The 64271-nt window shown below is 47.4% G+C and overlaps 4 protein-coding genes across 6 annotated transcripts; 3 read left to right on the forward strand and 1 right to left on the reverse strand.

The window, feature by feature from the left end:
* The first annotated feature begins 7021 nt into the window (after nt 1-7021).
* Nucleotides 7022-8689, forward strand: LOC136524780 (serine carboxypeptidase-like 34). Its single transcript, XM_066518028.1, has 4 exons — nt 7022-7039; nt 7314-7608; nt 7753-7848; nt 8202-8689. The coding sequence occupies exons 1-4, from the start codon at nt 7022-7024 to the stop codon at nt 8687-8689; spliced, it is 897 nt and encodes a 298-aa protein (XP_066374125.1).
* A 26085-nt stretch (nt 8690-34774) lies between these two features.
* Nucleotides 34775-35751, forward strand: LOC136521803 (uncharacterized). The gene has a single exon (XM_066515570.1). It carries the CDS (start codon nt 35148-35150, stop codon nt 35406-35408), a length of 261 nt encoding a protein of 86 aa, XP_066371667.1. The 5' UTR covers nt 34775-35147; the 3' UTR covers nt 35409-35751.
* A 257-nt stretch (nt 35752-36008) lies between these two features.
* LOC136520656 (DNA-binding protein RHL1-like) lies at nt 36009-40269 on the forward strand. 2 transcript variants are annotated; one of them, XM_066514256.1, is made up of 11 exons: nt 36013-37161; nt 37307-37417; nt 37625-37711; nt 37805-38031; nt 38147-38228; nt 38325-38471; nt 38710-38749; nt 38868-38930; nt 39145-39176; nt 39304-39345; nt 39522-40269. In XM_066514256.1, exons 1-11 carry the CDS (start codon nt 36850-36852, stop codon nt 39570-39572), a joined length of 1194 nt encoding a protein of 397 aa, XP_066370353.1. In that variant the 5' UTR covers nt 36013-36849; the 3' UTR covers nt 39573-40269. The 2 variants fall into 2 exon arrangements, 1 of the variants encoding a protein (XP_066370353.1); XR_010775309.1 differs by lacking the exon at nt 39522-40269 and having other exon boundaries at nt 36009-37161; nt 38325-38470; nt 38708-38749.
* Nucleotides 40270-40713: 444 nt separating this feature from the next.
* LOC136520973 (uncharacterized) lies at nt 40714-44537 on the reverse strand. Of its 2 annotated transcripts, none has more exons than XM_066514687.1 (5): nt 44275-44537; nt 41876-43238; nt 41631-41777; nt 41127-41231; nt 40714-40994 (listed from the first exon to the last, which is right to left on the reverse strand). In XM_066514687.1, the coding sequence occupies exons 2-5, from the start codon at nt 43231-43233 to the stop codon at nt 40934-40936; spliced, it is 1671 nt and encodes a 556-aa protein (XP_066370784.1). In that variant the 5' UTR covers nt 43234-43238; nt 44275-44537; the 3' UTR covers nt 40714-40933. The 2 variants fall into 2 exon arrangements, with proteins under 2 accessions (XP_066370784.1, XP_066370785.1); XM_066514688.1 differs by having other exon boundaries at nt 44091-44537.
* Nucleotides 44538-64271: the final 19734 nt, after the last annotated feature.

The raw sequence follows: 64271 nt of genomic DNA on the forward strand, positions 1-64271 counted from the left end.
TATTATCATCAGCCGTATTAAGTTTTTATCTAGTCAATCTATATAAGCACCTATGCTACTTTCAAGCAAGGGTTGAGCAATCGATATTGTTCCTTCTCCTTTTCCACTTCCAGTTCTTACTACGGTGCTAAACCGCAGACAAGGCGTACCGGATAACCCGGTGATTCGCGAATCAATGTACCCAACTGGGTGCCCCGAAGACACACGCCCCGCTTGTACCCCAGGCACAAGTAGGACTAACCCACCACTCTCCTGTCCTAGGTGTCCAGGTCCCCGTCCAAACTTGGACTCCAAGCCTCCGCCTCTGAATCCTGGACTCAGTGCGGCGCAAGGACCTCCACCACCTCCTCTTCCCATCAGTCGGTCCAAAAAGAGCCGGATCCGCGACAAGAGAGCAGCAAGTCTTCCCTGCGCCCATACCCAAGTATGTGCTCGGGACAATAGTCTGTGACTTGCCTAGAGTCATATGCAACGACCGGTCCTTAATCGACACAGACAGGGAAAAAGTGTAACCGGGCTATGCCCTGTTGGCCGCAAGACAACCCCTCACACCCACCAGTACCAAATCCACATCCCTGTCCGGTCACCATTTTTCCTTCCCATTATTTCATCATGATATTATAGTGTAATCACCTATTTGCGAGTAACGTCAGGTTACTCACGCTACCGACATCCTGAGCATAGCAGCTACTCGACCTGCACTAGTAGGACTCAGGGTGGATATATCTATGCATGTAGTTTCCATAAAATGCATGTAACGTAAATGCATATCATATAAATATATTCAGTGATCATTTAAAAATAGGGGTTATGCACCGGGGCTTCCCTTGGGTAGGTGCCGAGTCAGCAAAGTCAGTACCAACAGGCTCCTGGGCTCCCTCCTATGTGAAAAGCTCCTCCTCGTACTCCTCGATCACCTCGTCGTACTCCGGATCACCGACGGGTATGAAGTCTACCTGTTCGTGATCTACATGAAATGACGATGCAATGATTACACTATGGCAACAGCAATTCTCAATGCAAAAGTACCTCTATTACGTTACTAACGAGGTCTACCTACTAAAGTCTAAGCTATATACCAGTACTACTAACAAGTATGACCGTGTCCTACATTCTTACGATGACTATGGATATTCATACTCCTAATGCCAGTTTACGATAAAGCAAGGATAATAACTACGTCATTAAACGACTCGTTCTATGGTTACCATTTTTACAGCAAGTATATAAATGCCTAAGGAACCTATGGTAACGATTTCAAAGCTAAAGTTATCATCGGTTTACCACAACAAATCTTGCAATTAAAGATCGATATACCGCTAAGCTCTCTACTTCAAGCTTATGAGCCTACCATCCTAACAGCTAATGGTGAACTAACTGTACTAACAGGTAGACGACATTTTTGCGAACCTAACAAACTTAGTTTCGCTATTTTTGGGCAAACATGAAATTTACTACTAATTATTGAAGTTCAGTTCATAACCTAAATAGATAAACAATTTCTAATACACTGAAATAGAGAAAACCAAAACTGGCCTCAGCGGCCCAAAATGCGTGGCCTCGGCCCACGACTGCACGGCGCACACACCCGAGCAGCGCGGCCCATGCATGCACGCGCGGCCCAGCCGGCCACGGCCCGCGACGGGAGAGGCCCGTGCGCGATGGAGGTTATGCACAGACACCCCCGCTCTACAACGAAATCGCAACAAGCTCTGGGTCCCTATTTCAGCAGTCTACATTTTTACAATAGCACCCTCCGACTTCTATGTCTTCCCCGTGGTGAAGTCCCTGACCATCTAGAGCACGCACCGGCGCGACGGCGCTGGCACTGGACGTCCACGTCGGCCACCCCGGCCCTCTCCTTACTAAAATCAAGAGCCGATACTCACCTACGTGCGAACGCAAACCATAGGGCAGAGACACACGTGCCGAGACGTCGCAGCGAGCTCGGACCACGACGGTGGGCAACCTGCAAGGACGGCGATGCCGTTCCGGTGAACATCAGCACTGCCAGGGACAAAACAAGGAGTGGACGAGTACCAGCGACTCACCACGGAACTGGAAGACGTGAAGAAACGATCAGAAGCTGGCTCAGGCCAAGCCGGCCACGTGCGCGCGATGAGTGCAGCGGAGCACGGCAATGGCACGATCGCGCCACGGGATGCACTACGGCGGTAGGGTCTAGGATGTGGCGAGCATGGTGACAACCGACGGAAGGGGAGTCTATTGAACGCGAGGAATTTGACCGAGCTGCTTTGGTGGCGATGAAAACCGACGGCGTAGACACTCCGGGTCTTAATGGCCCGAGAGCTCGGCCCTTCAAAATTGGCGCACAGGACTGAGCTACAGGCGGCTATGAGGGGCAGGAAGGGCGACCGGCTGCCCAACGGAGCTACGGGCAAGACCAATTGGAACAGGGTGCAACCACTTCAGTGAATTGGAAGGAAACGTGACGGCGGCAAGGGGACAGCGGAGACAGAGGAGCACACGGCGCGGCATGGCTCGTCTGCAGGACGTCAACGCAAGGTACCACCATGCCTGGCCATGGGGAACCTCAGGGTGTGCTCCTGACAGCCAGTCCGCACGGCCGCTGCAGCAAACGACGAGACTAGGCATGGCACGTCTGCGGACAGCGCCTAGGCAACGACACGGCGGACGCGACGCCACGGACCGTGAAGCAGGCAGTCTTCTAACGCACAAGCGGCCAAGGGAGTCACTGGAGTAGTGCCAAGCGTAGCCGCTGGCGACGCGGACGCGGGACCCAGCGCGACCACGGGCACAGCGGGGCAGGGCAAGGTGCTGGCAGAGCACGGCCAGCGGTCAGGGCGCAACTGCGTCGGCTGGCGAGGCGAGAAGCAGCGGGGTAGAGCGCGCAGGCGGGCAGCAGCGAGCAGGTGGCCAGGACACGTGGGTCGTGCACGTGCACGGTGCAGCGAGCGCAGCCGGGCACGGCAGTGGCTCTGGCCCGCGTGGCAGAGCACGCTGGCAAGCCAACCAGGGTGGTGACCGCGCCCAGAGCTCAGCCAGGTGGCATGCACGATTCTTAAAGCAGCTAGAAAATGTGTACGCCACGCTCCAAACGCTAATCCAATTGCTCGATGCGAAAAGGAGTACACCGAGCCATCACCCTCAGTCGCGACATTGCGCTACTTCTTAAGCCAATTGTTCTACAACTAATGCCAAATGTGGCTTCGTCGACCACTTCAAACACTTACGCGGAGGACGTCGATTTGAAAGGTTTCGCGTCGAAACCCCAAACCCGACCCTCGGGACGTACGCGCTAGCCATCCATGTCATCGACCGCAACTTTTTATCGCCATTCACAAAACGTTTTATAACATTTTGTGTTAACAATAATTCGATTAAGGTAATAAACGCGTTATGTGACACGAAACATAACCTTATGCTTTCCCGTTTCGTAAAAATGTTTCAAAGCCAAACATGGATTATAAAGCCTATCATACACAAATGCACATAAATCAGATGCTTACGAAATGTTTCAGCAAAACGTTACAATGTAACACCAGGGTGTTACAGCCGTCCCTAGAGGGCGGCCTGTCCACAAGAGTCTACACAAAAGAAAAAGGCATAAAGTCAAAACAAAAAAATGAAATAAAAGAAAGACAGGGGAGTCAGTGGCTTACCCCGATGCCTTCGGCCGGCGGGAGCGCTTTAGGGACAAACCCCCAGACCCCTACCCCAACTCATCGGGACGAGACCGCTTCGAACCTGCCCCTGCTCCTAGGCAAGGGAGCTCATCTCCCTCATCTCCGAGGGCACGGCTGCAGAGCCACCCGTCTCGATCAACACCTCAGGCTGGGTGGTAGATCCACTCACCTCCGTCCTCTCATGAGACACGGCAATAGGACCCCCTCCTCCATCAGCACCTCGGGGGCCTCCTTGGATCCAGCCACCCACTGATCCTCTACCGGCACCCCGCGCAAAGCGGCGGACTCTTCGGCTCCAACCTCTGCCAACCTTGCGGACTTGCTTCCCTCCATGCAGGACGAGGGGGGTTCCTGCACAGACAGGGGGGCATTGGTCAGTGTGCCCTCGTCCTCCAGGACACCCCAATCCACACCGGCGACAACCTCATCGTCGTCGTCATCATCGTCATCGTCATCGCTGCTTACATCCTCTCCTCGATCCCGTGCTTCCTGCTTCCGCCGCTCTTCAGCTTTCTTTTGTTCCCTTGCCCTCTTTTCCCACTCGGCCGCGACGTGATTTGCCGCCGCCACGACCTGATCCTTCAACAGCAGGACCGGGCAGTCCTTGAAGAATAGCCTCCTCAGCTGGTCCTGCCATCCCAAGGTTGGTATTAAAGGATCAGAAATTCAATCGAAAAAGAGGGCACGGGGAAGAAAAGCTCACAAATTCAAAGAACCCAGGTTCCGGTCGCATTGGGGGATGCCCTGGCACCGGATACACATGTTCGAGGGCGGAGCCGGAGGTGTCCTTCGTAGGCTCCATCGCCTCCCTGATACGCTGCGCCACTTCAGAAGGAGCAAGCGCCTCATCAACAAGCACCGTTCCTTCGAACGACTCTCCAGGAACCATCCGGTACAAGGGAAGCTGAAAGGTCCTTGTTGGTTTTGGTAATTGAGTAACAACCTAGGTGGACTAATTGTGTTTATGTGAGATACACAGGTGATTAGTCCACAGGTACATATGTGTGAGCAACATATGCCATGAAGGTGAAAATGGCTTGGAGATGTTGCAAAGCTCACACATGTGATGATGAAGGAGCTTAAATGCACATGAGACATGACATTGAGTCATGTGATCAAGGTGGAGAAGATCAAGACAAGACTTGGCTTGATGGACCGGTTGCAAGCGTGAAGGGCAAGTCGAAGGCTTTGGAGTGATGGACCGCGTGGCGGTGAAGCTTGAGCAAGACTTGGCGCCGATGGACGATGGCAACGGTGAAGAGCAAGTAAAGTCAAGATCGATGAACCAATATGATCACGTGATGATATGAAGTGGATCATATCATTGTTGATCGTGTTGGTGCATGTGTTGCATCGACATTGGAGGAGATGGAATGGAATGCGCAAGGCAAAGGTATAACCTAGGGCATTTCATTTCACCGGTCATAGGTGTGTAGAGAAGTGTATGACCGGGTTTAGGATAGATGGCCGTACTATCAAGAGGGGCAAACTTGTTTGCATATCGGTCATCTAGTGCCACTCGAGTGATCTAACTTTGCATTATCGCTAGGAACGAGTGGCGTGGCAAGTTGAGTGGCTAACATCCTTTGGGAAATGATTGTGAAAATGCTAACACACATACACATGATGGTGTACACTTGGTGGTGTTGGCACATTTACAAAGGAGGTGGTGTTTGCAGGGGTGAGATGGGTTTTGGGTCCCTCTCTCCCTCCCGCCGAGCTTGCGAGGCGGGATTCGGCGCTTTCGGGAAAATGGAATGCCTACTTTCTACTGCGCCGGATGCAAATTCTTGGTGGTTAGCTCATTGGAGCAAGGGTGAAGAAGTTAGAAGTGAAAACGAGTTGGTCGCAAAGATGCTGGCGTCGGTCAACTGACCGGACGCTGGATCTGAATGCACCGGACGCTGGCAGGCTACGTCCGGTCGTACTGACGTGGAGTGTAGCAGTAGCTGGAGAGTGACCGGACGCTGGTGCTGCGTCCGATCGCGTTCGACCGGACGCGTCCGGTCATGCTCGGGAGCTTACTGGAAACGACCGGACACTGAGGTCCAGCGTCCGGTCAGTTGAAGCTGCTGCGTCCGGTCAGGTCAAGTGACCGTTGGAATCGGGACACGTGATCGTCTGTGGGCGACCGGACGCTGAGGTCCAGCGTCCGGTCAACACGACCGGAGCGTCCGGTCGGCCTGACCGTTGCCCAGTGAAGGGGTAACGGCTAGTTTAGCCCTTGGGGCTATAAATAGAAGTGGCCTTCGGCCATGGCTGGTGCTGAGCACCTCAAGGGACTTAGTGTCCATGCTTGTGAGTGCTTGGGAGCCCTCCATCACACATATACTTGATAGTGATCATTCGATTGTGTGAGTGAGCGATTCTAGTGCGATTGCATCGTGAGGTTGCATCGAGTGGCACTAGGTGATCGAGTTGCAAGCCGGTGGTGCTTGTTACTCTTGGAGGTTGCCACCTCCTAGACGGCTTGGTGGTGGTCTCCGTCGAAGCGCGCAAGAAGCTTGTGCGGCGCTCCGGAGAAGTGCTTGTGAGGGGCATTGTGCTCGCCCCGCGGGAGCCGCGAAGAGCAACTCTAGTAAAGCGAGACGCGAAGGGCGACAAGTGGTCCGGCCGGGTCAAGTGCTAGAGCTTGTGGTAAGCACTCCACGTGGGAGAGTGTGACTTGTGAGTCACCACTAGCAAGAGGACCGGCGGCAACCTTGAAGCTTGTCTCAACGGGGACTAGCGTGTTGGCAAACACGTGAACCTCGGGAGAAAAATCATCGTGTCAACTTTGTTCTTCCCGTTGGTTTGCAACCCCCTTACACAAGCTTGTAATTACTTTCACATACTTTGTGCTTGTGTAGTTGCTCTTGTAATTAGTTAGCTTGTGTAGCTCACTAGTTACCTTCTAGCTTGTGTAGCTAAGTATTTGCGCTCTCTAATTAGGCATTGGTTGCCTTGTTATTGAGCTTTGCTAGTGAGCTTAGTTGGCTTTGTGCTTTTGCTTACTAGCATGTGTAGGAGCTCCCTTGTTGCTTAAAGTACTAGTGGCATAGGTTTGTGTGACCTTGCTCCTAGAATTGTTTAGGAGAGCTCTAGCTAGCCCGGCACCTTAGTTGCATAATTAGTATCTTTGCAAGGTGCTAGGAAACATATATAGAGGGGTGTAGTCCTTGGCTAGACCGATTGTTTTTATTCTGCATTTATATCGGTTAGCCGACACGATTAATTTTAGAAAAGACTATTCACCCCCCCTCTAGTCCGCCATCTCGACCCTTCAGAAGCGCGCGCGCCATTAGCGGCGCCACCCTCCTCGCATGGTAGGCACCAATGATCCCCGACCCCTTCACGCCCCAGACCTTCAGAGCATGAATGGCGGCGAGAAGGTCGGCAAGTGTTTCTTTCTTCTCCGGAGTCGGACAGCCCACTGTTCACGACTCTGGGGCCTTGTCGATAAGGCGCCCAGAGTACTTCGTGTAATGTGGCACTCAGGTCATCCCTGACGTAAAACCACTGCGAGTGCCACCCCTTATTTGAGGATGACAGACGCATCAGCGGGTTAGTCCCTCGACTGGGTGGGGTGTAGATGAATGCTGGCACATCCCATCGGCACGCTCACATCCTTCCCCCTGATCTTCCTCTTCGACCAACGACTACGAGACGGTGTTCGAGCGGCAGGAGGCTGACCGGGTGGAGGCCCTGCCGGGGCAGCCGTCGGAGGTGGGCTTCCGTCACTTCTCCGGGTACGTGACGGTGAACCAGACGCACGCCCGCGCGCTCTTCTACTGGTTCATGGACGACGCCCACAAGAAGCCGGTGGTGCTCTGGCTCAACGGCGGGCCCGGGTGCTCGTCGCTGGGCACCGGTGCAATCGAGGAGCTGGGACCCTTCCTGATCCAGAACCCTGGAACAAATCGCCATGAGCTCCGGCTCAACCCAGAATCCTGGAACAAAGGTAGGTACATACATACTAGTATATCTTTTTTGATGAAAGATTACTATTGACGCCATATGTATAATGTAATGCAAATGCAATGCATTTGCATGCATCCATATATATTAAATTAAATTACTGATGGAGATGATGGTGAACGTACAGAGGCGAATCTGCTCTTCTTGGAATCCCCTGCTGGGGTTGGCTTCTCTTACACCAACACCACCTCAGATCTCCACAAATTTGGCGACAAGCTCACAGGTTAGGTTTAATTTGAGCCATCCTGGATTCCTGATTATACATTGCATGCATGCATATTTAGTACTTCCTCCGTTCCAAATTATAAGTCGCTTTGACTTTTTTGTTTCATCCATTTATCTATGTGTTTAGACATATTATTATATATAGATGTATAGCAAAATGGATGTACCAAAAAAAAAAGTTAAAGCGACTTATAATTTAGAATGGAGGGAGTACATTTTGTTAGTCTCTCGCTCTTTCTCTACCTAGCTAGTTGTTTTCCCCGTCCGTCCGGCCGGCCAGCCACTGATCTCCTTCTGGCGTATTACAGATTCGATCAATCAATTGCATAATGTACTATGAATTAACTGAAGCCCATGATGCCTACACCTTCCTGGTGGAGTGGTTCAAGAGGTTTCCACAGTTCAAGGGCCATGATTTCTGCATCACTGGGGAGAGCTACGCAGGTATACTAGCCAGGACACCAGGAGCTCGCTCGTCCGGCCTCTATCTGGTTTCCATTGCATGCATTTGCTTCATGATCGGGAACGCCGCGATCGACGACGCCTCCGACGACCGCGGCATGGTGGAGTACGCCTGGGACCACGTCATCTCCGACGAGCTCCACGACGCCATCGCCACGCACTGCGACTTCTCCAGGAACGACGCCGGCAGCGACTTCTCCAGCGACGCCGCGGCCAGCCAGCAGAGCGACGCCTGCGACCGCGCCATGGACGCCTTCTACGAAGCCTTCGACGACATCGACATCTACAGCCTCTACGCCCCCGTATGCACGGCCACCACCAACTCATCCTCCTCCTCCTCCAGCAGCGGCGGCGGTCAGCACCGTCCCTCCTACTGAACCTGATCCGACAACAGAGCATGCGGGAGAAGAAGAGGCTGGGCCTAGCAAGCGGGAGCCCAAAGAGTCCAGGAAGAGAAGGCCCAATACGCTTGTCATCGGCCCGACCTGGAAGAACTAGATGCTGGAGTACTTAAGGGAGAAGAGGGGAAGGGAATCGTTATGAAACTTGTAAACCATAACTAAATTCTGTTAAGCACTCATCCTGTCTATCTCGTGCTGTTCCTCTGTTCCAATCCCCAAATTCCTGCTTCCCTCCTATATTCCGCTAACAATCTGGTATTGGATTTCGATCCTATCTACCTTCCCCGCCTCCGATTTCCACCCTGGATTCCTCCGCCTCCCACAATCATTTTACCCGCCTTCAGGGTGCGCTTGGAGCCATGGATCCCACGACGAAGCTCATCATCGACGAGTTCGCTCGCTTCGACACCCATGAGGAGCGATGGGAGCGGCGCTTCACCGAGTTCGAGCGCACGAGTGCTGATCGTGCCACCGCGGTTGATCGCCGCCTTGCAGCGCTGGAATCCTCCGCTACTTCCTCGCCTGCCCTCGACGTCATGCAGCGCCTCACCGAATTGGAGTTCGCCCACGCCGAGCAAGAGTCCACCGTCACCAAGCGCCTCGACGATCTCGAGTCGCTCCGCGTCAACCCCACCACCACCGACTGCGACGCCAGGGTCACCGCGCTTGAGGCTGTGGCGCGCGATGTTAGTTCGTGGCGCCCCGAGCTCGAAGGCGTCGTCGACGACCTCAGGCTTCGCGTCCAGAAGGTGTCTAAGCTCTACGACCGCACGGTGTTCGACGCATCGTCGCACCAGCCCGGGGTGATCTCCGAGTCGCCATAGACCACCGTGTCACCATCGACCATGGCGCCCGCCGCGTACTCTGCATCACCCTCGGTTATGGCTCCGGCCACGGCGGGATTCGCACTAAACATGCCCAAGGGGCCCGGTGTTTCACCTCAGCCACGGGATACTGGGCCTGGGACATTCACCGTCCTAGCTCATGTCCTGGCCAATGGTATGTGCCCCCCCACCACCACCGTCATTACCTATCATGCATGCCCCTCCTCTGCCTATGTGTCGCATGCCACCCCGCGTCCACCGCCTCCGCCACCGCCAAACCCTGTTCATCACCCAAACCTAGGTCGCCTGCCTAAGGTTCCCTTTCCTACCTTTGATGGCGAAAATCCTAGACGTTGGCGTAAACGCTGTGAGAAGTACTTCAGGATGTATGGGACTGAGCCCGAGATGTGGATTAGTGTGGCCGAGATGTATTTTGAGGGAGCCGCATCTTTGCTGGTACCAGTCTATCGAGTCCACCCTTGATTCTGTGAGTTGGGAATAGTTCTGTGAAATGGTTAGTGAGCGTTTCGATAGAGATCAGCATGAGTTGCTTCTTCGTAAGCTCTATAGCATCAAGCAAACCTCCTGAGTAACTGATTATGTCACAACCTTCACAACCCTTGTAGACCAACTCATAGCCTATGCCACTAGTGTTGATCCCATTTTCTTTGTCACCCGTTTCATTGATGGTCTCAAACCCGAGATCAAAGCTGTTGTCATTGTTCAACGCCCCAAAAATCTGGATACTCCTTGTACGCTCGCTATGTTGCAGGAAGAAGCTGGTGGTTATCCTGATCCTATTCGGAGTGCTCCATCATCACATTACAAGAATGTACAAGCCTGGAGGAATGCTCATCCTCTTCCTTCACCACCCAAGACTGATAAGCAAGCCTCTGTACAAGCTATGCCAGTGTCTGCTTCATCTTCCTCTGATGCTGTCTACAAATTGTCAGCACTCAAGCAGTACAGAAAAGCACTTGGTCTTTGCTACAAATGTGGTGCTAAGTGGAGTAAAGATCACCGCTGCCCACCAGAGGTATTACATGTTGTACATGATTTGTGGGAATGCTTTTCACATGCTTCAGATGTTTCAGATGCCAATTTGATGGAACCTCAAATACCTGAAGAACATTTGTGCTTGGCTATATCCAAAGCTGCAATTTCCAGTGCTCCTGCTCCCAAGACTATACAATTCCTAGGTACTATTCAAGGTTTGCCTCTCACTATTCTGCTAGATTCAGGCAGTACATCATCCTTTATTAGTACTTCAGTGGTTAAGCAGTTGAGCTCTCAGATTGTTACTCCACAAGCCACTTCTGTCAGTGTGGCTGGTGGTGGAGTCCTAGCTAGTCCTGGTATCGTACAGAATACTATGTGGTTTATTGATGATTGTTCATTCAATGCTAATCTGAAGCTTCTCCCTCTTACACATTTTGACATTATTCTGGGCATGGACTGGTTAGAGCAGTATAGTCCTATGCAAGTTCATTACAAGTTCAAATGGATTCAGTTCCAGTATGGTGATTCCCAGGTTCAGTTGCAAGGCTTACTTCCTCCTTCAACTGAATCTCTATTAATGCAAGTTTGTTTTGTTGCTGTTGACAGTACTCAGCCTGAACTGTCTGAATTGCCTAAAGACGTACAGTCTATTATTCAGCAGTACCAACACTTATTTGATCCACCTGTTGGCTTACCTCCTCCTAGAGCTTGTAATCACTTGATTCCATTAGTGCCTGGGTCTAAACCAGTTGCTATGAGACCTTATAGGTATCCACCTAAACTCAAGGATGAGTTGGAAAAGCAAGTAGCTGATATGCTTGAACAAGGGATCATTCAGCCTAGTGCAAGTTCATTTTCATCACCAGTGTTGTTGGTCCCTAAAAAGGATGGAGGATATAGGTTCTGTGTGGACTACAGGCAGTTAAATTCTATTACCTTGAAGTCCAAATTTCCAGTTCCTATCTTTGATCAGTTAATGGATGAATTGGCTCATGCAAAATGGTTTTCTACTTTGGATTTGAGAGCTGGATTTCATCAGATTCTATTACAACCGGGTGAAGAACTTAAGACTGCATTTCAAACTCACCTTGGTCAGTATGAGTTCAGAGTGATGGCATTTGGGCTTACAGGAGCTCTAGGCATATTTCAAGGGGCTATGAATTGTACCCTAGCACCAGGGTTGAGGAAGTTTGTCCTGGTATTTTTTGATGATATTTTGGTGTATAGCAGGACCTATAAGGAGCATCTGTCACATCTGCAACAGGTGTTTACATGGCTCCAGCAGGACCACTGGCATTTGAAACTCAGTAAATGTAAGTTTGCCAAGCAGTCTATTACATATCTTGGACATGTGGTCAATGCAGCTAGAGTCTCTACTGATCCAAGCAAGGTTCAAGCTGTTCAAGATTGGCCCATGCCTAAGACAGTTAAGGAAGTCAGAGGGTTCCTAGGATTGGCTAGGTACTACAGGAAGTATGTCAGGCATTTTGGTATAATTGCCAAACCTCTGACTCAGTTGCTCTGCAAGGATGCACCATTTGAGTAGACAGAAGTACACACTGCTGCCTTTCAGTCACTCAAGCAAGCACTGTCTACTGCTCCTTGTTTAGCCTTGCTAGATTTCACTGTTCCCTTTCATATTGAAACTGATGCTTGTGCAACTAGTATAGGTGCTGTTCTGACTCAGAATGGTCACCCTCTTGCTTATGTCAGTAAAGCATTAGGGGTAAAAAATCAGTGCCTTTCAACTTATGAAAAGGAATACTTGGCTATACTTATTGCTGTTGATCAGTGGTGTCCCTATTTTCTTCAGGGTGAGCTTGTAATCCACACTGATCAGTAGAGCCTCATTCACCTCAATGAACAGCGTTTACATACAACTTGGTAGCAGAAAGTCTTTACAATACTTCTGGGCTTGAATTATAAGATTGTCTATAAGAGAGGTGTTGATAATAGTGCTGCTGACACTTTATCAAGGAAACCAATGACTGAACAGTTGTTAGCTCTATCCTCTGTCACTCCACAATGGCTTGAAGATATTGTTGCTGGATACCAGTCTGATCCACAAGCTCTGGAGCTCTTATCTAAGCTTGGTGTTGCTAGTGCTTCAGATTCCCATTTCAGTCTTCTCAATGGGTTGATTCGTTACAATGATAAGATATGGCTTGGTACTAATGTGCAGTTGCAAAAAAGGGTGTTCTCTGCATTACACTCAAGTGCCATTAGGGGTCACTCAGGAGCTCCAGCTACATATCATCGAATTCATCAACTGTTTTATTGGCCATCAATGAAATCAGACATTACACAGTGGGTGCAATCTTGCAGAATCTGTCAGCAAGCTAAGCCAGACAGAGCCAAATACCCAGGCCTTCTTCAACCATTACCAGTACCGACATCGGCATAGACAGTTATTTCTATGGATTTTGTCGAAGGGCTTCCCCAGTCAGGTACTGCGAATGCTATATTAGTGGTCATCGATAAATTCTCGAAGTTTGGTCATTTCATTGCACTCTGGCATCCCTTTACTGCTGCCACTGTGGTCAAATTATTCTTGGATAATGTCTATCGTTTGCATGGGCTGCCACAAGCTATAGTGTCTGATCAAGATCGAGTCTTTACAAGTCACTTTTGGCAGTCCTTGTTCAAGCTTGCTGGTGTGGATCTTCATATGAGTACGGCGTATCACCCTCAAACCGATGGCCAAACTAAGCGGCTTAATCAATGCCTTGAGACATATTTGAGATGCTTTGTGCATGCTTGCCCAAATAAGTGGATTCACTGGCTTTCTTTGGCTGAGTACTGGTATAACACCAGTTTCCATTCCGCCTTGGGCCGCACTCCATTTACTATCCTATATGGTTATGAGCCTCGGCATTTTGGGTTTTCTCTGGATTCACCTGACACCCCAGTGCCGGCTCTGTTGAAAGCTCTAGTTTGGTTTTGGTAAATTGATAAAACCCTAAGTGTTAACCTAGTTTATCAAAGTGATTATGAGATAGGTAGCACTACTCTAAGTGGTGAAGCAAATGAAGATCATGACTTGATGATGGTGATACCATGGTGATGATCAAGTGCTTGGACTTAAAAATAAAGTAAGAGAAAAATAAAAAGCTTAAGGCAAAGGTGAAATTGTTAAGAGCTTTTTGGTTTAGTGATCGAGACACTTAAAGAGTGTGATCACATTTAGGATCGATAGCTGTACTATTAAGATGGGTGAAACTCGTATCGAAATGCGGTTATCAAAGTGTCACTAGATGCTCTAACTCATTGCATATGCATTTAGGATCTAGTGGAGTGCTAACACTCTTGAAAACATTTGTGAAAATATGCTAACACATATGCACAAGGTGATACACTTGGTGGTTGGCACATTTGAGCAAGGGTTCGAAATTTCACCGGCGGAGTGTCCGCCCGTAGAGAGCGGACAGTCCGACGGTGCCACCGACGCCCTGTACAGAAAGGATAGGGTTTCACAGAGTGCACCGGATGCTGGTCACGTAGTGACCGGACGCTGAGGTCCTGTGTCCGGTCAGTGGCGCGTAGTGAAGGCCACCCTCGGTCTCTTGACCGGACGCAGGCGACCGGACTCTGGCTGAACACTGTTCAGCGTACAGTCCTGCTGATATGGCAGCGCACAGAGAAGACGGTGAGTGACAGGACGCTAGGCGAGTCCGGTCGAACGTGACCGGACGTGTCCGGTCGTAAATTTTCACCTCTGGAAGCTTACTGGAGGTGACCAGACGCTGGGGTCCTATGTCCGGTCGGACGTGACCGGACACATCCGGTCGTGAGTGGAATCTTACTGGAAGTGACCGGACGCTGGGTTCCTGTGTTCGGTCCAACACTATAAGGGAGCTGGTCCCTTCCTCTTGTGCCACCTGTAGGTTGTCGTAGACCACCAGAATGGCGAGGGACAGGCGATCATACTCATCACCTTCAGCTTGGAGAAGCCCCCACACCTCGGTGAGATCGGCGCGCAGACCGGTAGAAACCTCCTCGACATCCAGTCGCCAGGCCACCTCGACTCCAAGATCCGCCTGGCATGCCTTGGCCTCCCGACGCGCTTCATCGCGCTCTCGGATGGTCCGATCGACCACCAAGGCATCATGGTTTGCCTTCTCCTGCAACGTCGCGGACCTCTCCTCAGCCTTTAGCTTGAGGTCCCGCTTCGTCTGTAGCTCCGCCAGGAGCTCGCCGGCCCTCTCACTAGCCGCGGCATTCTTCTGCAGCAGCTCGTCTTGCTCCTTTCGGAGCCTGGCGATCTCCTCCTCATCCAGCTTTATCCTCGTCGACAAGTTCTCAAACATCCCGTGGGCCTCCTCCGCGTCCTGACGCGCCTGGGCCTCCCGCTGCTGGGCAGCAGCAAGCTGCGCGCCCACATCTCCTCACAGTCGGGCCTCCTCGGCAAGGCAATCCCATTTCGCCTTCTGTTCACGGAGGAACTGGGATTTGCTCCGACTGTGAGCAACAATGATCTGAAAAGAAGACCGGTATCAAAAATATGAAAACACAAAAGTACTTGAAGGAGGAGGAAGAACGAGCGGATACCTGGCTAGTAGGAACGACAATTTCACGCAGGGCCCCTCTGACCTAGTCCAGGGCACTCATCATAGTCGAAAGCCCGAAGTCGAGACACTCCCGCTCCATGCTCTCGGCATGGTCGTCGAGCGTAAAAAGAGCCGACGTTGGGTCCTGAGCGGCCATCCACTGAAGCGGCGGCTCGCCCCGCGCGGGGGAGCGGCTGCCTCCCGATAAAGGGGCCGGAGGTGACTCCCTCCTAGTCCTCCGTACCACCGCCACGACGCCCGAAGACCCTCCGACCGGATCCTCCTCCATCTAGGCCGCTTCGAGCGCCACGGGCGGATCCGCCTGGGCCCTCGACGGCACGGACTGCACCGCGCCCTCGGACACCACCGTGGCTACGTCCGGCTTCTCCCAGCATGGCACGGTCGCGACCACCCCCACCGGGGCCCCTGGTGGCGCGGACTGCACTACGACCTCGAGCACCACCGTGGCTGCACCCGGCTGATCCTGGCTTGGCGCGGTCACGACCACCTCCACCGGCGATACGCGACCCTCGGCCGGCGGTGCCGCACCCACTACAGAAGACCCCGCCTGCTCGGTGGCCACCAAAGGCACGGGCGCCGCCACGACCGTCGTCGAGTCGACTAATACAGCCACAGCATCGTCGCCACTCCTGCCCAAAATAGGAGCAACGTCGAGCGACGCCGCCCATCCCGCCTGATGGGCAAGGCTCTTCTTGGGCGCCGTTGTGGCAGAACCACCCGGAATAGCATACTTACGGAGGCGCTCGTCTTCCACCAGACACTAAGCACCCTGGAAGCAACTACCACGAGCGGTATCCGTCGGGCACACCCCGAGGGAGAACCCGAAAGATCCACATTTTTCCCCAAGGATCCAATAATGAAAACGAGTTACAACACAAGTCCATCTCATACCATACAGTTTCTTAAAAGTACATTATTACAATACCAAATACAGAGTTCGGAATGATAAATAGCGGAATATTAAAAGATAACATCTAGCGATAAGATAACGAGGATTCCGTCTGAGCCCACCAGATGGATCCTCCACACAAGAAAACTCTTCAAGCGTCACCTGCAACAGGGGTAAATAAACCCTGAGTACACAATGTACTCGCAAGACTTATCCGTTAGTGGGAATACTTTCCCGACTCCAAGGAATATGCTAGGCTTTATGGGTATTGGTTCTCTTTTAGCCAAAAGCAGTACTAATAGTGGGTCCTTATTTATACGTTATTATCATCAGCCGTATTAAGTTTTTATCTAGTCAATCTATATAAGCACCTATGCTACTTTCAAGCAAGGGTTGAGCAATCGATATTGTTCCTTCTCCTTTTCCACTTCCAGTTCTTACTACGGTGCTAAACCGCAGACAAGGCGTACCGGATAACCCGGTGATTCGCGAATCAATGTACCCAACTGGGTGCCCCGAAGACACACGCCCCGCTTGTACCCCAGGCACAAGTAGGACTAACCCACCACTCTCCTGTCCTAGGTGTCCAGGTCCCCGTCCAAACTTGGACTCCAAGCCTCCGCCTCTGAATCCTGGACTCAGTGCGGCGCAAGGACCTCCACCACCTCCTCTTCCCATCAGTCGGTCCAAAAAGAGCCGGATCCGCGACAAGAGAGCAGCAAGTCTTCCCTGCGCCCATACCCAAGTATGTGCTCGGGACAATAGTCTGTGACTTGCCTAGAGTCATATGCAACGACCGGTCCTTAATCGACACAGACAGGGAAAAAGTGTAACCGGGCTATGCCCTGTTGGCCGCAAGACAACCCCTCACACCCACCAGTACCAAATCCACATCCCTGTCCGGTCACCATTTTTCCTTCCCATTATTTCATCATGATATTATAGTGTAATCACCTATTTGCGAGTAACGTCAGGTTACTCACGCTACCGACATCCTGAGCATAGCAGCTACTCGACCTGCACTAGTAGGACTCAGGGTGGATATATCTATGCATGTAGTTTCCATAAAATGCATGTAACGTAAATGCATATCATATAAATATATTCAGTGATCATTTAAAAATAGGGGTTATGCACCGGGGCTTCCCTTGGGTAGGTGCCGAGTCAGCAAAGTCAGTACCAACAGGCTCCTGGGCTCCCTCCTATGTGAAAAGCTCCTCCTCGTACTCCTCGATCACCTCGTCGTACTCCGGATCACCGACGGGTATGAAGTCTACCTGTTCGTGATCTACATGAAATGACGATGCAATGATTACACTATGGCAACAGCAATTCTCAATGCAAAAGTACCTCTATTACGTTACTAAACGAGGTCTACCTACTAAAGTCTAAGCTATATACCAGTACTACTAACAAGTATGACCGTGTCCTACATTCTTACGATGACTATGGATATTCATACTCCTAATGCCAGTTTACGATAAAGCAAGGATAATAACTACGTCATTAAACGACTCGTTCTATGGTTACCATTTTTACAGCAAGTATATAAATGCCTAAGGAACCTATGGTAACGATTTCAAAGCTAAAGTTATCATCGGTTTACCACAACAAATCTTGCAATTAAAGATCGATATACCGCTAAGCTCTCTACTTCAAGCTTATGAGCCTACCATCCTAACAGCTAATGGTGAACTAACTGTACTAACAGGTAGACGACATTTTTGCGAACCTAACAAACTTAGTTTCGCTATTTTTGGGCAAACATGAAATTTACTACTAATTATTGAAGTTCAGTTCATAACCTAAATAGATAAACAATTTCTAATACACTGAAATAGAGAAAACCAAAACTGGCCTCGCGGCCCAAAATGCGTGGCCTCGGCCCACGACTGCACGGCGCACACACCCGAGCAGCGCGGCCCATGCATGCACGCGCGGCCCAGCCGGCCACGGCCCGCGACGGGAGAGGCCCGTGCGCGATGGAGGTTATGCACAGACACCCCCGCTCTACAACGAAATCGCAACAAGCTCTGGGTCCCTATTTCAGCAGTCTACATTTTTACAATAGCACCCTCCGACTTCTATGTCTTCCCCGTGGTGAAGTCCCTGACCATCTAGAGCACGCACCGGCGCGACGGCGCGGCACTGGACGTCCACGTCGGCCACCCCGGCCCTCTCCTTACTAAAATCAAGAGCCGATACTCACCTACGTGCGAACGCAAACCATAGGGCAGAGACACACGTGCCGAGACGTCGCAGCGAGCTCGGACCACGACGGTGGGCAACCTGCAAGGACGGCGATGCCGTTCCGATGAACATCAGCACTGCCAGGACAAAACAAGGAGTGGACGAGTACCAGCGACTCACCACGGAACTGGAAGACGTGAAGAAACGATCGAAGCTGGCTCAGGCCAAGCCGGCCACGTGCGCGCGATGAGTGCAGCGGAGCACGGCAATGGCACGACCGCGCCACGGGATGCACTACGGCGGTAGGGTCTAGGATGTGGCGAGCATGGTGACAACCGACGGAAGGGGAGTCTATTGACGCGAGGAATTTGACCGAGCTGCTTTGGTGGCGATGAAAACCGACGGCGCAGACACTCCGGGTCTTAATGGCCCGAGAGCTCGGCCCTTCAAAATTGGCGCACAGGACTGAGCTACAGGCGGCTATGAGGGGCAGGAAGGGCGACCGGCTGCCCAACGGAGCTACGGGCAAGACCAATTGGAACAGGGTGCAACCACTTCAGTGAATTGGAAGGAAACGTGACGGCGGCAAGGGGACAGCGGAGACAGAGGAGCACACGGCGCGGCATGGCTCGTCTGCAGACGTCAACGCAAGGTACCACCATGCCTGGCCATGGGGAACCTCAGGGTGTGCTCCTGACAGCCGTCCGCACGGCCGCTGCAGCAAACGACGAGACTAGGCATGGCACGTCTGCGGACAGCGCTAGGCAACGACACGGCGGACGCGACGCCACGGACCGTGAAGCAGGCAGTCTTCTAACGCACAAGCGGCCAAGGGAGTCACTGGAGTAGTGCCAAGCGTAGCCGCTGGCGACGCGGACGCGGGACCCAGCGCGACCACGGGCACAGCGGGGCAGGGCAAGGTGCTGGCAGAGCACGGCCAGCGGTCAGGGCGCAATGCGTCGGCTGGCGAGGCGAGAAGCAGCGGGGTAGAGCGCGCAGGCGGGCAGCAGCGAGCAGGTGGCCAGGACACGTGGGTCGTGCACGTGCACGGTGCAGCGAGCGCAGCCGGGCACGGCAGTGGCTCTGGCCCGCGTGGCAGAGCACGCTGGCAAGCCAACCAGGGTGGTGACCGCGCCCAGAGCTCAGCCAGGTGGCATGCACGATTCTTAAAGCAGCTAGAAAATGTGTACGCCACGCTCCAAACGCTAATCCAATTGCTCGATGCGAAAAGGAGTACACCGAGCCATCACCCTCAGTCGCGACATTGCGCTACTTCTTAAGCCAATTGTTCTACAACTAATGCCAAATGTGGCTTCGTCGACCACTTCAAACACTTACGCGGAGGACGTCGATTTGAAAGGTTTCGCGTCGAAACCCCAAACCCGACCCTCGGGACGTACGCGCTAGCCATCCATGTCATCGACCGCAACTTTTTATCGCCATTCACAAAACGTTTTATAACATTTTGTGTTAACAATAATTCGATTAAGGTAATAAACGCGTTATGTGACACGAAACATAACCTTATGCTTTCCCGTTTCGTAAAAATGTTTCAAAGCCAAACATGGATTATAAAGCCTATCATACACAAATGCACATAAATCAGATGCTTACGAAATGTTTCAGCAAAACGTTACAATGTAACACCAGGGTGTTACAGCCGTCCCTAGAGGGCGGCCTGTCCACAAGAGTCTACACAAAAGAAAAAGGCATAAAGTCAAAACAAAAAAATGAAATAAAAGAAAGACAGGGGAGTCAGTGGCTTACCCCGATGCCTTCGGCCGGCGGGAGCGCTTTAGGGACAAACCCCCAGACCCCTACCCCAACTCATCGGGACGAGACCGCTTCGAACCTGCCCCTGCTCCTAGGCAAGGGAGCTCATCTCCCTCATCTCCGAGGGCACGGCTGCAGAGCCACCCGTCTCGATCAACACCTCAGGCTGGGTGGTAGATCCACTCACCTCCGTCCTCTCATGAGACACGGCAATAGGACCCCCTCCTCCATCAGCACCTCGGGGGCCTCCTTGGATCCAGCCACCCACTGATCCTCTACCGGCACCCCGCGCAAAGCGGCGGACTCTTCGGCTCCAACCTCTGCCAACCTTGCGGACTTGCTTCCCTCCATGCAGGACGAGGGGGGTTCCTGCACAGACAGGGGGGCATTGGTCAGTGTGCCCTCGTCCTCCAGGACACCCCAATCCACACCGGCGACAACCTCATCGTCGTCGTCATCATCGTCATCGTCATCGCTGCTTACATCCTCTCCTCGATCCCGTGCTTCCTGCTTCCGCCGCTCTTCAGCTTTCTTTTGTTCCCTTGCCCTCTTTTCCCACTCGGCCGCGACGTGATTTGCCGCCGCCACGACCTGATCCTTCAACAGCAGGACCGGGCAGTCCTTGAAGAATAGCCTCCTCAGCTGGTCCTGCCATCCCAAGGTTGGTATTAAAGGATCAGAAATTCAATCGAAAAAGAGGGCACGGGGAAGAAAAGCTCACAAATTCAAAGAACCCAGGTTCCGGTCGCATTGGGGGATGCCCTGGCACCGGATACACATGTTCGAGGGCGGAGCCGGAGGTGTCCTTCGTAGGCTCCATCGCCTCCCTGATACGCTGCGCCACTTCAGAAGGAGCAAGCGCCTCATCAACAAGCACCGTTCCTTCGAACGACTCTCCAGGAACCATCCGGTACAAGGGAAGCTGAAAGGTCCTTGTTGGTTTTGGTAATTGAGTAACAACCTAGGTGGACTAATTGTGTTTATGTGAGATACACAGGTGATTAGTCCACAGGTACATATGTGTGAGCAACATATGCCATGAAGGTGAAAATGGCTTGGAGATGTTGCAAAGCTCACACATGTGATGATGAAGGAGCTTAAATGCACATGAGACATGACATTGAGTCATGTGATCAAGGTGGAGAAGATCAAGACAAGACTTGGCTTGATGGACCGGTTGCAAGCGTGAAGGGCAAGTCGAAGGCTTTGGAGTGATGGACCGCGTGGCGGTGAAGCTTGAGCAAGACTTGGCGCCGATGGACGATGGCAACGGTGAAGAGCAAGTAAAGTCAAGATCGATGAACCAATATGATCACGTGATGATATGAAGTGGATCATATCATTGTTGATCGTGTTGGTGCATGTGTTGCATCGACATTGGAGGAGATGGAATGGAATGCGCAAGGCAAAGGTATAACCTAGGGCATTTCATTTCACCGGTCATAGGTGTGTAGAGAAGTGTATGACCGGGTTTAGGATAGATGGCCGTACTATCAAGAGGGGCAAACTTGTTTGCATATCGGTCATCTAGTGCCACTCGAGTGATCTAACTTTGCATTATCGCTAGGAACGAGTGGCGTGGCAAGTTGAGTGGCTAACATCCTTTGGGAAATGATTGTGAAAATGCTAACACACATACACATGATGGTGTACACTTGGTGGTGTTGGCACATTTACAAAGGAGGTGGTGTTTGCAGGGGTGAGATGGGTTTTGGGTCCCTCTCTCCCTCCCGCCGAGCTTGCGAGGCGGGATTCGGCGCTTTCGGGAAAATGGAATGCCTACTTTCTACTGCGCCGGATGCAAATTCTTGGTGGTTAGCTCATTGGAGCAAGGGTGAAGAAGTTAGAAGTGAAAACGAGTTGGTCGCAAAGATGCTGGCGTCGGTCAACTGACCGGACGCTGGATCTGAATGCACCGGACGCTGGCAGGCTACGTCCGGTCGTACTGACGTGGAGTGTAGCAGTAGCTGGAGAGTGACCGGACGCTGGTGCTGCGTCCGATCGCGTTCGACCGGACGCGTCCGGTCATGCTCGGGAGCTTACTGGAAACGACCGGACACTGAGGTCCAGCGTCCGGTCAGTTGAAGCTGCTGCGTCCGGTCAGGTCAAGTGACCGTTGGAATCGGGACACGTGATCGTCTGTGGGCGACCGGACGCTGAGGTCCAGCGTCCGGTCAACACGACCGGAGCGTCCGGTCGGCCTGACCGTTGCCCAGTGAAGGGGTAACGGCTAGTTTAGCCCTTGGGGCTATAAATAGAAGTGGCCTTCGGCCATGGCTGGTGCTGAGCACCTCAAGGGACTTAGTGTCCATGCTTGTGAGTGCTTGGGAGCCCTCCATCACACATATACTTGATAGTGATCATTCGATTGTGTGAGTGAGCGATTCTAGTGCGATTGCATCGTGAGGTTGCATCGAGTGGCACTAGGTGATCGAGTTGCAAGCCGGTGGTGCTTGTTACTCTTGGAGGTTGCCACCTCCTAGACGGCTTGGTGGTGGTCTCCGTCGAAGCGCGCAAGAAGCTTGTGCGGCGCTCCGGAGAAGTGCTTGTGAGGGGCATTGTGCTCGCCCCGCGGGAGCCGCGAAGAGCAACTCTAGTAAAGCGAGACGCGAAGGGCGACAAGTGGTCCGGCCGGGTCAAGTGCTAGAGCTTGTGGTAAGCACTCCACGTGGGAGAGTGTGACTTGTGAGTCACCACTAGCAAGAGGACCGGCGGCAACCTTGAAGCTTGTCTCAACGGGGACTAGCGTGTTGGCAAACACGTGAACCTCGGGAGAAAAATCATCGTGTCAACTTTGTTCTTCCCGTTGGTTTGCAACCCCCTTACACAAGCTTGTAATTACTTTCACATACTTTGTGCTTGTGTAGTTGCTCTTGTAATTAGTTAGCTTGTGTAGCTCACTAGTTACCTTCTAGCTTGTGTAGCTAAGTATTTGCGCTCTCTAATTAGGCATTGGTTGCCTTGTTATTGAGCTTTGCTAGTGAGCTTAGTTGGCTTTGTGCTTTTGCTTACTAGCATGTGTAGGAGCTCCCTTGTTGCTTAAAGTACTAGTGGCATAGGTTTGTGTGACCTTGCTCCTAGAATTGTTTAGGAGAGCTCTAGCTAGCCCGGCACCTTAGTTGCATAATTAGTATCTTTGCAAGGTGCTAGGAAACATATATAGAGGGGTGTAGTCTTGGCTAGACCGATTGTTTTTATTCTGCATTTATATCGGTTAGCCGACACGATTAATTTTAGAAAAGACTATTCACCCCCCCTCTAGTCCGCCATCTCGACCCTTCAGAAGCGCGCGCGCCATTAGCGGCGCCACCCTCCTCGCATGGTAGGCACCAATGATCCCCGACCCCTTCACGCCCCAGACCTTCAGAGCATGAATGGCGGCGAGAAGGTCGGCAAGGTGTTTCTTCTCCGGAGTCGGACAGCCCCACTGTCACGACTCTGGGGCCTTGTCGATAAGGCGCCCAGAGTACTTCGGTAATGTGGCACTCAGGTCATCCCTGACGTAAAACCACTGCGAGTGCCACCCCTTATTTGAGGATGACAGACGCATCAGCGGGTAGTCCCTCGACTGGGTGGGGTGTAGATGAATGCTGGCACATCCCATCGGCACGCTCACATCCTTCCCCCTGATCTTCCTCTTCGACAAACTGACGGTGAAAAAGTGCCACCACAAATCGAAGTGGGGATCGATCCCTAGGAAACCCTCACACAGGGCAACAAACGCCGCCATATGTTGGACACCATTGGGGGTAAGATGCTGCAACTCCACTAATAATCCAACAACCCCCAAAGAAATCTCTGTGTGGGTACGGCAAATCCCCGCTCATGAAAGATGGCAAAAGACACGACGTACCCTTCGGGCGGCGCTGGCTCACTCTCATCACCGGGCAGCAGCCACTCCCTGACGACGGACAGTGGGCGGAGGAGGCCATGGCGGACGAGGCCCTCCAAACGCCGAGAAGTAATGCCAGATCTACCCCACAGCTCCATCGAAACGCCAGGGGGAAGGTGGGTGCGAACTCAACGAGGGCAGCGGCGCAGACGCGAGCTCGATGGCGGCGGTAAACGTGGATGCAAACCTAACGGCGGCAGCAGTCTTGGCGTGGGAAGCTAAGGTGATTGGTGGCGAAAGCTGTGGATGCGAAGGCGAGGAAGCGACGTACGAAACCCTGGGGGCGAACCCCATGATTTTATAGTGGCGACGGATGCGAGAAGGGCAACCATCCGCCTCGATCTCCGGGCCGGCCATGCGCACCGTCGCGTCGCGTCGCATCGCGGGACACGCGCCCACAATCCCTATCCTCTCCCACCAAAATCGCGCCGGGCGGTTCGCTTTCCCGAAGCGACCGGACTCTTTTCCCACAGAGGGGACGTGGACCAGAAAAATCTCTTCACTAAACCCGTCTGGGCCCATAACGACCGGAGGTCGGCCCACCTTGGGTCCCAGAGCCAAAGGGTCATCCCAACGAGGGATAGGCCCGCAAACTACTAGGACTCAAGGACGCAAGCATCACCAGGGCCTTGATCCGCAGTCGGGTCCCAGCCGGGCCGACACTGAATAAAATTCCCGCGAACGAAATACCACGATTCCCTTAAAAATATCCAGTTGACGAAAAACCAAGTCTTTCAGCCTTACCCATGAAGGGTCCGATACTACCCCCCGGGCGACTCTACTCAAATCACCCAGGGGCTCGGGGGCTACACCCATCGGGTGCGCTCGCGCGCACCCTTTAGCAAAGTAACTCCGACGAAATCGAAAACACCCCCAGGCGATTCTATCTGAATCACCCGGAGGCTCGGGGGCTACTGTCGGGGACCTAATACCGGGGTACCCCAGAAGATAGAACCAATAACCATCGAACGTTAAAAACTTCTGGACGGACAAGGGCGCCGCTACGTTCCTTGCCCGAATGACGGGAGTTTGGTTCCGCCTCGCCCGACGCCTTTGGGACAGCTCCTCCTCGCCCGAGGGCTAAGGGCTAGTCTCAGCCTCGCCCAACGCCTTTGGGATAGCTCCGCCTCGCCCGAGGGCTAAGGGCTAGTCTCAGCCTCACCCGACGCCTTTGGGATAGCTTCGCTTCGCCCGAGGGCTAAGGGCTAGTCTCTGCCTCGCTCGACGGCTGAGGGATAGACTTCACCTCGCCGGACCCCCGAGGGGCGGGCTCGGTCTCGCCCAAGGGATAAGGACTAGTCTCCACCTCGCCCAACGACCGAGGACGAACCTCGCCCCACTCGATGTCTAAAGACTGGTTTCATCTTACCTGACAACTTCTTCCCGTTCCCTCATGATGATGGGTACAGGGCAAGACAGGATGTTTGGGTCAAACAACGGCTTCAAGGACCATACCCTGCGACTCGACAGGAAAGGTACTGCCAGAGAACGATAGGACAGGTGCTTTAGACCCTTCTAGGCGTAGCAGAGCCTGAAAAGTATTGCAGGTGCATGCTCTTCACCCTGTAGAGTTGTAGGCACTGCCTTCAGCTCTAGGATACGGAACCCGATGAAGATAGACGACAACCACTACGCTCTAGAAAAGGATTTGTGATCTCCATAAATGACGGATATGCCATCACCACGTTATGGTCCCAAGGGAGCGGCGCCCGCTTCCTGGCCCCTCGGGTTCACCGGATCGGAGCACACGCTTCAGCCTCCGGATGCCCTCTCCGATCGGAAGACCTTGCCCACAGCGCTACTCCAGACCCCGACCCCACGTCCCTCCAACAAAGATTCATAGGAACCAGAAGGCATGCGGAGCAAGACTAGGTAAGGCTCATAAGTCAAAGCCACTATACTACAGTCCATACCCTGCGAGGGGCAGTGCTCTGTAACTATCCTGACATTCTATAGAGACATCGACAGTATTGTAGGCGCTTATCATCCTTTTGCACCCATCAAAATGGGAAACCAGGCTGGGTAGACGTGAGCCACAAGGCTAGGTAGAGTACGCATCCTAGCCCTCACACTTGTAAAGTCGTCCTCTTCATCTATAAAAGAGGATGCGCTTCCTCCAACAAGGGGACCGACTTTTGACGGCACAACACACAACACACACAGTCAAGCTGCAACCAAGCTCTTGGCCTCCTTTTGACCCTTTCATCAGAGACTTGGGAGCAGTCCCTCTCTCGATCGTTTGTACCCCTACTACGAACTATTTTCGGTGCTAATAACACGAGCAGCAACAAACTGGACGTAGGGACATTCAGCCCAAACCAGTATAAATCTTGTGTCATTTAGCGCATCATCCGAGCCTAACGCGCATCACTATAAATTTACTTGCCGGTGCTTGTACGAAACACCGACAAGTATAAACAAGAGCAATATGCTTCATGCATAATGACCACTTATTAGTTGTGCAAAACAAATAAATTTTATCCTTCAGGGTGATAAATCCTTTTAGAGGATTATGGGGGTAAATAAGTTATAATATTCTATATCTTCTAGATAGTGTATCAAACTTATACTAGAGTTTGAATACTTATAATTCTTTCTTATTAGATTTTTGAATTATTTATTCTATAAATCTTCGGGTTTTTTATTGTACCACTAATTAATAAATTCAGTCTTGCATTTGGCATTTAGGGGATAATTCAATTGTCAAAGTCACCATTATTCTTATACCTTCTATGGTATTTAGAGGATATCAACACTTCATTGCTAGCTTTACAATATACACTTTCTGAGTGTTTGTATGACATCTTCATTAGTGTTTAAGATTCCTCACTTTATTTCTCTCGGGTCTATATTCACTTCACAGATTAATGGTGTTTATTCAAGAATTGACTGGTAAATAATTCTTGGATTAACTCCTTCAAGGATGTTCTTATTTTCGGTGAATAACATTTCTCTTCTATGAGATTTATTCTCTACTACATGAGAAAATATTATGTGATATACACAATGAGATAGTGTTATTCACTACAAAGTCATTCGATGACTCTATTCCTTCTAGGATAGCTCTTCTTGAGACTTCAATATTCATTTATGAATATATTCTATCTTAGACTTCTTAATACTTGTATGAGATTTAATTTTCATATGTTGCAATTTGTATTCTTCAGGAATTATATGGATTTTCATAATCTACTTATTAACTACATATTTCATAATCATTCAATTCATTTGTTAGAGATATAGCAGAACATTTATTTCTTCTTAGTAGGAGATTTACCCTCAATTGCTTTCTTCATTGACCCGATATAATCGCTGCAAGCGACTTTGCCATGGACTTTATTTTTCGGATCCGGGTTCTCATAAGAGAAACATTTGCAATTATAAAGGTAGCGTTGTCGACAACTATTATTTTCTCCCAATATTCTCACAATAGTGAGATTATTCTAACTCTTTGTCATTTCCTAAACAAGAGATGATTTCTGTTCTGCATACCAACACTAATGATGCACACGCTTAGTGTGTTGGATTTCATCTTCATGAGGTGCTTAGCCTTCTTCATGAGGCGTTCTCTTCATGAGAATGGAGGAGTTTGTTCTTATTTTATTTAACAAGTATACACTAAACTAGAACCGACAGACACCCCCGTAGATTTTAGCTTTATAGTATAGTATACAACATTTAGTTTACTATTAGTAAACACAACTTCTAGTTTATAACTTAAAGTTACTCCTCTCATTTTTAAAATATGGCATATGCTCCGCTTCATACTTCACAAGAGCATTAGTCAAACTATTGTTTGATTTAGTGCATGATATTATACCTGCTTCAAGCTTCAAGGAATATTTTTTCTCTTAAGATCATTTTTCTTCCATGGAAATAATATTTGGCATTCAAAATAATAGGCTTTCTCTCCCCCTAATGCCAATATTAGATCTTTAATAGCATACTTTGAAAGATATCCCCTATCATGGGCTTAAAATAATTCAAATTCATATATCTCTGACTACAAGCGGAGGCCCATTTATGTATGCTATAATAAAATAAAATTTTATGGGAAATATTCATGCACACATTTAAATACAGGGGTTATTATACAGTAAATGCAGCGAGCTAGAATACATAAAGTGCACTTAAGAATGTTCAGTATTCTTGCAAACTCAGGGATGTTCTCCCCCTGATTTGCACATATCATAGTTTAGAAAACTATTTCATTATCTAGCTTCTTTATTGTTTAGCCCAAGAAATTAATTCAAGTACTCATACATAAAAATTGGACCATATACTTCAAATATATAACGCAACATTCATATTCACATGAAATTTCTTCTAGAATATTCTAATTGACATTAATACAAAAATCCCCAAATGCCTTTTCTACATAAATCTCAAATCATCATAAGTGTGTTATCTACCATCTTAATTCCATAATTATTCATCCCATCAATAGGGTTAGTCTCCATTGAGCTAATTTCATATTAACTCTCCCCCACATCTCTGGCTGCTTGACCTTAGATCAATCGTATTGCTTATGCATACAATGCATTAGAAAGCAACATATTCATTACTTCAATAAAAATTATTTTGACATAACATGCTAGCTAGCCAATTTGATTACGAGGGAAAAATAGTAGCTACAAGCTACAAATATAGCTTCCATGCTAATATTTATGTAGAAGGGGAGATAGTTGCAGCTCAACGAGAGCACAACATAGTGATACACATTCATGTGTAATGTGGAATGTTAGAATTCAATCTAATGTAATAGATAACAACACAATGCAAAGCTACAAGCTTCCTTGCAATAAGTGAAATATAGAGAAAGTTAATTCGACCGGAAGGGATGCGACTAGAACTTGAAGTCCTGATACATGCACTTAAAGAGAGATTCAGGAAGGCTATGCCTATTAAATATATATTACCCGTATTTTCTTATGTCTTTATCCAAAATTCCTCCCCTTTTCATACCATAATTACTTTAAGTAGTAATGTGCTTCATGCATCATCTATGAATAATTATTTCTAATGTTCCATAGAATCTAATCATACTTCTAGTATCCATTGGTTCTGGCATGAAATTCACATATCCGTGTACTATTTAGTGTACACCAAAATATTCAGGGTAGGACAGTTTATGGGCTAAAGTATTAAATACTTAGTTTTTAGGATTATACTATTTCTTGGATAAATTGATCCTTTTAAGATCAGTTAATATGCCAGTATAGTCTAATTGTTCATATACTTCTAGAAAATTCAATTCCGCTTCTACCTACATGGTAGTAGTGCACAAAGAACTATAAAATTCATGGTTAACTGAGGCTTCATTGTGGATAAAATTAATGCAAAACTTATTTAGATAGGCAAAAATCAGCAATTGTTTATATGTGAAACATATAAGTTTAATTTGTTCCATGAGAAGTTAACATATATTACTTCAAGTAAGAATTGCAACTAAGAATATTAAATATTTCATATTAGTCTTCAAGCTAATAATTAACCATGAACTCTTCTATGAGTATACAAGAACCACTTAATTCAACGGGAACTAAAACTTGAAGCAACACCACCACTACTACCAATACTTTAGGATAGTAATTAAAAGACAACAAATCTATAAGCACATGATTTAAGTTCTTCAAGAAAAACCCTTAAATATTATAAATAATATCCATTCTCGCATGTCTTAATTTCTATACATAACATACGGTAGCTTCATGCTTTATTCAATAGTTATGATATACGGTCACAAGCCTTCAAGGGGTGTAACATATGCAAGCCACTTAGTCAAAGCTACTGCAACTGACAATATCCTGGTTTATAAAGCTGTCTAAAAATTATAACTCAATTTCTATTTGAGTAATTTCTGATGGTAAATTCAAATACTTCACGTATTACATTACTCTTTGATATTCTATACACAAGAGACATTTCTTCGAGAATATACACTTGATAAAATCTTATTTACCATCTTGTCTTCTAGACATTTAATATAAAGCTTCAAGCTTTTGTTTATAGAGCAGCATTATACCTAAATCTATAGGCATACAAGGTTGAAAATTCGACTTTCAATGCAAGATGATATTATGTAATCATAATTTACGATTTTTCTCATGCAGTGAGTCCCACAATGCACACAATGCATTTGTTATTTCTCTCGGCCATATACTCATTCTAGAGAGTAATCAGGAAATATATATATCCTGAGTTCACTGCACTTCAGTGGTAGCAAAATATCCTACATGGATTTAATAATGACCATAACAAATAATTCTACTATTCAGAGTAATTCCAGAAAATTTCTTCTTCTGAGGCATGCATATATTAACATAATTGGATCATGTGCATATAAGTTTACTACATGTAAACAAGTAGCTAGGTGCAAAAAGGTAGTGGACGGTTATTCAAAATATTCCTAGAAGCATCGTAGCATTTTTCAGGATCTAATCATGGTACATGCAAAATTTTAGAATTAACACCAATCATTCGTTCATCCCAAAAATTCATTATGCTAGGAAAACTAAATATGAGCCTCTCAAAGGTGATAAGTCTAAAATCTGCAGGATTTAGAGAGCTCATATACCTTATACCATGTCTCGAATATAATTATTCAAAAAATTATTCTTGCAATTACATGGTATATTCATAATGTGTGATAAATAAATGCATTCAAAAGAGCATAAAAATATCAACACATGTCATATATACATGGACATAAAATAAATATTGTCAATGTATAAAAAAAATCTGTTAATACTGAACATACAAATCTGCTAGAAACTACAAGTTCGCAGAGGAATACAATTGCAAAGTTAAATGTTGATCCTCCATTAAACATTCAGATAAGAGGAGCTATGGGACTTGAATATAATTTGCTGTGCGGCTGCGAGCTCACACAGGTGTGCCGGCAACAATAGTTGGAGAAACCATAGACCGATGGGTGCAGCCATGCTGGTGTGCCGCGTTCAAGCGCAAACATGCACACATGCAACTGCAAGCGCAGCTACGGCCTACTCTGGCAGCGGCGCCGATGAAATCCATGCAATGGCACGTGCGTGGTACTATTTATGGATGCATCAACATACTATCCATGCATTAATACTTAGCAGTGTCGTTATATAGTATAGCATCGGGTTGGAATAAAATCTTCGGTTTGGGACCATGCATAGGACTGCAACTCGGATTCTGTCCGAGCTCATATATGTTGTTGCCTAATCCTGAAAACTCGAGGACAAGCCGGCGCCAATGCAGGGCAGCCGGATCCAATGGTACTGATTGCGTATCAAACCCACCACCAATGCAATCGCACTGATACATGTGAGTTTATAAGCCATACTTTTTTAGCCAACAACGGTATACTTTCAGCCATGGTTTATCAGCCAAACAAGCACAAGCGAACAGAGCGATGGAGTGTACGTTCAGATTGCCAATGCGGCAGATGTGTATCCGTCCATACTCCGTGGTGTGCTTGCATGCACAAAAATCATATACGTATATGCATGCTACTTTGTTTTCTTCTTGCGTATTAACGTAAGAATAAGTACTGACTGCTAGTCTGTAGTTCTGCTGGCATTCGGCGACGTGCAAGTCGTAGACATTGGCATGGTGCTGTGTGCTACTGCTAGTATGCATGTTCAGGTAATGCAGGCATGCAGCGTATAAACTATTCCACAGTTTATCATGTTCTCCGATCCGATTCATCGAGTCGGCTTTTTGTAGTAGATTTGAAAAACAAGGTTTTACCCGTGCAGATGGCGAGCATGGATTAATCTACTACATGGTGTATATAATTTGTACCTTCAAACATTGATGCCAATTGATCTACTTCACTTGTTGCGTAGGGCAGTGGTTAGTAGATACATACCGCGTAGAGCGTTTGACATTGTCGTAGAACAGATTGTTTGACGACGATGGTGCATGTCGATGTAGTGCAGACTAGATGCAGGTAGAGGTAGCGAATCCGTTCCGCTAGTAACGCCAGATGTCGACGTCGTCGCGGCAGGGACGTCGGCACAAGAGTCGGCGTCAAAGATCGGCAACGGCTTCAACGGCGATGTCGACGAAGAATTTGTCGTGCTGATAACGTGTTGTAAAACATATCGCCAGCAGTTCAGACCTTTCTCTCTCCGTCTATCATGATTAACATAGGAGATGAAGGTAGAAGAACAAGTAGACACGACTATTTTTTATTCCTCTTAATATTGATAATTACAACATAGAGCTTCCGCATATATAGTCCTACCAAAGCATAAGAGTTTAATAAAAGCTCACGTACAAATAGACTAGTTTTATAACAGAGACACGGTCTGACGTACGTAGGGGCGATGCGAGCGCGGTGGAGCACACGAGATTTGGTTGGACGCCGAAAGCGTTCCGTATTTTTTAATGTAAAAAATAAAAGATAAGATAAGATAAGATAAGGTAAGAAGACGTAGAGAAGAGATAATAATTGCGGAGTTCGTTTTTTCAGTTTGTTTTCTAGTCTACTTCCTCTGTCGTGAAAGAATCAATTTCTAGCTCAAAATTTATCCACCGAAGAATCGATTTCTACTGTTGTCGTCCCTCTCTAATCCCCCGTATTCTGGGTCACATTTAACACGGCCTCCCGTCTCCGGAAGTTAGTTCATCTCCATGGGCTTGGCCTGTTCGCTTGCTTGTAAATGATCGTAAATTTTCAGTCGGGAACAGTGTTTTTCTCTCACATCAAACCAACCAGCAGTAAATAATCCACGATCGTTTATCAGCAGCTCGTAATTTGTTGATACTACGGAGTACAGGACAACAACATTTAATATTGTATTGGAGAGAACGACATTGTTCAATTAATATTCTCGGAACTGGAAGAGCTATTAAGTTCAAGCAGTTTAATGAGGGGTAAAATAGTCTTTTCTCTTGTTTGCTAATCTGTCCAAAAGTTACTGAGAATTAATTCTTTCGAGGACAGAAGGAGTAGGTAAATATATAGTCACCGGTCAGAATTTCTAGACGCAAGCAAATAATTTGCCTTGCAATGGGCCGGCTACTATTTATGACCGCAAATAATTTGCTTTGCAATAATGGAGTATGCATGATAGATTGACTCAGATGCAAACTATAGTTTGCAGCTAAGTTTGACCAAATTTATAGAAGTACAAAAATAATATTTACGCTATCAAATTAGCATATCATTGATGTATTTTTATAATTTATTTATATCTTTCACATGGTACTCTTCTCTGAAAACATTGTCAGGTATGTTTGATACAAGAGCTAATTGCTAGCTAGCTAAAATTAGCCCTAGTGTATCGGGCTAATTAATAGGTGGACTCATTTCTTTTAGCCAAGTGTTCAACTAGCTCATCTAGCAACTAACCATAGCTCATCTAAACAGGCCTTTGGTATAGTTTTTGATTTAGAACAAACTCAGTATATTCTAAGGCGGGTAGTGTAAAATTTGTATTTTTTCTGTATATATAAGTATTACCAGACGTGGATTTAATTTCCCATCATAGAAACAAAAAAAATTGTGTTTTTGGATCCATGAGTGATAAAATGTGTACAAGTATATACGCACACATGTACTTATGGTCAATCAAACAACACTTTAAGGTTGATCGTTGGATTCGGTATAAAGGCTGGCTGTATTCGATGTTAGCTCATCTAGAGCATCTAGAGAAGCATCAGAGAAGAAGATGGTGAAGAATCTAAATAGAATAGTATATTATTTTTATTTTAGATTTTTTATACGTTAATTTGGAGATGTATTGTGCTGAATTTTTTTTAGGCTGTTAGTGACTTATTAGTGCTACCGTGCGGTGCCGTGCAATGCGAACGGGGACGGCGACGTCCAGTCCAGGTCTCCAGGAGCCAACCACATGTCATCAAAAAATTCAAAAAGTAACCAACCAATCTATAAATATGGAAATATATACATCTTTTTATATGTATGTATGGTTGGAAGACGCATATACATACAAACGGTGCCACGTAGCCACGTCTTACGGCCCCCACAAGCCACAAAGCAAAACGCGGCAAATTCAACTGGCCGGCGCTCCCCCTCCCCCATTTAATACGTATACCAAACTTTTCAGTCGCCCCCTTCATTTTCTCAGGATTCATACAAACATACTGCATACATACCTATGGGCTGCTGTTTGGCAGTAATCCTTAAGAGTAGTTTCTCCATGAAAATCACTACTCTTCTTTAGCTAAACAGTAAAATTCAGACAAGACTCACTTTTCAATTTACAATGACAGCTGGAAACTAAAAAAAAACACTGCTAGCTGTTTTGGTTCGTGTGCTTTGCTTGCCTCGATTTCTGCGCCAGCAAGGAAAACCTTTATGCCCTGAGAGAGCCAAAATGGCTCGCCCAGTCTGGCAAGCGTCTCGTGGCGCACGTCGTCTAGGCGAGGCAAGGTGAGCTGAACCGAGCAAATCTTCCAAGCACGCCCTAAGTCTTCACAACCACTACGAGTCTGATTGGTTGTTTGTACTACTAGTTAGGCAGTGTATCTAGACTTCGGCACATTGTGTGTTTTGCCATCAGATACGCTAGCTATCTTTGGCACATCTATCACATGTTGCCGATTAGTGCGTATATATGTGTACACATGTATAAGATGGTAACCTGAACCGAAGACTCAAAAGAAGATACAGATTAATATTAACCACACACGGAAGACTCATGGTGATGTTGAAGCTCAAGCTAGCGTGTGGTGTGCAATGGCAACACATGCAACAGACTTACAAGTAGCTAGCTTCAACGGCCTCCGCTGCCCATATCTATCACTGGCCGGCCGGCCTTTAGCAGCAAGCCAACACATGGCACCTGACAGTTGACACACTCACCAAGCAACAAGGAAAGGGAAGCCTCAAGAAGATTTTCTGGAAGAGGAGAGAGCTGCTGACGAAAACGCGGTAAAGGCAAGGGGTGTTGTGGTGCGAACCCAAAATGGCGCGACACGACATCCCTGAGAAGTTTCCTTTCTCCTTCCTTGCTTCTCCAACTCGTTTTCCTTCCCCTTCCCTTTGCCTCTTGCCTTGTTGCTTTGCTGCTCTCCTCTTTCTTCTTCTTCTGTCTATAAATAAGAGGGCTCCGGCCGCTAGATTATATCGTCGGACAGGCAGACATCTTCGAGTGGTGTGGAATTCAGCCGCCAGGGAGCAGCCGCTGCAACTGCAAGTCGCAAGCAAAGCAATTCAACAGGGAGGGAGGGAGCAGCCGGCCGCTGCAACTGCAGGCTGTGTGTGTCACTCAGTCGATCCATCCATATCCATATTCAGCAAACCAACACCAATCAGTCCCTCCAGAGGATCGGAAGGGCCATGGCCGCCGCTAGGATCGCCGCCTGCAACGCCGCCGCCCGCACCGACTTCGCCTTGGCGTTCGCGGACGAGCCCGCGCCGCCGGAGACGCTGGACGTGGTGCGCCGGCAGCGCCAGCTCCTGCGCCGCGCCGCCGCGCTCTGCCTCGACCCCATCGCCGAGGAGACAGACGGCGGCGTCGACTCTTCTGCCTCTTCCGACGGCCGGAGCCGGAGCCAGAGCACCACCTCCGCACTGCCGGTGCCGGCCCTGAGGATCTGAACTGAACCCTCAAGAGTCAAGACGAGACCTTTTCTTCTGGGATTGGGATTCCTCAACCTCAAGACGTTAAGCAGAGCAGTGGAGTACTATATATGTACAGTAGGTATATCGGAAAATTGAGCATGATGCCCAGAGTTGCTGTACACGTATGACATGTGTCCATCGGGATGGATTAGTAGTAGCTTATAGCTTAGCCCTTAGCTAGCTGAAAAGGACAAGGACGGCGAGCGAGCTCCTTTGGTAGATGCAAAGGATGGTTCATCATCTTTGTAAAATGTTCGTCATTACCAAAGCTATAATAATGGAGCTATAATAATAGAGTCTCTCTAGCCAATAACTAATTATTTTAGCTCCTTCTAACAACTAGATTTTTACTCATGCACTTACACCGTCTTATGGCTATATTTAACCGTCTTATTACTATATTTACAATGATCTCTGCAGTATAATTTATTAGACATAGTAATGTAATTTAGAGATAATTACATATCTTAGAAAAATATATGTCAAAATTTTTAGAAAAATTTACAAATCATTTATGTGGATTGCATATATCAGAGAAATATTATGTCAAATTATTCACAAATGTCAGATTGTTCACAGATATCAGAGAAAAAATTACAAATTGCAGATCGAACCCATTCTCTTCTTCTACCTCCAATTCGATTCAAGCGCCTCCGCACACGCGTCGTTGGGGCACTGTGGCGGGACGGCGCTTGGCTCTGCACTCGCCGTCGGTGACAGCACGGCAAACCCGCCGTCTTGCGTCATGAACGGCTGATGATCCCGCGGTGGGACGACGACGACGGGGCTCACGTCATCCGACGACCCACTCAAGGTGTCGAGCGATTCCGGCACGGTGGCGGCGGCGCCCCGCTCGGCCGCCGCAGGCTGATGGTTCAAGAACTTGGTGTACAGCAACGCCAGATTGAGGCGGTGCGGGCCAAAAGGGCGCGTGCGGACGGCGGGGGAGGAGCGGGAGCGGGAGTGGAGGCAGCCGCCGCGGCCGCGGGAGACGGAGATGCTCGCGCTGCTGATCGGACGGACAAAAAAACGGTTGCTGGACCCGGTAGAAACAACCAGTTGTGCATTAGCATCTCTCTGCATGTTCAGTTAATTGGCTACTAATTGCATTTGTTCTTGCACGAGACCACGAGAGTATACTTCAATCAATAGCAGTAGCAGCCTCGCTGCCCGTAAAACACTGAGAGAAAGAGATGCCGTTTTTACAGCGTCGAAGGCGGCTTGAGTGGAATCCGCTTTCCGTGGCCGTGGGCCGTGACGTCTTCGTCTTCGTCTTCGTCTCGTCCCGAATCCAACTTTGCTCCGACCCCGGCTCCGATCTCTAGACCATCTCATCACTCTCCTCTCCCCAATCAATCCCCAGCTCAAACTTCTAACCCCGCCCAAAAACCTACACCGGAGGACGGGAGGGGGAGGGATGGTCAAGAAGGCCTCCACCGCCGCGCCCGCAGACGCCGAGGCCGACGAGCGCCGCCGCCTCCGCTCGCTCGCCTTCTCCAACGGCCTGCTCCAGCGAGGCGACCCGGCGGCGCCGCGGGCGCCGCTCGCGCCGGCGGCTGCCATCACGCGCCTGCAGGGCCGTGACGTCGTGCGCCGCGGCGGCCAGCGGAAGAGCCGCTACCTCTTCTCCTTCCCTGGCCTCCTCGTGCCAGCAGCCTCGGGCGGCCGGGTCGGGGAGCTCGCCGACCTCGGGACCAAGAACCCCGTGCTGTACCTCGAGTTCCCACAGGTACCGGGTCGGGTCGGGACTCGCCAAGCTTCCACCTTTCCAGTTCCGGGATTCAGGCCACCTGACCTGACCTGGGAATGTGATAAACATGTGATTCTTTTTCCCTTTCTGAGGAGGATGAGTGGTGGTTGCATTGCACCTGCAGGGAAGGATGAAGCTCTTCGGGACGCACGTTTACCCCAAGAACAAGTACCTCACGCTGCAAATGAACAGGTCGGCCAAGGGCGTCGTCTGTGAGGACGTCTTCGAGAGTCTGGTCAGTGTTTTCAGCATTACTTCACTTCTCAGCTATGTTCAGTTGCTCGTCTTCATTGCTGAATGCATCTGTGCAAAACTCCTTTTTTTTACTGCTTAGATTTACATGTATAATATAATTGTCAATTAATGCAATTCCTATGCTGCCAAATTCGCTTCAAGCCACTGAAATCTCACCAGATATGCTGCCTGCTCATCGGATATGCAGATTGTGTTTTCTGAAGCATGGTGGGTTGGAACAAAGGAAGATAATCCAGAAGAGCTCAAGCTTGAGTTTCCAAAAGAATTCCAAAATGTTTGTGCTCTTTTCAAACCAGCCCATTTGTTGTCTTCTGCTTTCAGTTCTGTATGTGCCTATCATATATGCCTCTCCATTTTCAACTGATAGGATGGCACAGCAGCAGACTGTGATTTCAGAGGTGGTGCGGGTGCTGCCATCGATGAAGCAACTGGAAGTAAAACTGGAAAGGAAATCGCAGAACCTCGTTCCCCGAAGTTTGCATCTGATGATGATGGTTCTGAGGATTCAGATCATAAGGATGAGAATAACACACAGACTATGAGTGGAACACCAGTTAGACAGTCTGCTAGGAATGCAGGGAAAACCCTGAAAAGGTAAGAACCTTACACTCTCTTTGGCTGCTGAGAGCTTCGTAGGTAAATTGGTTTACTCATTTCATTGGCCTGTGTAGTCAAGTAATTAACAAAGTCCTCCTTGCTGCCTTTATAGGTACACAGACTTATCTTCTGGAGGTGATTCGTCTGACAATGATGATGAAACTGCTGAGGTACCTGAGGACTTGGATGATAAGGTACATCTGAAATTTTAGTTTTCTATATATAGGTTCAAAAATTTTAATGTCAAAATTTTGTCACACTGCGGCTTATTTTGCTTGCTATGCGTGAAGGAGATGGAGAGTCCAGAAATTAAGGATGAGACTGAAAGCGAAGACATCAAACCTGCAGATTCTTCAACAGTGGCCCTTTCTAGCAAGAAGGAGCCTCTTGTTCTGGCTACTTTGTCTAGCATGTTTAAAAAGGCAGAAGAAAAAAAGGTGAGAGTGCAAAACCACCTAGATATGCATTCTTGGGAGGGAAGATTCACATTAGAATTATTCATAGTTTCCCCTCTATCTATCACTAACAGACAACCAGTATGTCCATAGCTTTAACTTAACTCAATTGCACTGAAGCGATACCACATTCTACAAGGATGTTTCTGTGTTAAACATGTCTATTTACATTTGTTGTCAAGAAATTTAACTCATTATCACATGCTTATTCCTGTTCCAGAGATCTACAAGGAGTCCTAAAGGGCCCCCTGCAACCAAAGGTTGTGTTTTATCACCTCTCTATGTTCCTTATCAATCGATTCATTATGAAATGAAGCTTTTTTAATTAAATTTGTAAAGCTTTTTTTAATTAAATTTGTAATTGTCACTTATCTTTAGGTGCTGCTGCTAAGAAACAGCGAGCAAGTCCAATGGCAAAACAGCCAGCAGGGATCAAGAAGGGTAGGCTCACTGTTGTGACATGCATCTTCTGTAGTAGACATCTTCTGGCATTAGTGTGCTAGCATTTGGTGTAAGCATCCAAAGGCATCTCATCAGTTTCATTTAGGAAGATGTGTGCTAGTACAAGTGAAGAGCTCTAGGGTTGTTGCAAGATAAGCTTTCAGTTTCATTTATATAGGCTGGGGACACTGACCAGTGTGTTTTCTGAATGCAGCTAGTGGAACTCGGGGAAATAAAAAACAAAAGGTACCATTTTATGGAATTCTATGTTGCTTGCCCTTAGTAGATGAATTTCAAGTGTTGGTCATTGTTTGCTTTCTCTATATAAATGTGTATTTGATTGAGGACCTTTGGCCATTTCATTGTGTTACAGGTGGAAGAAGATGAAATCGAAGAGCTCTCAAGTTCCTCCCAGGTTTATTGCTAGCTTGCATCAGCTGAACTTAAATATGCATTGTGTTATTTGTTACCTTTAGCATTTTAGCAGCGAGTTTCCTTACAAGAAACTGTGCATTTTACTACATCATGTATACCTGATATTTTGAGCACAAAGGCTATGCATACTTACCTATGTAATTGCAAATGGTACAGGATAATGCTGCAGATGATGATGATGATAGTGACGAGGACTGGGCCAAGTAATGCCCTTGTAGTTGAATCGCATCTCGTGCATGGGTACAGAAGGATGGGTTGGCGAAGCATGCATAATTGATGTATAATTGATGTGCGGTTGAGCAGTAAGATGGATTGGGAGGATGGCACTGAAGCTGCTGTTTTCATGGACTGATTGGTTGGTCGTGTCTGACGACTGATCTAGAATGTGGATACCCTGATCAGTCGTCAAGCTGAGTTTATGAAACGGTTGAAATTACATTAGTTAGTCAGAAGTGGAGTGTATTTTTCTTTATCTGACTTGTTTGTAGTAGGAGAACACACATACACACACACGTGACGACCAATTTGTCAGGGATTACTCGTGGATGGGCCATCATATGGGCCCCACGAGTAATCCCTGACAGTTCCATACTCCATCATAGAACTAGAAGGAATGTACAGCCAGCTCCAACGATGACATTGTTTTCTTTAATACTATATCTTTATTTAAGTGTTGCTACCAGCGGATCGGTAACAGCAATTATTATATCAACATCTTTTGTTGCTTTACCGATTGTGAACTAGTGAAATCAGTGCTGTGCTGTGCAAATACTCTGTGCACTTTGTGTCTACCTGGTTCTGTTTTATTGCCCCCGCTGTATACTTATCTCTGGTCAAGAATACTTGAATTTTTCATTTTGTTGTATTGTTTGAGCTGCCATTGACCACCATTTTCTATCAGAATATTTATAGGATATGTTAAGTTTGAGAAATTCCTGAAGTAGTTTTCAAGACAGATTTGACTTTATTTATTATGTTTCACGTTATAGTTTATAATTCATTTTCAAAAGAAGTTCTAAAGTTTTGACTATAATCAAAGTTCGATTTTTTTACAGGTCTTGTCCAGAACGCCAATTGTCTGTCAATTATTTGTGACATACTTCAGTAGTTGATTAATATTGAAACTTAGTTTGAATTGGTGTTTGGCTTATTCTGGTCTTATCTCCAGATTTACCCTTGCAAAAATAAACTTGTTCTCGAATATTGCTTTCGCGTCCTCTTTTCAGCGACTTCAACTAATGCAGTGCAACTAAAGTGACTCGTCACAAACATGTCACGGTAGCAGCACGCTGTTTACCTTCGAACCTTCAATTCAAATAGTACACATACATAGTGTTATTTATCTAGTATTGTCATGGTAATTTGCCTAATCCATCAGCTTCATATTCATTAATCTCTCATGTACCCTTCAAAAAAAATTAATCTCATTTATTAAGTTCTAACAGTACATTTACAGCTCAAAAGAATTGCTTTGCTCGAAAAAGAAAAAAAAAGCTCAAAACAATTGTTCTCAGCAATACTGAACCGTGAAACATCTTTCCTATATCTCTCCACGTAGAATCGTCTTATCACCCTGGATCAGTTCTTGCCCCTGGAGGAATGACATCAGAAACACAGGTGTTCTTGCCACTGAATCCACCAGCCACACAAAGGAAGAAGACACAGACAGATGAATGAGAATGACTAGTTCAGGTGTGCAACATCAACACCATCAGGCCAGCATTTTTATCACCATATTTATCACTTTAGTCAAGAAGCTACCTTTTAGCCTCAGTACGACCAAGTATTTTTAATACAGCATCCGGGGATTGCACTCCTTTCTTTGATAAATAGAAAACAACGGCTTTCCTCAGATCTTCATAAATCCTGTATTTAGGAAAAATAATCACAAAAATAAGCAATAACGCTAAGTCTATCATGAAAATACAGCTCTATGATGCAATTTACTCAAATACTGCTTCCTTCCAGAATTCTTAGCCATATTTTCAAATCTTAGGCATATTTTACTTCCCCATGCATACATTTGTTGTTTTGGTCAGTAGTACCCCTATTAACTATCCATGTTACCACACCATACTTCTATGGCTGCTGCTTCATCATCCTTGCCGGGAATTCCTAATGAGAGCATGCACATCAGCTACTAAACACTTTGACTATAGGCAACATAGTCACTTTAAGTGGCTCCTTGGTACCGGTGCTCAATAGATATTGCCTAACAAATCTGGACACAGGGAGTATGTTTAAGGGATGCAGCAGGCTTATTACCCGGAATAGTTGTCTTGGATCTTCAGTGCCAATGGTTCATTAAATGCCATGATAAAATCGCATGGCACATAAAACAGTGGCTTCTGTGAAGCAAAGGCTGCCACAGTGCCTTCGAAGTAATGCGCAGAGCAACCATTGTCTTTAAACCTACAAAAATGAAATGTGTTAGAATAGAACCCCTAGTCTAGAACAACAAAACTCTAATCTAGAAAACAAATACTTCTGGAATAAGTTTAGAAGCTTACTCATTGAGAAAGTTCAAGAAATCAGAAGCATCACCCTTAGGCACACCATCTTGACTTACAGAAATGTTCATGTGATGAGAGCCCACTGCTTCTGCTCTTTGATTATCCTCTGGTGTCGGCTTATCTGACTTAACTTCTGCTTCATTTCCAGTAGTTAAGATTCCAGTGGTTGCACTAGATTCAGAACTTTCAGCAGCCCCATCAAAGATTCCAGTGGTTGCACTAGATTCAGAACTTTCAGCAGCCCCATCAAAGATTCCAGTGGTTGCACTAGATTCAGAACTTTCAGCAGCCCCATCAACAGACTGTGCTTGTTGAGGTGACTTCTTCACCTTGCTGTCTTGATGAGACACCACTACTTCTCCACCATCATTGTGATGGGAGCCCACTGCTTCTGCCCTTTTATCATCTGAGGACATCTTATCTGAAGACTTATCTTCTCCATGTTTTCCAGTAGCTTCACTTGGTTCAGAACTTTCAGGAGCTGCATCATCGGACTGCCTTTGTTGAGATGACTTATTTTTCTCCTTCCCCTTGTCTTCTTTTGGTTCGTTGCCTTTTCTCTGGTTCACAAGAAATTCCCTAAACCATTCCCTAGCCTTATCTTCGTGCGGTTGGCCTTTGACAGGGGAATACTGGTCAGTGAAGTAAATGTTTTTTTCTTGGCGCTCTTCAAACAGCATCCAAACCGCTTGAGGCATTTGTTGGCAAATGGCCTGGTCAGCTACATATATAAATAGAGCACCATTGTGTTTGTGAATAACATCTAATCTGTTGCGGCAAAAAAGAAGTGCTGCTCCATCGTCAGATAGCTCCTCAGACAAAGACTGAAACCCATAGGAAGTCAATTGACTGCTTGAATCATCCAATAACCTTTTACAGGCTTCCACATGGTCACCTTTGCCTTCCGTATAGTGATCCACCAACTGACTATGAGAAAAGTCTCTGAGAAAATCAAAGCTACTGTCTTCCGGATTTAGCACCCACCCGTGAAGCAGAGGTAACTTCAAAAGCTGACAAAGCAAGGTTGACCCATTCTGCACAAAATCCAAATGAGCACTCAAGCATGGTTGCAAAGAGAACTGAGTACGAATATTAGCAAGGGCCTTTTTAGCTTCCTTTGCATCAGCGTCTGGCATGTCAACCACTTTATCAATGCTTAGCTGCAGCATGTCATGGAGGACGGACTTGATAAAGCTTTCTGTCCATGGGCCTGGCTTCCCAACAGTTGAACTATATCTGATGGCGACCAAATTGTGTATTGCCACCAAGTTTGCACATCCCTGAGTTCCTTGGAGTACCGTTGCAACGATGTTGTCATTAACTTTGAGCTCCTTTTTCTTGTACTTGGTCGACATGGTGCCTAGCAGAGATACCAACGTGTCACGTGAGTAGTTTCTCTCGAAAAGTGCATCAGATTGGTCATCCAAACTAGATAATGGATAGTTCAGAGCTAACATGACAGGTGTAGCAGGACCATGACAACAATTAGTAGTTCGATATGATTGTAGATGAGCAAAATAACATGATCCTACTATACAGCTTAACATGTCAGGAGATCAAGAACCCAAAGAAAGAAGTCTCAGTCTATCTCAACAACACTGCATGATGATAAGATGAATGAAACATTACACAAACAAGTCCAGCCAATGAGCACAATCAGCAAGACATCATGAAGTTCAGAGCGTGCAATAAAATATCAGCTACTCAATTGGGAGGGGGGATTAAAAATACCCAACACTAATGTGTCTTAAAGATTATATTTTCCAAAACATAATAAACAAAAAAAAAAAGACTGCGATTTGCAATCCTGTGGAAAACTTGAAAATTCTACTGTGTTACGCTTGGTTGGTATTGGTAATACTTGACATCACAGCTATCTGAAACTACTGATAAATCTTTTATTATAAAAGAATGAAATGGCTGAGAACAGAACTCTCTTCTGCACAGTAAATAAAATCTCTGGAGTGCGAACAACATGGTAGGAAACTCAAATGCAGGCACCGTTTACAGGAAACATCTACTTAACCAACAGGCGAGAATTTAGAAACTAATTGTTAAAAACAGAAAAAGTGGTGGAATGCATAGGCGATCATAACTAATTCAAATGTGCAAGCTCGCATCGCAGTACTAATAACCGAGAGAGAAACCAATGCCAAGTGTTTTCACCCAAAAAAAAAATGCTAAACGGGGCCCGTAAAATGCTAAACTTCACCTTGTCATCAGTTGAAAAGAGCAAGACAATACAGTGCCAGATATGCGCCTAGTCCTGACCATGGGCACGGAGCAAATTCGCGTCTAGAACATGTGGCCCTTCCCACCAAACAGAGCTCGAGACCTCCTGATTCACTGCTACCGAATTCAAACCATGTGAACTGTGACTGGGGGTTTGGACTCACCTTCAGAGAGCCGGAGGTGGATGGATGCAGACGCAGGATCCGTGCGGGTGCGGCAGTGGAGCTGTTGTCGGGAGAGGAGAGGCGCGAGCAGCGGCGGCGTGCGGTGCGGCTGGGACGTGGCCGACTGGGATGTGGACGCGGCAAGGGGCTAGGGTTATACCGTGGGCTGGGCCGGCTGTGGCAGCTTTCGTGGGCTAAATTGATAGCTAGACAAGAAATGTAATCTTTCAGAGAGCCCGTGGGTATCGGCGAGCGGTGGATCGGCGGTCGCGGTCGCGGTCGCGGCCGACTGACGGAGAAGACGGGGATTAGGGATCAGACGGTGGCGAAGGCAGGCGGCGAGGTGAAGGGATGAGGAGGTACCCACGCGCACGGACGCCTGGGTGTACGGCCACGATGCAGGCAGCGTACGGCCACGATGGGGCGAGCGTGAAAGATGCGAACAAGAACAAGTCAGACCCCCGAACCTAGAGACCCATGGGGTTAGAATTTTTATATGTAAATGTAACTTTATTATTATATGTTACGTGTACAATTGCGTATATAATATAGACTGGAAACCAGTTATTGAAACTCTATTGGATTTTTAAAATGGCACACGTGCCTTTATTTTTCTTTTAATGTGCTTTCACTCTTTGGACCGTAGACCGGTAATGACTAAGGTTTTGAGGTGAGGATCTCAAAGAATTAGGTGGTTCAGAACCAATATATGAGGTTGTATCCAATGTGGATCATAATAAAGTTTCTTTCCTGATTTGAGGTAAAAATTTATGTTAGTCATGTAGGTGAGTGTCAGGGGGGAAGGAAGAGGAAGAGATCTATGTATTATTTTTGCATCTATGGATGAATTGATGATGCACCCCAAGGGTTGGGTCGCTTTGTTGGTGGTCATTCCGTCATGGTGTATTGGCGTTGCTGAGATTTATGAGAGAATAGAGACAGCAGAAGCGCAATGTGCAAACTAACGACGACAGTGGACTCTCTTTATTATGTATAAGCTGACTTTGAGTAGCTTTGCATGTTTCTATTCAGAGCTAATTTGGTCTTGGTATGACCAGGAACAATTTGCACATGCATGCGTGCAAGTAGTACAACATACAATCAGCGTAGCAAAATGCAAAGGCACAAAATAATATATATAAATAAACAAGCACGCCAGAAGGTCAAGGTCCATTATCATCTGATGAAGAGTTCAGAGAAATAACGGAATACGAACCCGTTCGAACATCCTCTACGTACCCGTATACTGCAATGCTCCAAGAAAATACATCACTGGAACCCTCACTGGCACTACGCTATTACGTATTCTCAAGAGGGGCGGGACGGGGCTGTTTTAATGTTTTATTACATGACATCCTGTACATTACTGGAGTGAAACAACAATCGCTCCCAAATGGGGCGAGGCAGTGGGGCTACGAGAAAACGTGAAATCAAAGCCCCAACAGCTAGTGGATAACATGCTCCAATTGGCAATTTTCCTAACAATAATTCTCTCAATTTTCTAGAGCTTCAGAAACCAACAGAAAGCTACTGCTGTGCCGGGTGTACGGGGGAAGTGATTGATCCGACGTTCCCCGGTCATTAGGGTGAGACAGGTCTATGGTTTATTTGGGACGCTTGCGGTAAGGCTGTATCATATCACCCACGGTGTCTTTGATGTAGGTCCCAACTTTATTCAGGTTCTTAGCCACTCCTCTGAAATCTGCAGGTTCAAAGACAAAGTTGTTGAAATGCTAATACGAATTTCAGAACTTACAAATTCATATATAAACCAAAATACCAACTCACTTAGTTAAGAAATCATCTCCTGCATGCCCTGGTTGCCCTGGTTTGTAATGACGTGGTTTTGGAGCTGCGGAATTATAAAGATGAGTAGAAGTTTGCAGATAATTACAAAATAATGCAAGAAAGAAGCATGTTTCAAACAAGCAAAACAGCAAAAGTAATGCTTAAAGCGGACAGGAGACATAGACAAGATACTTGGTAATCAGATATTTTTCACAGTTTCACCAATGAAGCGTATAGTTTTAGGACCAAGTTTCTCTAATCCTAGATTGCACAGAAAATAAGCCCATAAAAACTGGCAATGGGTATAGTGGCAAAAACATTATGAGGAATTAAGTTTAGAGACTACTAAGAACTAATCGAATACTACTAAGAACTGATCAAGTTGCGATTTTTATTTTGTGTATCAGGACACATTTTTCCATGTATTAGTTGACTATTGGATAAATTCTATTTTTCGTGAAAATATTTGGTGATTTCTCCACGCAGGTGCAATAAAAATAACAACGATTTTCAAGAAGGCAACATTCTGTATATATTTTACAGTTTAGTGGCTGATCTCTTAAGGTTTCATACCTACTGCAAATGCATCATAAATCAGGATGCCATTCTAACTAAAAATCGAATAGCATTGACAGTGTATTTCAGGTAAAATGCACACGACGGTAGATTGATATATTTGAATAAGCAAGTGTGACACATTAAGCACTTCTGTCCATGACCAAACATTTGAACTTTTCGAGAATATTGTGTTAGCTTTGCAGTTGCTAGCAGCCTAGCACACACACTAATCAAATAACAGAAGAAAATGTTTTCTTACCTTCTTTCTTAACATTTGTTGGGACTTTTCTATCTGCCAATAGCTGGAAAAGGGGGAAAGATATTCTTTGTTAGCAAAATAGACATGTCACATGTGAATGATCATAAGACATAGTTTAACTTATAGCTACAAAACACTAGCTGAGCAGGTTGAACAGTCAGCGCAGAATAAATCTGGAGGAAAATCAAGAACAAATTTCAGAATAGAATGACCACATTTATTTGTACTGTGGTCGAGAAAAGAAAAGCTTGCATGATTATTGTAATAAACATATAATCTATGAAGATAACAAATTGACATGAATATTCATCCCACCATTCTGACATTCAACATAACTAAAGCTCAATTTTCTCATCAGATCCTGAGTAGTCACAATCAACTCTGGTACATTAGCTATCGTTGGATAATGTTCACACTAACAACATCAAAGACACCATTGTGCCTAACTGCTTCCTTATCCATCATGTCACTCTGATATGGTCCTGACTTGTGAATGCATCATAAATGCATAGGAATTACATGGTCAAGCAGATATTACCTCGACTCCAGCACAAACAGGTAGCTGCGCACGTGCCTTATCTCGTATCCCGTAGGAGTTTCCTTGTCATCTAAGGGCGCGCGTTTAGTTCCGAAAAATTTTGGCTTTTGGCTACTGTAGTACTTTCGTTTGTATTTGACAAAAATTGTCTAATTATGGACTATTTAGGCTTAAAAGATTCGTCTCGTCAATTACAGGTAAACTATGCAATTAGTTATTCTTTTTACCTACATTTAATGCTCCATGCATGTGCCGCAAGATTTGATGTGACAGAGAATCTTGAAAATTTTTGGTTTTTGGGTGAGATCTAAACAGGGCCTAAGTACATTGAATAGCCAACACATGCATATCTGAAATCTGCAAGATAGCGACCGTCGGGTTCATAAACCCGAGGTCCCTCACAGACCGGCTTCTCAACAAAGGCTCGGTCCAGCGGGCAACGTTGCAAACAAACACACAACTCTCATGGGCCGGCCCAATTACCTAAACGACATGCCAGAAGGGCGATCCAATCACCGACCGGAAGGTCTGTCCGAGGAGGAACGACGCCCGTATCCAACTCCGGTCCACCTCTCCGACCGGAGCGCTCGCTTCGGTCTCTAGCCCGCCTCCGGACGGCCTCTCCGACCGGAAGGCCTGGCCAAAGCACTACTTCCGACTCCGACCCGCGTCTCCGACTGGAGATGCACCAAACCCTTGCTCACTGCTCTTCTCCAACTGGCGCATTCAGAGCCGACTGGGACTAACCGACCGGGGACGCCCACTCGGTAAGCACCAGGGAACGGACGAAGAAAATAAGGCAGGGCGCACAAGTCAAACCGCAATACCAGGGACCGTATACTGCGCACCTGCCAGGCAGTACCCTGCAACCCTCCTGGCACGATAGAACCCAAGCAGTGTTGTAGGCGCCGACATTTTCCCATACAGTATTGTGGGTGCCATTAACTCTCATACGGTAAGGCTCCCCCCACATGCCTCTAGGCATCGACAGTGTTGTGGGCGCCGGCATTTACCGTACCAGGCGAACATGGTAAAACCTCTTGCATGCCTCTAGGTATCAAAAGTGTGGCAGGCGCCGACGTCTGCCATACCCGAAGAAGACAACACAACCTCCCACGTGCATCTGACATTCAACAGTATTGTGGGCACCTACCATCATCCTATACCCATCGGCGTGGGCAATAAGGCTTAGCAGCGAACGTACTCCCTCCCTCTCACTTGTAAGGCCATCCCCTTCATCTATAAAAGGGGATGCGTTCTCTTCCAACAGATAAGTTGATTCAGATCGATCAAGTTCACCAGTACACAACAGTAGAACCACCAGGTTCAAACCATGGGCACACGCTCGAACACTTAGCACATAGCGGAGCTCCCATCGCTTTCGGTCCCTCTAACCAGAGTCCGACCGGACCTCTTATACCCCCCATCTCTCTCCTCCTCGTTTGTAACCCCACTGCAAACTTCGAGCACCTGGGCTCAGGAATAAAGTCACCGACCGACTCAAACTGGACGTAGGGCACGTTGCCTGAACCAGTATAAACCTTGTGTCATTGAGTGTTAGGCCACCTCCGATCATAACGTACGGCAAAACTATAAATATTTACTTGTTGATCACTTTCTGCATCGACAGTTGGCGCCGTCCGTGGGGAAGACGTTGTACGTTCAACACTTTTTGGTCATCGGATGGCCCACTTTTCTACCACCTTCGTCATGGCGGGCTCAAGCGATACGACTCACTTCAGCTCACTAGAGTCTTCCGCACTCCCACATGTTGGGATGTGGGTTCCACCCGTCTCCGAGCCGTCCTAGGCCTTCCTCTTTGGAAGCCTGGACTTCGTCGCCGATCGGCTCGGCGTACTACACCTCCGCGAGGAGGCACTCGTTCCGGCGCCCGTCGGAGGGGCACCCTCCATCGGCCCTGGGATGCACGATGACTTCAACAACGAGGCGCCTGTGCTTCATTCTGAGGAAACTCTCTATTCAAACCCAGTTGTGAGTAAGATACATGTTGTTATTTACTTGCTATTCTCTATCTTCCACCGATTATCCGGAGGGACCCTGTTGTCCTTGCGGCGACCGCCATGCGACCAGCTCCCCTACAGCCTCACGTCCCTCGTGGATGCGTACTCCCGAGGGCTCCGAAGGATGCCGGCGCCGCCCCCTCTCACGTCTAGATTCATGGGGATGGCGAGCTATGCTCCCACCTGTTTCCTTGACCTCATGGATGACGATGTTGAGAGTGACGGCTCCAACATCAGCGACGTGGCGCCTAGCCACCGTCCGTCCCGGGAGTGCGCTATGGCGGACGCTCCGGGACAGCCACCGGTGGTAACGGAGTCCTTGTAGACTCACACCCCTCTGGACCCTCGTGCGGAGACCCCCGCGCTCACATAGGAGCACAGCGAGGAGCTACGACAACAGCAGCTGAACTAACCGCCAACTGCGCCAGCGCTCTCGACGCACCACACTACACCCCGTATGCATAAACCAGTGAGCGAAGCCTGGGGTCACGCCCGTCAGGTCCAGCGCAACACCATAGACAGGGGGAACAATCCCCCACAGTTCGCTCGGGCCAATCAGAACATCACCGCTACGGTAATGCTTCTGCGCGGCCTTCCCAAGCCGAACGACTCCCAGGAACAGACGATCCATCGGAACCTCCGGGCACTAGTGGAGACCACCACCGTTCAATAGGCGGAGAGCTCCACATCGCGACACCAACTCGTGGCCTCTCTCCCCACTAGGGGAGTGGGGACGCACCAGACGAATCACTCCACCCACTCACCGCCACAACCGCCGAGCGCGGCACAGGAGGCCGCATCTACGCCTCATCTTAACTTGGCGACCGCTCCACACCGATCGCCTGTACACGAGCGGCTCGGGCCGAACCGAGACGCTCGTAGCAGCAACCGGAGTCCCAACCCAGATGGCCCAGGACCACGGGCCTTTGTCCGACACATCCAGAGAGCGCCTCTCCCACGGCGCTCCAACAGAGGTCGAGGCAAAGGCAAGGCCAAGCGTCAGGATCAGGACGAGGGCCCCTCCATGTAGAGGGGGAAAAAGAACAGAAAAGACCGCCACCGACTGGCCAACTCCACGTTGGTCGCCATGGCTGGTCACATAGGCAAGCAGCCCTAGCAGGACCTTCCGGGCCACTTCCACGAGCTCATGGAGAGCCCGTGCACCAACCACACCTTCCCCGTCAAACACCTCTACAAGGACTACGAGCTCCTCAAGCGCCTTCTGTGACAGGCCGGTGGGCCGAAGGAAGAAAAAGGCGAAGAAGCAACGGCCAAGAAAGGAGGCGTAGCGGGCAAGGATCCAGACGACTGAAGGTCAAGGTGATCCGACCGGACGCCTACCGACTGAAGGATGACAACGACGACATTCTCACCAATGCTTGGAACAGCTATGTCATTTTTTCCCCTAATATTAAGTCTTACCATTGTTTACTTAACGTTTGCTCCTATAAAAGCGCCCTGACCCGAACACTTTCAGCCTGGGTGGCTCAAGGGCTCCACGGGGGTGCACTACTACCTCTCTTTTCATTTACTATCATATGGTGAAACTCCTTCCTACCCGAACAAAAGGGTAGTTCGTTCCTTTCAATTACCTTATGTAGCTTTGCTTTAAAATATTTTGACCGATCGCACCCCACCTCTACCTACGGTTACGAGCAGCTGAGCCTCGTGGGCCATGCCCCAGGCTCCTAAGGTTGCAGCCTATGGGATGAATAGGCAAGTACAAAAAAGAAAGAATAAAAAACAAAATTATGCTAAGGTAAAACTAAGGAACAAATGGGACAAGCTTCCCCGAATGGAGTGACTCCATCACAAAAAAACGAAACTGATTGTAGTCATTGAGTACACAAGAACGTTTATACGAGGGCTCCCCCACGAACTTAACTTTTTACATCCGCTAAACTACTTATACTTAACAAGCTATTGGAACTGCCCGGCGGCATCTACTGTCGGTGCGACCGGCGAAGGCACGGGCTGCTCACTCCCCGGCGGGACGACATTTGGCTCAGTTGAAGGTGGGGTGATGTCCACTTCCGACCCAGGCTTCGTGCCATCCGTAGGCTGAGCGACGTCCCCCCGATGCACGCTTCTGGCCATGTCCTCACGATGGGCATCCATCACCCACTGCATAGAGACTTGCTCTACCACCAACCTTGCATGCGGTAGCAAGCTCTCCCCGAGCGATTGGATGTCCTCCGTGCTCAAGCCGTCGGCATACCCACTGCAGATAGTGGCGAAGTCTAGGTTTGGGTGGTACGTCGCCACCAAAGTCAACACCCCCGATGCTCCATAGAACAGCCCGTGTGTGATGAGGGCTCGGACCTCATCCGGGACCTCCGCCAGCTGGATGGCGGGCGCGCTAGTACTTGGCGCCGACCCGAAGACCTCTGAGACGACGAGCTGGGCAACATTGCGGATCTGGTCAAGTTCCCCCTCGAGAGCACATCGCTCCTCAAGGGACTTGGCTAGCGCCTCCGCATTCTGACCAAACGTCACCTTGACCGTCTCTAGGTCCCGCTCCAATGACTTCACCTTTCCGCTCAACTCTAGAAGAAGGGTGACAAGCTTAGAAACAAGCTAAAGAAAGAAACCAACACGACAAAAAATAGAGAAGGTACGTACCAAGGTGGAAGTTCTCGAGGGTGGAGAGTCCCTCTGGCTGCCGGGCCACCTGCACGCGCAGCCGGGCGTTCGCCTCCTCTGTCCCCATCACTCGGCCCCAGAGCACAAGCACTTCCTGGTCTGCCTCCGACCGGGCCTTTCGCTCCGACTCCAGGGCCTTTCGCGCCAACTCCAGGGCGTTTTGCTCCGACTCCAGGGTGTTCCGCTCTGACTAAAGAGTCTCTAGGGATTTTTGGAGCGCCGCCTCGGTGTCCGCTAGGGACTTCCATAGTCCCACCTTGGTCTCCACCTGGCGGGCCTTCGTCGCCTCAAGCCGCTGCTCGGTGGCAGTCGCTCGCCCCGCCATGAGCTGCTCCGCCGTTCATGCCTCGGCCGCCTCCGTCACCCGGTCCTAGGACTCGCGGCGGGCGGACTCCAGCTGATGCTCAAGCTCGGCCATTCGGGCATGCTCCATCCAAAGGAAGCGGGACTTGCGGCACGACATCTCCTGCAAACCCTGCAAAAAAAACAAGAAGCAAGCATGCTGAGGCAACCAATAAGAGACCAAAGACAAGCGTGGGAAACTCACCTCCGCGGCATGGTTTAGGTCGACCTTGACCAACTGCTAGACAGACTTAACCTGCTCTTGGGCGTCCTCAAGCTTCACTAACAGCTTGGCAAGATTGGACTCCATGGCGAGTCCTCTCTCCCCGAGGATGCCCCAGAGCTGGCACTCCTGTGAATCTCGAAGAATGAACCGGACCTTCGTTGGGTCCTCAAGACAGGGCCACACCCGGTCAGTCTCCTCCAGCCCACTAGAGGGTCCAGCCTCTGACCGAACCACTGCCAGCTCCTGCGACGGCGCCGGTAGCTCAACCACCTCATCCGCCTTGTCGTCAGAGGGGATCTCCACCACCTTGTCTTCATGGGCCACCGGCAGATGTTCCGGTTCCAACCCGGCCGTGTCTCCTGGCACCTTCGGCGTTGACCACTAGGGTCATAAGGTGTAGGAGCAGGTTCACAGTGAATAAACCCAAAGCGACTCAGCACCTTTTCCACATAGTGGGATTATAACCGAGTTACCCCACCATCACCTTCTCTCAGAAGCTTGATATTAAGAATAACATCAGCCTCTTCCAAATCTCTCATTTCAAAATTATTAGATAAAAATTCCTTCACCTCCTCAATCACTTTGAGGCTGGATCCAAAGATCAGTATGTCATCAACATATAAGCACAAAATAACTCCTTCACCCCCACCATATCGATAGTACACACATTTGTCAGCTTCATTCACAACAAAGCCAGGAGATGTTAGAGTTCTGTTGAACTTCTCATGCCACTGCTTAGGAGCTTGTTTTAGGCCATATAATGACTTTAATAATTTACACACCTTGCCTTCTTGACCATTTGCTACAAATCCATTCGGCTGATCCATATAGATCTCCTCTTCTAACTCTTCATTTAGGAAAGCTGTCTTAACGTCCATTTGATGAACGATAAGACCATAAGAGGCTGCCAGGGAAAGTAAAACTCGAATTGTAGTCAATCGGGCAACCGGTGAATAAGTATCAAAGAAATCCTCACCTTCCTTTTGAGTATAACCCTTGGCCACAAGTCTTGCCTTGTACCTCTCGATAGTACCATCAGGCCTAAGCTTTTTCTTGAACACCCATTTGCACCCTATAGGCTTGCACCTATAAGGACGATCAACTATTTCCCAAGTTCCATTAGACATAATAGAATCCATCTCACTCCGTACTGCTTCCTTCCATTAGTCAGCATCAGGAGAGGAATATGCCTCTTCAATGGTCGTTGGTGTGTCATCCACAAGGTACACAATATAGTCATCACCAAAAGACTTTGCAATCCTCTGTCCCTTACTTTTTCTAGTGACTATAGTGTCATCCTCCTCAGGATTTTGCATATAGGGTTCCTCAATTTGTTCTATCGGAGTAAAATTTTCATGCTCATGGGGAATTATAAATTCATGACCAGTCGTGCTAGGTGTATTTTTCATAGAAAATTCATTCTAAAAAAATATAGCGTCTCTAGATTCCATGATTGTATCAACAACCATCTCAGGAACACTAGAATTTATAATTAAAAATCTATAACCCATGCTATGAATAGTAACAATCTTTGGTCCAAGCTTTCGCTTTTTGTTTATTGGCACATTCACCTTTGCCAAACAACCCCAATGAAAGGTCCTAATGGCTAGAGGGGGGGTGAATAGCCGAATAAAACTTTCTACAACAACACTTAACAAATTGATTAGACAATTATGAGGCGAAGCAAGTGTTGCGCTAGCCTACTAAAAATGCAAGCCACCTACCACAATTCTAGTTTCTATAGTTTCTATCCACACAAAGCTATGACACTACACTAAGTTAGTGTGCTCTCAAAGACTAACTAAAGAGCCACACTAACCAAATTAACAAGCTCTCACAACTAGCTACACTAAAGAGCTTGACAACTAGTTTGCGGTAAAATAAAGAGAGTGAACAATTTGTTTATACCACCATGTAGAGGAAGGAGCCAATCAATCACAAGAATGAATATCAATGAAGACCAATCACCTCGGAATCAAATGATGAACACAATAATTTTTTACCGAGGTTCACTTGCTTGCCGGCAAGCTACTCCCGTTGTGGCGATTCACTCACTTAGAGGTTCACGCGCTAATTGGCATCACACGCCAAACCCTCAATAGGGTGCCGCACAACCAACACAAAATGAGGATCACACAAGCCATGAGCAATCCACTAGAGTACCTTTTGGCTCTCTGTCGGGGAAAGGTCAAGAACCCCTCACAATCACCACGATTGGAGCCGGAGACAATCAACAACCTCTGCTTAATGATCCTCGCTGCTCCAAGCCGTCTAGGTGGCGGCAACCACCAAGAGTAACAAGCGAATCCCACAGCAAAACACGAACACCAAGTGCCTCTAGATACAAACACTCAAGCAATGCACTTGGATTCTCTCCCAAACTCACAAAGATGATGAATCAATGATGGATATGAGTGGGAGGGCTTTGGCTAAGCTCACAAGGTTGCTATGTCAATGCAAATGGCTAAGAGAGTGAGCTTGAGCCAGCCATGGGGCTTAAATAGAAGCCCCCACGAAATAGAGTCGTTGTACCCCTTCACTAGGCACAACGCGGGGTGACCGGACGCTCCGGTCATATTGACCGGACGCTGGACCTCAGCGTTCGGTCACGCGATGCGTGCCACGTGTCCCCTCTATTCAAATGTTGATCGCTCGATCTCAACGGTCAAGTGATGACCGGACGCAGCAGCTCAAAGTGACCGGACGCTGAACCTCAATGTTTGGTCATTTCCAGTAAGCATCCAGAGATGACTTTTCATGATCGGATGCATCCGGTAATGCTCGACTGGACTCACCCAGCATCCGGTCACACGGTGACTCTTCTATGCGCTGCCATGTCAGAAGGACCAGACGCGGCCCTTCAGCGTCTGGCCACTAAGTGACCCAGCATCCGGTCAGAGACCAACGCCAGCATCATTGCAGCTTCTTCTGACCAGATGCGCCGTTCCAATCGTGGCCAGCGTCCGGTCACTTACAGTGACCTCCGTCTTTTCTGTCTAGGGCACCGGTGGCACTGTCGGACTGTCCGCACTCTGTGGGTGGACACTCCGCCGGTGAAGTTCCTTACCCTTGCTCAAATGTGCCAACCACCAAGTGTATCACCTTGTGCACATGTGTTAGTATATTTTCACAAACATTTTCAAGGGTGTTAGCACTCCACTAGATCCTAAATGCATATGCAATGAGTTAGAACATCTAGTGGCACTTTGATAACCGTATTTCGATATGAGTTTCACCCCTCTTAATAGTACGGCTATCAAACCTAAATGTGATCACACTCTCTAAGTGTCTTGATCACCAAAACAAAATGGCTTCTACCATTTATACCTTTGCCTTGAGCCTTTTGTTTTTCTCTTTCTTCTTTTGAAGTCCAAGCACTTTGATCATCACCATGGCATCACCATCATCATATCATGATCTTCATTTGCTTCGCCACTTGGAATGTGCTACCTATATCATGATCACTTGATAAACTAGGTTAGCACTTAGGGTTTCATCAATTCACCAAAACCAAACTAGAGCTTTCACCCAAGTTTGCAGGTAAGAGAGATTTAATCTCTTCTTCTCCCATTCCTCGAATGGTGTAATTTCTTTGTTCTTTGTGGGCACCTATTCAGGATATGACACGCTATCAATATAGCCTCACCCCACCATTCCTTAGATAGTCCCATAGTCTCTAACATGGCATTAACCAAACCAGTTAGAGTGCGGTTCTTTATCTCTACAATCCCAAAGGACTGTGGTGAGTATGGTGGCGTCCTCTCATGAATAATTCTATGCACCGCGCAAAACTTAGAAAATTCATTTGAGAAATATTCTCCCCCGCGATCGGACCACAAACGTTTGATTTTCTTCTCAAGTTGATTTTCTACCTCAACTTTATAGACTTTAAAATAATGCAATGCTTCATCTTTAGTTTTCAATAAATACACATAGCAAAATCTAGTACAATCATCTATAAATGTCATGAAGTATCGTTTACCACCTTTAGTCAATTCGCCATTCATTTCGCATAAATCAGAATGAACGAGTTCTAATGGTGCCAAGTTCCTCGCCTCAGCAGCCTTGTGAGGCTTGCGCGGTTGCTTCGATTGCACACACACCTGACACTTAGAATCTTTGACTAAGTTAAATTTCGGGATTAAATTCAAATTTGCAAGCTGCGTGAGACAGCAAAAATTAATGTGACAAAGTCGTGAATGCCATATATTTGACTCATCCAAAATAGTAACACTGTTCACTACTTTATTACACACATCATCAAGCAAACATAAGCGGAACAAGCCTCCGCAATCATAACCTTTTCCAACAAATGTTCCATGTCTCGACACAACACACTTATTGGACTCAAGCACAATTTTAAAGCCATCGCGACACATTTGAGAACCGCTAACAAGATTCTTCTTGATGGAGGGGACATGCTCCACGTTCTTTAATAGCACCGTCTTTCCCGAAGTAAACTTCAGAACAACCGTACCAACACCAAGAACACACGCATGCGAACCGTTTCCCATCAGCAAGGCTCCAGTCCCGACGGCCTGGTAGGAAGTAAACAAAGAAACATCAGCACACACATGAATATTAGCACCGCTATCCATCCACCACTCAGGTGAAAGACAAACTGAAAGAACAAAAGGTAAAGAATTACCATACCTAGATGTTCCTCCTCCAGTCTTGCTAATCACCATGTTTGTTGATTTCTTTTCTTGCTTATATTTGCGGTCTGGACGCGTACTTGCCCAATGCTCATCACTCCCACAAACAAAGCAACCTCCACCTTTCTTGTTGTTTTTCTTCTTAAACTTAGCAGTTTGCTTAGGCTTTGTATTGTTGTTCTCTTGCATGTTCTTATTTTTATTACGGGACGCAAATGAGTTTTTCTTCTGCACCATATTGGCAACGAAAGACTCAACTCCTTTTCCATGGTTTTCTTTTGCTCTTGCCCACTCCTCAACATCAAGAGATCCAATAAGCTTAGCCACGCTAAACACTTGTCTCTTGTGTTTTAGAGAAGTAGCAAAATCCCTCCAAGAAGGTGGCAGCTTAGCGATTATACCACCGGCAACAAACTTGTCGGGCAACAAACATGAAAATGTTATAGTTTCTTTGCTAGCGCTTGTATCTCATGAGCCTGTTCCACTACAGAACGGTTTTCAACAATTTTGTAGTCATATAGCTGCTCCATAAAGTACAGCTCACTACCAGCATCAGAAACTCCAAACTTTGCCTCAAGAGCATCCCATAATTCTTTGTCTGATGTGCAAGATATGTAGTTTTTCTCATACTTACTATGAAGTGCACTAATCACGGCGCCTTGAAATAGGTTATCGGCAGCCAAGAACTTTTGCTCTTCCTCAGGAGTAAATTGTTTAGGCTTCCCCTATGCGGCATGATAGCAGTTCACAGCAGTCAACCACAACACCATCTTGGCAAGCCATATCATGAAATTCTTGCCATCAAAGATATTCGGCTTCAAAGCAGCAGCAAAACCACTAACAGAAAATTGCCTAACATTAGGTTTTTGGATTGTTAGATAATTAAGCATTTTCATGGTCAATTTAATCCAGAAATAAAACATCTGCAGGTTCATGATGATATATATGTGTATGTGTATATCACTAACAAACGCTACAACATGCAAGTATGACATACCGATCAATACAGTAAGTACGCAAACTACGGTAATCAGAGAGTTAAGAGTGTACCCAGCGGAGGGTCCCATGCCGAGGGCATCGGAGGCTCTATTCGCACCAGACATAGTGCGTTGCTAGAAGTCATGGACCACGGTCGATACAGAAAGGTGTTCGCAGTGCAGTCCCACGAACGGTCACTAGGAAGAAGACGTCAGCGACGTGGATGAGCAGTCGTGGAATCGCTCCCCAAAAACCTAATCACTGCACACCCCATGCAAGGTTCACAGGCGGACGAGGGTTCCAGAGACACCTGCTCTCCCATTGCTCCATGTGCGCAGAGGTATGGGACGGGGAAAACCAAAGGGCGACTGAGATGTGGTCTCTCGGAAGCGAAGGGAAGATTGGACGGACGGATGACTTCTACTTTTATGCCTATGGTGGGGAGGGAGAAAGCTAGTCGAGGAACTCAAATGATGAAGACACAAAGAGACGATAACTGGTGCAATCAACTCGCCTCCACCATAAAAGAGAGAAACTCTCGTAATTATGTGGATTAAGTGGCAAAACCTGGCCACGTCCGTCCGCTCACCGCCGGCCTACCATGCCCATGGCTCGGCCTGGCTGAAAGGTCCTTGTGTGGTTTTGGTAATTGAGTGACAACTCTAGGTGGACTAATTGTGTTTATGTGAGATACACAGGTGATTAGTCCATAAGTATATGTGTGTGAGCAACATATGCTGTGAAGGTGAAAATGGTTTGGAGATGTTGCAAAGCTCACACATGTGATGATGAAGGAGCTTATTACACATGAGACATGACATTGAGTCATGTGATCAAGGTGGAGAAGATCAAGACAAGACTTGGCTTGATGGACCGGTTGCAAGCGTGAAGGGCAAGTCAGAGGCTTTGGAGCGATGGACCGCGTGGCGGTGAAGCTTGAGCAAGACTTGGCGCCGATGGATGAAGGCAACGGTGAAAAGCAAGTGAAGTCAAGATCGATGAACCAATATGATCATGTGATGATATGAAGTGGATTATATCATTGTTGATCATGTTGGTGCATGTGTTGCATCGACATTGGAGGAGATGGAATGAAATGCGCAAGGCAAAGGTATAACCTAGGGCATTTCATTTCACCGGTCATAGGTTTGTAGAGAAGTTGATGACCAGGTTTAGGATAGATGGTCGTACTATCAAGAGGGGCAAACTTGTTTGCAAATCAGTCATCTAGTGCCACTCAAGTGATCTAGCTTTGCATCGTCGCTAGGATTAAGTGGTGTGGCAAGTTGAGTGGCTAATCCTTTGGAAAATGATTGTGAAAATGCTAACACACATACACATGGTGGTGTACACTTGGTGGTGTTGGCACTTTTATAAAGGAGATGAAGTTGGAGTTGATGTGAATCAACTCGGTGATGAAACGGAGGCGAGAAGGGTTAGGAACTCCACCGACGGAGTGTCCGCCCATAGAGTGCAGATAGTTCGACAGTGCCACCGGTGCCCTATACTAAAAAGACAGGATCTCATAGAGTGGATCGGACACTGGTCACATGGTGACCGGACGCTGGGGTCCTGCGTCCGGTTAGTGGCGGCAGAGAGCGTGCTGGCGTCGGTCTTCGACCGAACGCTAGCACTGAAAGTGATCGGACGCTGGCAGGGTGCATCTGGTTAGGCTGATGTATGGTGACATAGGCAACACAGAGAAGGTGGAGAAGGACCGGACGCTAATGCTGCGTCCGATCGTGACCGACCGGACGTGTCCGGTCACGACTGGTACCTTACTAGAAACAACCGGACGCTAGGGTTGCTGTGTTCGGTCACTTTGAGTAGCTGCGTCCAGTCATCACTTGACTGTTGAGATCAAGTGACTGAGGTTGAATGGAGGCGACACGTGGCAAGCATCCGTTGACTGGATGCTGAGGTCCTGCGTCCGGTCGATACGACCGGAGCATCCGGTCATCCCAAGTTTTTTCTAGTGAAGGGGTAAAGGCTAGTTTAGCCCGTGGGGCTATAAATAGAAGGTGGCCTCAGCCATGGCTAGTGCTGAGCACCTTGGGGGACTTTGTGTCCATGCTTGAGAGTGCTTGGGAGACCTCCATCTCACATATGCTTGATAGTGATCATCCGATTGTGTGAGAGAGCGATTCTAGTGCGATTGCATCGTGAGGTTGCAACGAGTGGCACTAGGTGATCGAGTTGCAAGCTGGTGGTTCTTGTTACTCTTGGAGGTTGCCACCTCCTAGATGGCTTGGTGGTGGTCTCCGTCGAAGCCCGCAAGAAGCTTGTGTGGTGCTCCGGAGAAGAGCTTTGTGAGGGGCATTGTGCTCACCCTGCGGGAGCCACGAAGAGCAACTCTAGTAAAACGTGTCATTAAGCTACCCTCACTTTTGGGGTAGGTTCTTGCAGTGCCCGACATGCGGGCTTGGCAGGTGATGCCAATTAGCCACCGAACCACCAAGTGAGTGGTCGACACAACGGGGACTAGCGTGTTGGCAAGCACGTGAACCTCGGGAGAAAAATCACCGTGTCAACCTTGTTCTTCCTGTTGGTTTGCAATCCCCTTTTACAAGCTTGTATTTATATTTCATATACGTTGTGCTTGTGTAGCTGCTCTTGTAATTAGTTAGCTTGTGTAGCTTACTAGTTACCTTCTTGCTTGTGTAGCATAGAAGTAGCTCCCTTGCGTGGCTAATTTGGTTTGTATAACCTTGTTAGTCACATTGCTTAGTTTATGTAGCTAAGTAATTGCGCTCTCTAATTTGGCATTGGTTGCCTTGTTATTGAGCATTGCTAGTGAGCTTAGGTGGCTTTGTGCTTTTGCTTACTAGCTTGTGTAGGAGCTCCCGTGTTGCTTGAAGTACTAGTGGCATAGGTTTATGTGACCTTGCTTCTAGAATTGGTTAGGTGAGCTTTAGCTAGCCCAGCACCTTTGTTGCTTAATTAGTATATTTGGAAGATGATAGAGAACATAAATAAAGGGGTGTAGTCTTGGCTAGATCGATAGTTTTAATTCCGCACTTGTTTCGGTTAGCCAACATGATTAATTTTAGAAAGGACTATTCACCCCCTCTAGTCTGCCATCTCGACCTTACAAGTGGTATTAGAGTTAGATCTTTCATTTGTGGTCTTTACCGACCTGAGAGGATGACGAACTTTGGGCTAAATGATTGTGAGACGCACATTTTTTATGGCACAAAATTTGCACTTCGGAAAAATCACATGCTTGATCATTTTCGTGCAAAGGGACCTAAATTTTGGTGGGTTGTCACTAGTGGTCTCACTCATGTATTGGACCATAGAAATCTCACCAAAGCTCAAAGAGTTCTCTATGAACTTGATGCACATACTTGTTGTTTTCTAATGAATGTATTGATATTTGAGTTGATGAAACAAGTAAACTACATGGGAACTGCTTGTGAGATATGTGAGTCCATCAAGCGCACCTTCGTTGATTCCTCCACATGGGATGATGGCAAATTCAAGGAGGATAAGCCCAAGAAAGTGGCGCATGAGGATGTTGAGCATGACCACAACTTGGTGATTGTGAAAGATTGCTCCACCTCATGGTCAAGTGATGATGATGATGATCGATCCACTACAAGTTCACTTGACAAGGTTGATGAGGATGCCTCAAGTGATGTACATGATGATCCTACCCCATGCACACTTGATGGTAATGATGGTTCATGCTCGAGCCATGATGATGATGCTACTACAAGCCCATCACCACATTGCTTCATGTCACAAGGTGACTTGAAGGTATCAAATGATAGTGTGGTTGATCATGTTGATTCATATGATGAGCTTATGAGTAGACTTGCTAGCATTATCATGTCTTTAGAAAATGAGAAAGCTAAAACATTGAAATTAGAAAATGAAAACTCATTTCTAAAGAACTCTTGTGAAGAACATAATAAATTACTTGATGCTTTTAAATCTTCACATGATGAGCTAAAATTGAATCATGAGACACTTCTTGCTTCTCATGATGAATTATTAGAACAACATGCTTCTCTCATTAAAATGTTTACAAAGAAACTTAAAATAATGAGAGCTCATCACATGGATCAAATGATAAATTGCAAAGTGCTGCTAACCCTTGTGATGTAGGCAAGAAGCAAGTATCCACTCTTGTGATGATTTATTAGATATGCCATGCTCTTCACATATAGATGCTTGTTCTACTTCTATGTCTTGTGAGACTAACCTTTTGAAGGAGAACAATGAGCTCAATGAACAAGTGAAGAAATTGAGCAACAAGTTAGAGAGGTGCTACAACTCTCAAGTCACCTTTGAGCATATGTTGAAGACTCAAAGAAACTTTGATGACAAGAGTGGCGTTGGCTTTAAAACTAGCAAAGTCAATCATCAAGAAAGCCGCAATGACATAAGTGGCATTGGCTTCAACAAGAGCAAGATCAAGGGCAAAAGATGGGGCAAGAGAAGATATGAAAGAGAGATGAAGAAGCAAGAACAAGAGAAGCTCTCTCATTTCATGTGCTTCAAGTACCATGAAGTGGGACATCTTGCAAATGGTTGCCCTAATGAAGAAAAGCTCAAGTTGAAGAAAGAAGAAGAGAGGCTAAGGCATGTTAAGTGCTTCAAGTGCCGCACTTGGGGTCACCTTACCTCAATGTGCCTAACCAAGCAATTGGTGAAGCAACTAGAAGAGCCTCAACCAAAGCCACAAGTTGAGCAAGAGAAGACACCCCAAGAGCAAATCAAGATCAACCATGAAGATGGTGGTGATTTGATGATAAAGAAGAAGAAAACAAGAAGGGGTGGAAAGGCAAGGCATCCAATGCAAACTCAAGATGCCAAGATGATGAGCAAAAATGAAGATGAGAAGAAAGATTATGCTCACATCAAGTGCTTCAAGTGTGGAAGTATGGGACACTTTGCCTCTAACTGTCCTACCAAGCTTGAGAAGAAGGCTCAAGCAATCCATGAGAGGCAAGGCAATGAGAAGCACCACATGAGCAAGGAAGAGAAGGATCAATCAAAGAGAAAGTGCTACTCATGCCGGGAAAGGGGACGCATGGCACATTCATGTCCCCTAGGTAACACCCCTAAGCCTATTTCAATTAATGATGATTCTATACTTAGGAAGGATGGTAATGGTATATCTATGATTGCTATTGCAAAACATCCCGCTACTCATACTAAGGCTTTGCCTAAGTATATTACTCCTAACTTGAGAGGACCCAAACTTGTTTGGGTACCATCAAAAAGTGGATGATTGTAGGTACCATTGGCATTAGAGACTTGATTCAATTGATTTCATATTGACCATCATATATTGAGTCAAGATATGAAGCCTAGTGCATATCCAAACCCAATGCCATGATAATTGAGTAAAGTCCAATTGTGTTACATCATACAAGTGCTATAATTCAAGTTGTTGGTGATTCATTGGATATATTTGATGGCTTGAAAATGGTTGAGTTCAAGCTTGCTAGTTGGATGATCATAAGCTAACCAAGGTATATATCTTGTTGATCATTTTATTTGGGTGCATATGAGTTGATTGAATTGGATAAAATATTCAATGTTGCTTGTTATAAGATGTTTGAATGGATAAATTGATTAGTAGTCAAGTTTGGACTGATTTGTGTTGGATAAGTTCATAAGATAACATTTAGTAAGTGGATTGAATGGATTTATGTCCTATGAAAGTATTCAAACAAGTTGTGTCGGTGCAGAATGTGACCAACTAGTAAATATTTGTAGTTTTGTCGTACGTTGTGATCGGATGTGGCCTAGCACTCAATGACATAGGGTTTATACTGGTTCAGGCAACGTGCCCTACGTCTAGTTTGGGTCGGTCAGCGACTTTATTCCTGAGCCTAGGTGCTCGAAGTTTATAGTGGGGTAACAAATGAGAAGGAGAAAGATGGGGTGTACAAGAGGTCCGGTCGGATCCGGTCGAAAGGGCCGTGAACGATAGGAACTTCGCTACGAGCTAAGTGTTTAGGCGGGTGCTTGAGGT

This window comes from Miscanthus floridulus, chromosome 18 (genome assembly GCF_019320115.1).
Source record: "Miscanthus floridulus cultivar M001 chromosome 18, ASM1932011v1, whole genome shotgun sequence".
Classification (NCBI taxonomy): Eukaryota; Viridiplantae; Streptophyta; class Magnoliopsida; order Poales; family Poaceae; genus Miscanthus; species Miscanthus floridulus.

Bases quoted from the DNA above. Each gene is read 5' to 3' on its own strand.
- LOC136520973 (XM_066514687.1), bottom strand. From the start codon at position 43,233: ATGTCGACCAAGTACAAGAAAAAGGAGCTCAAAGTTAATGACAACATC. The intron at 41,232-41,630 runs GTAATAAGCCTG...TCCTAAATACAG, and splicing joins ATCCAAGACAACTATTCCGG to GATTTATGAAGATCTGAGGA. The intron at 40,995-41,126 runs GTAGCTTCTTGA...TGGTGGATTCAG, and splicing joins GGTCGTACTGAGGCTAAAAG to TGGCAAGAACACCTGTGTTT.
- LOC136521803 (XM_066515570.1), top strand. From the start codon at position 35,148: ATGGCCGCCGCTAGGATCGCCGCCTGCAACGCCGCCGCCCGCACCGAC.
- LOC136524780 (XM_066518028.1), top strand. The intron at 7,609-7,752 runs GTAGGTACATAC...GTGAACGTACAG, and splicing joins CCCAGAATCCTGGAACAAAG to AGGCGAATCTGCTCTTCTTG. The intron at 7,849-8,201 runs GTTAGGTTTAAT...AATTAACTGAAG, and splicing joins ATTTGGCGACAAGCTCACAG to CCCATGATGCCTACACCTTC.
- LOC136520656 (XM_066514256.1), top strand. From the start codon at position 36,850: ATGGTCAAGAAGGCCTCCACCGCCGCGCCCGCAGACGCCGAGGCCGAC. The intron at 38,229-38,324 runs GTACATCTGAAA...CTATGCGTGAAG, and splicing joins CTGAGGACTTGGATGATAAG to GAGATGGAGAGTCCAGAAAT. The intron at 39,177-39,303 runs GTACCATTTTAT...ATTGTGTTACAG, and splicing joins GGGGAAATAAAAAACAAAAG to GTGGAAGAAGATGAAATCGA.